This window comes from the organism of the source record quoted next, unplaced genomic scaffold (assembly GCF_019419815.1).
Source record: "Pyrus x bretschneideri cultivar Hongxiangsu unplaced genomic scaffold, Pyrus_bretschneideri_v1 Contig7, whole genome shotgun sequence".
Classification (NCBI taxonomy): domain Eukaryota; kingdom Viridiplantae; phylum Streptophyta; class Magnoliopsida; order Rosales; family Rosaceae; genus Pyrus; species Pyrus x bretschneideri.
This window is the reverse complement of record NW_025999809.1, coordinates 3,564,860-3,635,189: the sequence shown is the minus strand read 5'-3', so window position 1 is coordinate 3,635,189 and position 70,330 is coordinate 3,564,860. Positions and strand designations below refer to the sequence as shown.

Here is a 70,330-nt window from a genome sequence, read left to right as displayed (position 1 = left end):
TTATTTTTCAAATTTGCTTTGCATTAAGGAACTGTTTATCCGAAAGTCGACCTAAAACGGCACGAAAAGGAAAATGATCCGTGTAAAGTTGCAAGATGATGAACTAAAGAGCTTGAGCTGAAAGAGCTTCAACTAAAGCTTGGGTTATTTGTTTGCCTCTTATACGGAGTGTAGATTCTCTCCTTTTAAAAGAACCAATATTCAACCAAACCATATATTTGAGATAAGAAGAAATTGTAGCAATGGTCCTCAACTTTAACGCAATTGGAGTAATGATATCTTAACTAAAATTCCGTGATTATTGATCCCTAAACTCATCATAATGTGCATCTATGGTTATTTTCGTCAATACCGTTGTAACGTCTATCAAAATGAGTCACGTGCATGCACATGATGCTGAATCAAGGGGCAAATATGAAAAACCAAATGAGAAAAATTGTAGCAATGTTCCCTCAACTTTAACCCAATTAGAGCAATGGTTGCTCAACATGACTCATTTTGACAGAGTTGATAAAAAGGATTATAGATGCTTAAGGAGCCAATAGTTATGGATTTTTAGTTGATGGATCGTTGTTATAATTTCCTCTTGAGATAATTAGGATAATTTCTTATAGCTAATTTCCCTGGGGGTGCAATTATTGGACTCCAAAAAACTAATTTGCACTCCAATTTTTTCATATAAACAAACAAAGACTTATTGCACTAAATAGGGTGGTTGTATAAACCTTAGAACGCCACTGGACTTAGTTTTGTGCCAAGTTTTTCGTTAGCTTCAAGTATTTCATGTCTTTTCTTAAAGTTCATTTCCAAGTCTTCCCCTACCCATTTTGCTCTAAGACTCTATTTCATAATCGTATTTTCTAACCGGAGTATTTAGAAGCCTGCAGTTCATGTGTGTAAACCACCTTAAACGATTTTTTCTCATTTTATTTTCAATTGTGACCACTCTAAATTTTGTATATTTGGAAAAAAAAAAAAAAAAAAAAACATTTACAAAGAGTGTAAAATAATTTCTTTGGAGTTCCGTTAATATCTTTGTGTCTTGGATTGTCTAATATCATAAATCAATCAATTTCAACAGTTTTTCTAATTATCTTGATTGAAAAAGTGGCTATTGAGATAATTGGCTTAATATATGGATCCTCCCCAATTTCTGCCTCTAAAGTATCTTCAAATCTTTTATTTGGGTGCCTAAAATTAGATTATAGGTGTGAAAAATCAGGTGCAAAGACAAGCATCACGGTCGTTCTCTGATAGTGAAATGGTACTTGAAATAAGTCATCATTTTTGGGTCCCTCACTCTTGTTTTGTTTCTTTGTTGTTTGTTTGAATTAAGGGCTCGTTTATGTAATCGTAATCAAAATAAAGGAATTGGATTGAGGAGAAATTGAATTGAGGAGGAATTGGATTGAGGAGGAGTCAGAATCGGATTCATGTTGAAGTTGTTTACTTAAATATTCTGGAATCGAAGTAAAAATGAAACAAAATTCATATAAGTTGTTTACTAATTCAGCTGAATCGGAATAGAAATCAATATAATCACTAAAATGCCCTTATTTTTTTGTTTTATTTCTTTCCCATATTTTTTTTAATAACATTTTCACAAAATGTCATTATTGTAAACCTTCATCTATCAGACTTCCCCAACAGAAAATAAGAACTCCTCCCTCCCCTTTTCCCCCTCGCTTTCATCTTTGCCACTCACCCTACCCCATAATCACCACCCCTCCTCCCTACCAAGTATTTCAATTTCAAGATTTTCTGGGTTTGGAGTGATTTCTTTACCGGATCTGTGGGTTTATTATTTGGGGTTTGGGTGATAAATTCTTGAATCCTATTTGGGGGATATGTGGTTGGGTTTTGTGAGGCAGTGGCAGGGGATTAAGGCATGGCTACACAGGGAGGTGGAAGGTGTGGTGCAAATGATAAAGGTGAAATGCAGGGAGCGATGGGTTTTTTGGGTTGAATAGCAGCCGAGCCCCAAATCGAAACCGTTTGACATGGCAACGCATGTGGAGGCAGAGAGGGATCTAGGCACTATGATTGATAGCGAATCCCTTGTATCCTCTTATGACGATTTGCCGAATCCTATGGAGGAGGACGTGGACGATTTTGAGGTGGTGGAGCGAGAGGAGGTGGCAGAGGAGCAGAGAGCTACTAGAGAGGATGGCTGAGGACAACGAGAAGATGAAAATGAGTACTGAAGGTGTAGGGTATTTTGGGAAGGAAAATTTGATTTCGGATGGAGCTTTCTCATGGGAATACAAATACTACCTTCTTCTAGGTAATCCAATTTCGGCAATATCATGAATTGAAATCTTGATTTTATGTGGAGCTCGCAGAACTGTACATTCCGCTTAAGTTGGTAAACGGAGGAATAATCAGGAATGGGGAATGACTCCCATTCCGCCATATTCCGTCATATCCTTTCCCTATATGTAAACACGCCATAAAAGAAAAGGAAAGGAGATTGAAAACCATCATCCTAATCATCCCACTCAAAATACTTAAAAGAGTAAACCCCACAAATGATCAATATTCTCTTATGAAGGTAGGTGGGAATATTGTAGGGAGTTTTAATGAAACACTTCCAGTACTGTTCACTTTTAATGAAAAACCACATTTTTACCTTTCCGTAGTACTATTCACTACATCTTTATTTGTCATTTTTCATTAAAACTAAATTTTTTTTTTTGAACTTTTCGTTAATTTTCCTAATATTGTAATAGTTGAAGGAGAATCAATGGTTAAAATTAGGAAGAGTTGTGTAAAAAGGTGAAACATGATGTGTTGAAATTATTTCTCGTCAGCAATCTAGTGGATGAGGATTGCTCTACTAAACCCTAGTTTGGCTTAGCTTAACTTATAAAAAAAAAAGTGGGTATGAAAAAAAGTTGGAGCATTTTAAGTGTTTGGTAAACACTTTAAATCAGTTTTTTTTTCAAAGTTATGGGTGAAAATAAAAGCTGAAAACCAGAAGCTAGAAATAACAGCTTCAACAAAACAACTTATTTTGGTAAAACACAGGTGAACAGTAAAAAATAAATGAACATTTCAATTTTCCAATCCTACCTTCTTTCTCTTTATCATCAGTCGTGCCTTCCTCTTCTACTTCTTTCTCGCAACCTTCTGTGTTCTCCAGAAAAGTGTTCCCGCAGAGTCTCAAGAAACCCTACCGAAGCTCTCTCTCTTCCTTTTCGCTCCTCTCGTCCACATACCACTAGCCCAAGAGGAAAAGCTAGTGAAGAAAAAGCAACTCAACAAATTGATTGGGAAGAATGATGGGGGAGTGGCGATAGCAAATAATCCACCAGAACTTGCAGAACCTAGAAGAAGATGATGGGATTGGAAATGGAAATGGAGGGTTGTTCGTGAAGGTGATGACGGACGAGCAAATGGAGTAGCGCCTTGGAAATGAAGAAGATGAGAGATAAGAGAGAGAGAGAGAGAGAGAGAGAGAGAGAGAGAGATTTATTAATTTTTAGGCATTAATTTTTTTTTTAAATTTCTTAATTATAAATATTTAAGATAAAGTTTATAAATATTTTTATTTAAAAAATAAAGTATATTTAGTAATTCACCTTTATTTGTTAAAAAAATTAAATTAATGGCATATCTAGTATTATACATTTTTTAGTCATTTCATATAATCACAGTTGTTTTACATAAAAGTTTACTAAACACTATCATATTCTCACAGTACTGCAGAATCAGTGATTTTTCAAAGCACATCAATACCAAACCAGCCCTAACTCAAGGGCTCAAAACATGCTTAATGTGATGTTACCTAAAAGCATTGGTATCACAAACGGATAACAATCACATCCGCCATTAGTTTGGTATTTACCATCTTAGAGCACTTCCACCGGAAGCAAAGGAGACCAGCACCCAGAGGAAAAAACAGATTGGGGCTCAGCCAAACCACTCCAGCCCGTAGAATAGACTGGCACCCAGCCCAAGCCAGTTCCCAACCCAACTAAAAATGGACTGACCAAGGGACCGGCCCGTTTGTTTTTTTGAGCCTGGCGCGTGGCCTTCACTCGCGAGTAGGTGCGATTAGCATACAACAAAATCTAAGGCGAGGCCCGCTGGCAGGCGCACTCAAATTGCATCCGGGCTGGGAGACGTGGCCCACTCTATGCCGTTGGATTTCCAACGGCTAGTTTTTCTACACCATTGGATTTCCAATGGTAAAAAAATTTTGAATTTCACTTTTAAACTGGACCGTTCGATCACAGATCAACGGTCTACGTTTTTTCCCCCAAAATAAAATTAAAAAGGGCCCAATGGTCAGAATTATGACCATTGGCCACGTGGCAACTCGTTGGCTGTTGGATTTGAATATTTTTCAAATCCAACAGTCCAGATTAATTAACAACATTAAAATTTATTAAAAATTAATTAAAAATTATGATTTTTTTTTAAAATACAGAAAAATTTAAAAAAATTAATTTTTTTTCTATAAATACCTAACCCTCATGTAATTTCTTATGTAATTTTTTATTATTTTTAGAACTTTATTTAATTTCTTATGTAATTTCTTATTTATTTCTAGAACTTTATTTAATTTCTTATGTAATTTTTATGTAATTTCTTATTTATTTTTAGAACTTTATGCAATTTCAAATTTATTTTTTGTACTTTATTTAAACACGTCAAATAAGATTACATAAACTCATCAAATAAACTTAAAAAAAAACATCAAATAAAATTACATAACCTAACGTTCTAGCTTAAAAAAAAAACACACTAAATAAGATTACTTAAAAAACAATACACTTTATTCTTCAACCACAAGCCTCATTTTAATTATCTTCGCCATCGTGCAATCCCCATTGGTGCTTAATTAAGTCATTCTGGCGGGTTACGTGCCAATATGGCTCTTGCAATGAAGTGTACCGTTGAATGATCAATTCATTGTAACGTCCATCCCGTTCCAACGACTCGGTTGCACAAGAATCTTCGGTCTAGTCATGAGCATAGTAGATTTGTGTTCTTGAGTTGCTTATCGGATCTAGCTTGTATTCATCGACGACATCATAATCATACTCGCCCTGACAATCGCCTAACGAGCTTGTAGGATACCAAAACAACGCTCGACATCCTTCCTACACCCCTCATGACACTTTGCTAAATGTTTTTCTTTTTCACTCTGTGGATGTGGCACTGTTTTGACAAACGTTGACCACCTTGGGTAAATGCCATCTGCAAGGTAGTATGGTCCCTCGTATTTATTACCATTAACCTAATATGTGCATCTTGGCCCCTTTCCTTGTAGCAGTTCGTCAAACACTGGAGATTGGGCAAGGACATTTAGGTCATTCTAAGCTCATGGAACACCAAAAAAAGCATGTCAAATCCATGTATCAAATGAAGCCACTGTTTCCAAAATGATGCTTTTGACTCTTTTTTTGTCGCTATAAGTTCCTTGCCACGCACTTGGACAGTTTTTCCAAGTCTAGTGCATGCAGTTGATACTTCCAATCATGTCAGGGAAGCCTCGCATCTCACCCTGCCTCAGAAGCCTTTGCATGTCCCTTGGCGTGGGTTTCCGAAGGTACTCATTGGTGTAGAGGGCTTCAATTGCAGAGCAAAATTGCATCAGGGAGTCCAGAATAGTTGTTTTTCCTATCCTTGTAATCTCATCCACTTGATCTGCAGATGCTTCATATGCAAGCATTCGCAAGGCAGCCATAATTTTTTGCTCAGGAAGAAGACCTAGAACATGAAAAGCATCCTCTTTTTGCACAAAGTATGGATCATGGTTGCAAACAGCACTCATGATTTTGTCGAACAAACTTAGTTGCATTCTAAAACAACGTATAAAAACATGATTAGGGAAAACGCTGTTAGGAATAAAATAATCTTCCAAGAGATCTTTACCCCGTCTTTCCATTCTTCTATCGATGTTTGCCACACGTCTGGGTTTGGCTATCTAACCCACAGCTTCCATGATACGACGGGAATGTGAGGCCCTCCGCCTTCTATGGTGATCATCCTCATCCTCCTCCATTGCGAAGGCCTCATCTCCACCTCCACCTTCGTCAAGATTGCCCAATTTTTCCTGTTGTGCCAACAACCTTTTCTGCTGCTCTTGCAACTGTTTATACACTTTCCTTAAAGAAGACATTGTAAGAACTCAAGATTTGAAAATGATAAAGAAGGATTCTGAGCTAAAAAAAAGGATTGAGTTTAGTGTGAGGATGGATGTAGGGTTTATATGGACAAAAAAAAAAGGATGAGGTTCTGGACAATGCCATGTGGCACTTTGTGATTGGTTGAAAATCTTATTGAAATCTTGACTAAATTATTGTAAACAGGAAGTGAAATGTGGCGTGTCAGGATTGGTTGAAAATCTTATCAGGAATCTATCCACAAAATAGTACGTTCGGATAATGACACGTGGTGTGACAAGATTGGTGGAAAATCTTATCAAAATCTTGGCTAAATTATTGTAAACAGGAAGTGACATGTGGCTTGTCGGGATTGATTGAAAATCTTAGCGGAAATCTATTCACAAAATAGTATGTTTGGATAATGACACGTGGCGTGACGAGATTGGTTAAAAATCCTATTCGAAATTAAAACTATTTTTTTAATTTATTATTTTATAAAAAAATTATTAATCTTTTAAATGGACTAGGTGTCAGCGCATTTTGTAGGGGTGGAGATCGTTTGTGCCAGCGCATTTTTAGACTGGGTGCCAGCACATTTTTTTAGGGGTGGAGATGCTTTGACTTATTACTGTTTATTAGGGTCTATTACTGTTCACTGAGTGGATAAATGGGCTGAGTTCTGGAATTAGTCTTACAAGTCACTTAATTTCTTGTTTGGTCATAAAGACAATGTTATAAAAAAAAAAAAAAATAATAATAATAATAAAATGACAAAATTTGTAGACAAAATTTAGGAACTAAATAATATGTCACCAATAGGAATGAACACATTCATCAAAGCTTAGATAATAATCCAATCATCAACTTCTACGTCCTTTAATTTTTAAATTTAATCTCCTAGCATAACTCAAAAAAGAAAAAGAAAAAAAAAAAACAGTACTAGAAAAATGTACATAAGCAACTTAGAAAATCCGTTGTTTTCTACTCATAGAACTCTATTTTATCAGTTTCTTAGAAAAGCTATTATTTTCTACTCATAGAACTCTACTTTATCAGTTTAGTAAATTGTAGCAATGGTCCCTCAATTTTAATCAAATTTGAGCAATGGTCCCTTAACTAAAAATTCATTACTATTGGTCCCACAACTCTTCAAAATGTGTAGCTATGATTATTTTTGTCAATTTCGTTGGAATTTTGTCAAAATAAGTTATGTTAGAAGGACCATTGCTACAATTGGGTCCCTCAACTCATCAAAACGTGTAACTATGGTCATTTTTGTCAACTTCGTCAGAATTTTGTCAAAATGAGTTATGTTGAAAGGATCATTGCTACAATTGGGTTAAAGTTGAGAGACCATTGCTCCAATTAGCTTAAAGCTGAGGGACCATTTCTCCAGTTAGATTAAAATTGATGGACCAATGGTAATGAATTTTTAGTTGAGGGACCATAGTTGCACGTTTTGATGAGTTGAAAGACCAATGATAATTGATTTTTAGTTGAGGGATCATTGCTCCAATTGAGTTAAAATTAAGGGACCGTTGCTACAATTTACTCTTATTAGTTTGTATTCTCTTAAAACATGTGTAGTTAATTTTGGAAGTTGCCAAACGTGAAGCTAAAATATATTATCTTCTAATATAATAGTTAATATTTTATTAACAAACGATATGATCACATTAAGAAGAGTGGACTAAGCTTCACAATGAGTTAACAATAATGTGGTTTAAATTTGCATTTGATGAGAATCAAACATAAAACATTTCATTAACAAATGAAAAAAAAAATCATTAAACTGCGGTACCAAGTGACAACCGTTAATTAATTAATTAAACCTTAAAAAGGAGTCTTGGTCAATCCATTGGCATCACACATTTCTTCCCTGTCACTCTTACTCCCACCCTCACACGTTAAGGGCTAATGATGGCCAGAAACACCAAAATTGTCCCCACAATTATGGGGCACCTTTCCACTTTCAGTTGCCACGACACGTGATTGGTCAATCCTCAACACGTGTCAGCGACCCATTGGTCCAGAAGACCACACTCTTGCTGCTGCAGCACAACAGCAGAGTTTTAGCGGCTTCAGCATTTGATGCTTTTAGCAGCTCTCACTTTGATCATCCTTTTATTCCACTTTACTGTTTCTTTTTCTTGGCTTGTAAGCAACAGCTACAAAAGTCAGCAACTTGTATGGCAGACTAATCAATTCACTCACTAATCAGCCCACTTAACTATTATTTAATCCCAGAAAAGATCATATAAATTCTCTTCTCACAGTGTTTTGATTTGATATACGACACCCTTCTTGTTTTTCTAAATTTTATCAGAAGAAGTAATGGCTGGGGGAGTACTATATTTATTTTTTGTGCCATTAATTTACACTTTCTTGAGCATTTTGCCAACCCAATCAGCTCCTCAATCTGCACTCGTAACCCAGATTCCTGGATTCAGTGGCACTCTTCCTTCAAAACACTATGCTGGGTAAGTAAGATTTTTGTCAGTTTAAGTACGTGTGGATTTCTGGGATTGTTCGTGTTATGGTTGTTCATGTTTTTGTGGGTTTGTTTTGAAGGTATGTGACAGTTGACCAGAGTCATGGGAGGAACCTGTTCTACTATTTCGTCGAATCAGAAGGGAAGCCGGCGGAGGATCCGGTGGTTCTGTGGCTCAATGGTGGACCTGGATGCTCCAGCCTTGATGGCTTTGTTTATGAGCATGGTATTGTTTCACAGTTCACTTTATTGCTTATAGTCATTACATGTTGTCTCCAAGTATTTGATTCTTCTATGTTCTTGGTTTGAAATAATGTGTCTACTTTCAAATGGCTAAAACATATTGGGCTCGTTTGGTGCTTAGGAGTGAATTCAATCGGAAAACTCATATATGTTGAACTAAGAAATAAAGGTAGAGGCGAAGTGTTATTCATTTTGTGGGATTAGAGGGGATATGTAATAAATTGTTGATATCCTACCATTTTCTGAGGATTGGAATAGATGAGTTTTCTACCCGAGTAATCCATCTTCTACCGTCACCTTGAATAAAATTTCATGAAGTTGAAAACTTTTGTTAATTTAATTAGCCTATGAAAACATTGGTTCTGTCCATATTTTTCAGGGCCATTCAATTTTGAAAAGGCCATGACCAAGGGAAGTCTGCTCCAACTCCACCTTAATCCATATAGCTGGTCGAAGGTTGCAACTTTGAGATGTGAAATGAATATTATCTCTGAATTTTATTTCTTATTTTTCTTTGTATAAGTGAAATCAATTATTTTCATGTTATTAGGTTTCCAACATTATATATCTGGACTCTCCTGCTGGTGTTGGATTTTCTTACTCAAAAAATGAGACTGACTATGAAACTGGGGATCTAAAGACTGCCTCTGATTCCCACACATTTCTCCTCAAGGTGAAAAAGGAAACAACTTGAAAAGATTTTAACGCCGAAAAATCTAGATTACATCAATGTATGGTATATATTGTGGAATTAACGGCTGGATGTAAAGTCAAAAATCAAAGAGAACTTAATAGGTGGATGTGATCCATTTGAAAGGCAACGTATACTTTACATTGATGTATGGTATAAGAACTCGTTTAACATTTTGTTTGTTCTAATTTCCCAGAGTAGTACTAATGCATCTGCTCCCTTGTAAACAGTGGTTTGAACTTTACCCTGAGTTCCTCTCCAACCCATTTTTTATTGCTGGGGAGTCATATGCCGGAGTCTACGTGCCGACGCTTTCTTCTGAAGTAGTGAAAGGTAAATCAGTCAATAATGTTAACGTTAGAAGTCAACTTACATATTGAAACCAAAATATAAGGTGGAGCTCTGGATGTTTCAACAGGAATTGATGCTGGTGTAACGCCTGTTCTCAACTTCAAGGTATTTATCTGTATAGGTAATCCTTTTGTAAATTTGAATAATATCTTGCTCCAAACCTCAAATGACTGCATAACACAGGGTTATCTGGTGGGAAATGGCGTTACGGATGATAAATTCGATGGTAACGCTCTTGTTCCGTTTGCACACGGGATGGGACTGATATCAGATGATCTATATGAGGTTTGTAAAGAATGACCAATTAGCATTGTAATGCTAATTTCACCCCCTTTGCCTCCCACCACAAAAAAAAAAAAAAAAAAAAAAAGTCGTAGTAATTTGGGTGAGACGTGTTTGTGCTTCAGGAGGTTAACACGGCGTGCGGAGGAAAGTACATTTATCCGGTGAATGATGCTTGTGGGAGCAAGCTTGAAAAAGTTGACAAGGTAATACAAATCTCAATATTTTGTGTATAACATGGACTGCTATGTTTTTATTTAACTGACTTTAAGATTTTTGTTGATCCCAGAACATAGAAGATTTGAACATATACGACATTCTGGAACCATGCTATCACAGCACAGATTCGAGTAAGAACAGAAAAGTTACAAAGAGCGGATTGCCATCTAGCTTTCGACGGTTGGGTGAGACTGAAAGGCCACTTGCTGTCAGAAAAAGAATGTTTGGTCGTGCCTGGCCTCTTAGAGCTCCTGTGAGGGATGGTATTGTTCCAACTTGGCCGGAGCTGATGGATAATGAAAGTGTTCCGTGTATTGTAAGTTGCTTAGTCTGTTACAATTTTCATCTTTTGATCCGCTTTGTTACAATTTTCATCTTTTGATCCGCTTTCCCATTGTCAGCCATTAATTTCTTGCTTCGATAGTAAGTATACTTCCCTGAAAAGGCTAAAAGAAAGTTGTTCAACTTCGATACTAGAATATTATTCTCATGTACAAGCAGCCTTAGATTTGATATGTCTCCTGCAGAATGATGAGGTTGCTACTGAATGGTTGAACAATGAATCTGTTAGGAAGGCAATCCATGCAGAAACGGTGAGGTTTATCAGAGTTAATGTTTTAAACCAGAAACGAAAGTTTGTGAATGTCTAGTCCTGCTGGCTCCGAGAAGCATTGTAGCTTTTTGAAATCCTTTTTGCACTATGTAGGATTTTTCATGGGAATTATGCACAAGCAGAATCGAATTTTATCATGATTCTGGAAGTATGATCAAGTACCACATGAACCTCACTGCAAAGGGTTATCGGGCACTTATATATAGGTAAATCTCCAATTACAATGTCATCTATTAAAGTCATGCCTGTCGAAAATTCTCTAAAGCTTTCTTTTCACCTTTGCATCAATGTTCGCTTTGATTGTGCTAAAATGGGAGAAGTAAATGAAAATTGAATGTTATAACTGATATGCATTCCTATTCGATTTTTCGTGGCAGTGGTGATCATGATATGTGTGTTCCTTTCACTGGGAGTGAAGCATGGACTAGATCACTTGGTTATAAGATTGTGGATGAATGGAGGCCATGGACTTCGAACGGACAAGTTGCTGGGTAAATATTATTACATATTTCCGTCATCAAACATCGTGAAATATGGTACTTGTGTAGTGAATAATCGAATGTAAATGGTCGCAGGTACACGCAGGGTTATGAGAATAACCTCACCTTTCTAACTGTAAAGGTCAGCGCACGAAAATGTTTTTCTTTCTACGATAGGCTGTACTGAAACTGTATCTAGCTGGTCCTTTTGATTGGATTCAGTTGTCGATTTTAATACATTCGTTTTAATGTATTGGTGCAGGGGTCTGGACATACAGTTCCGGAGTACAAACCACGAGAGGCGTTTGATTTGTTTAGCCGGTTTTTGGCTGGAAAACCACAATAAGAGAACGAGAGCAATGTTGCTATTTATTGCTTATGCTACACAAATTTTAGAGAGAATAAATCATATGATCAAAAAAAGAAAAGTTTGCATTACTATTGAATTAAACTACTTTTACATTGATTCTGCTAACATTCTTCTCTAGAAATTATCTCTGAAATGCTAACAAACAAGAATTAAAGCTAACAACTCTGCCATGAACTAGATCCAGCTGTTCAGTTCCTGCGACAAACCGCGTTGTTTGTTCATCAACTGCGTTCTCGCCTTGTCTAAACGAGAGTTTCTCCATACTCTCTCCTTCTTTGTATCTTCCTTCGTTAGCATCTACGGATCTCTTTCTTTCGGTAAAAAGAAACGGGTCCTGCTCTTATCAGTAGTAGACACATACAATTCTTGACCAACCTCGGTGACTTCGTATGGATCAAAATTAAACACCCTCAACAGCTTCTCATTTTCCTTCATGTGTCGTTCAAACCCATCAGCTATAAAAACCCTTCAAAAACTGCCACTGAATCATCTGGTACCATGACGATACCTTCAGATCAATCCCATTGACCGTTACAGATGCTCCCGGGCAGCAAAAATTCTGAAAATAAATCATAATTTGGTGTACTTTCTTCGTAGCATTCACATCACCTCTCATGTTTGGGTAAACAGACATGAGTTTCGTCAAAACATTCTGATAGTATTTGTTTGTTTGGATGATTTTGGTTATAGTTTTTGGATCGGTTTCTTAGGGGTAAAATGGCAGAGAATTAAGAGGATATTGGAGTGTGGTTTTCAGCTTCCAGGTTGTGCAGAAAAAATGCAGCAGCCATACTTCATTAAGTAGAGAAAATGTGTAAGGGTATGGTACATTTCCATCACCCATACTTGTGTAAAAGAGTGGGTGATTAGACAATATTTAAACACTAAAATTACCTTACTACTCTAGATTAAATCCTAGCCCTTCATTGGGATTTAAATGATTTAATCTGGAGTGTACATTTATCACTCACACATTTAAACAACAACAAACTAGCTGTTGGAGGCCGACCCTTCATTTTCTTCTTCTTCCTTCTTCGATGCAAACATGACCTTTTGCTCAGGAGCTCCCTACTGCCTTTGACTGCTTGACTCCAGGAGCTGGTTAGCTTCCAACACTCCCTTCTAAACTACTTCTAGAGTCATTCCAAGCAAACTGTAACATTTGAAAAATATATTTTATATACATACATATACATATACATACATACATACGTGTATATATATATATATATATATATATATATATATATATTATAGGAGTAAGATTATTTTAGTTAAAAAAAATAAAAAAAATAAAAAAAATAAAAAAAACAGACAAAGGATGCTTTATATGTGGTAGACATCCCAACTCTTCTTCTTCTTCCCAACCATCACACGGTGGGGAACCAAGATATCCAGATTTTGTCCATAAATGTTGGGGGGTGATGTGGGTAGTCTAGGGGGAGTGAGTAAGCATCCTAAACAGATATGCAATGATGGGATTAAAGGGAGTATTTCTAACTCTCTTTGAAGAACTAGAGGAGAGTGAGAGGTTTCAGAGAGGGAAAAGTGGGAAATCGGAAAAAGGGTGCTGAGAGGGTGCTGGTGTATTCTTCGATTGGTACAAAAGGTTAGCTTAAATTTGTTAATTTTCTATTTTCTTACCATTGCAACTTTGAGTTCTAGAAAAACTGCAGTTTTGTGAGCCTCATTTTGGCTCTTGTTTTCTCTCAATCCATTACATGTTTTTAAAAAGTCTTCTTATATATTTGAAATTAGACACGACAAGGAAAAAAGCCCAATTTATTTCATTGATTTTGGTTGGAATCTTCTATGGAAAATATGATGTGAAAATGTGAAAAAAATCTGGAAATCTACAGATTTTCTGCGGATTAAACTGTTGCGAACTCAACTTTGGAGCTTGATTATTTTCTTCTCTTAAACCAGTTTGGGAAACTCTTTTTAGATTAGAAACTAGGTTTGTTAAGCTTTAAAACTCAAGTAATTTCATCCTTTTCCATAGAGTTTTGAGGGATGAAAATGGGGTCACAATATGGGGATTTAAGCTGGGTTTATCAAGAGGTTGTGATGGGTATATTTGGGTAAACTTTTGATAGACTGAAATTGAATTTTTATTCCAGTTTGAAGTTAACTTTTATTATTATTATTTATGTGATTTTAGGTTTGGGAGTGACTCCGGACACTTTGGAGGCTTAGAAAGGTATTCTAGTTAGCTGGACTTGAGGTAGGGACTCTATTTCCCGATTGTAGTTCTATATTATGTTTAATCTTTGGGATACTAGTAATTATACCTATTACAATAGTAATGAAATAATTGGATGGAATGGAAATAGTTTCCTCTCTGGTGTATGTTATATATCTTGATTTTGTTAAATGTTATTATGTGTTGATGAGTGGTTAAGCTATGGCAAATTTTTGGATTGAATATGTTGAGGTTTGCAATTGTGTCGGTGAAATTGAAATGCTCATGTTGCCTTACATGTTTTAGAAGCAAGCGTTGTGTTGTGAAAAGTTGCTTAAACAAAGTATTGGAAACTTATATATGTTCAAGCGTAGGGTGAAGGGCTTGAACATGTAGTTGGGCATCGGGGGAAGGGCCCATATTAACGAAACTGAAACTACTAATAAAATTCGGGGTTAAGGGAGGAATGAGAGTTAACTTATATTTTATGGTGTTCGGAACCAAGTGTTATAAGCATGGTATGGGACGTGCGGGTTTGGATGCCATAAATATAAGTTAGTGGGATTAGAAGGGAGTGAGTTCTTGTGTACTTATTTGTCATATCGTTTGCATTTTACCATATTGTTTGGTGGATGTCACTTTGATTAACTGTGATAAGTTAACTTGAAGGGTATATGGTTCCTACTGGGCACGAAATGCTCACACCCTTTTTAGCTATTGCAGGTACCAGTATGGAGGAACTTGATGATGACCTGTCTTTAAAAGGGATAGCCATATCATGTGTGTGCTTGTTTCCTAGTTGTACTTAGAATAAAGTGTTTTAGTATCTTAAGAGTATGTTGTAAGAGTTGAACTCTTTAAACTCATGTTGTATTAAATAAACAAGGTTAAGTGAACTCTTAGATGGCTCTGGTTCCATCATACATTTGTTGTAAATTTTAATTTTTTTTAGGTACTATTCATGCCCTAATTTGATTATCATCCTTATTTTCGAATTTAGGGTGTGACACAAACCCCTCAGGTAATTGAATCTCTTATTCGGTAGTGCTTTTGTGAATATTTCTGCGATCTGATCTTCTGTGCTGCAATAGATTAGTTTGATTGTATTGTCCTACAATGCTTCTCTGATGAAATGATATCTTTTCTTGATATGCTTTGTTCTTTGACGGAAAACTGGGTTTTTGGTCATGGCAACTGCAGAGGTGTTGTCACACAAGAGTGGTGTGGCATCAACCTGTAATTTGCCAAAATCTTTGAGTATAAACTTTAGCCAAATAGCTTGAGTCGTTGCTTCTGATGCACTCATGTACTCCGCCTCGGCTGTGGATAGTGCGACACTTTGTTGCTTCACAGAAGCCCATGAAAACACCCCTGAACCAAAGGTGAAAGCATAGCCTGATGTGTTTCTGCTATCATCTTCACTACCACCCCAGTCACTGTCACAAAATCCAATTAGGATAGTTGACTTCCCCATTTCATACTTGATCCTATAATCTAGTGTTCCTTGCACATATCTCAGCACTCTCTTAGCTATGCCCATATGTATCTTGCTAGGATTCTACATAAACCTAGAAAATAGGCTTGCTGAGAACATTAGATCTGGCCTTGTTGCAATTAAGTACAATAGACTGCCAACAATACTCTTGTAGAGACTAGCATTTGCAGATTCACTTCCATCATCCTTCTTAAGTTTATCATTTGCAATTAAAGATGTAGAGACCGGTTTGCAACCCTTCAAACCAAACTTTTCAAGCAACGTTTTAGCATACTTCCTTTGATGAATGAAAATGTTGTTTGCCTCTTGAATTACCCCAATGCCAAGAAAATGATGTAAGAGGCCAAGGTCAGTCATTTCATACCTCTTCATCACCTCTTCTTTAAACTCTTCAATCATTACAACATCATTTCCAATGTAGACAACATCATCCACATAGATTGAGATAATGAGTGCCTTATTGTTGCTTTTTGTCTTGGTGTAGAGTGTAGCTTCACTAGGACTTTTCTGAAATCCTTTTTCAATGAAATATGAATCAATCTCACTGTACCAAGCTCTTAGAGCTCTTGAGGTTGATCCACAAACACTTCCTCCTCTAGCACTCCATTTAGAAATGTAGATTTGACATCCAATTGATGTAACTTCCAACCCTTCTTGGCTGTTAGATCTATCAAAGTCCTTATGGTGTCTAACCTTGCTACTGGAGCAAAGGTTTCATTGAAGTCTACACCTGGTTTCTGTGAGTAACCTTTGGCCACCAACCTGGCCTTGTTCTTTTGCACAGAACCATCTAAGTTAAGTTTTGTTTTGTACACCCATTGCACTCTAATCACAGGCTTGTCACTTGGTTGATTTACAAGTTCCCAAGTGTCATTCTTCTCTATCATTTCAAGCTCTTCCTTCATTGCTTTCTTCCAAGCTTTGTCTTTCTCGGCTTCTTCATATGTTTCTGGTTCTACTACACAGTAATTACATGTAGCATAAATCTCATCCAGGTTTCTCAATCTCACTGGAGTTGAACTTGAAGTTGTTATCTGTGATTGACTTGATTGTGGACTCATACTAGCTTGCTGTGGAATCCCTTGTATGTCACCATTATCTGTGACTTCTTCTTGAACTAAGGTCTCCATAGGCTCTCTTGTTTGCCTTTTGTTGGGGTCAAGTTGTAAATAGACACTGTCCTTTTCTTCTATCTTTGTTTCCCAGTTCCACATTGAGTCTTCATCAAAGATAACATTCCTTGATAGGATTATCTTCTGAGTTAACACATTATAAACTCTGTACCCTTTCTCACTAGTACCATAGCCTACAAAAATATCCTTATTACTTGATTTCTCCAACTTGTGCCTTAGTTGGTGAGGGATGAAAGTGTAACACATTGAGCCAAACACTCTCAGGTGCTTCACAGAGGGCTTCCTACCATTGAACACTTCGAATGGTGTCTTCTTGTCCAGTGCTTTAGTAGGGCACCTATTCAATAGGTACACTGAGGTGTTCGCAGCTTCACCCCATAGTATATAAGGCATGTTCTTCTCATTCATCATAGACTTAGCCATTTCAACTATAGTCTTATTCTTCCTTTCTGCAAACCCATTCTGTTGTGGTGAATATGCCACAGTGAGTTACTTCTCCAACCCCACATCTTCACAGAATGCCTTGAACTCATGTGAGGTGTACTCACCTCCCCTATCACTTCTCAGTCTTTTGATTTGGTATCCACTTTGTAATTCCACCATTGCCTTGAACTTCTTGAATATTGTGAATACCTCAGACTTGAACCTCATGAAATACACCTAACACATCCGTGAATAGTCATCAATGAAGGTTAGGAAATACCTGTTTCCACTGATTGTTGTTGTTTGCATTGGTCTACACACATCTGTGTGAATCAATTTAAGTGGCTTTGTTGCCCTCCAAGCCTTGCCAACTTCAAATGGATCCCTGTGATGCTTCCTAAATGCACATCCTTAACAAATTTCATTGCAGTGATCTATCTTAGGTATCCCTTGTACCATTTCATACTTTTGTAGATTTTCTAGGCTTGTCATGTTTAAGTGACCAAACTTCTTGTGCCATAGTTTCATAGAACCTGTCACACTTGCTTTCCTTGCCGCTTCGTCTAAGTATTTCAACACAAGTGGAAAGCTTCTGTTTTTCATTTCCACTTTGGTCACCAAATTTGATAGAGACAATATTTAAACACTAAAAGAGTGGGTGATTAGACAATATTTAAACACTAAAATTACCTTACTACTCCAGATTAAATCCTAACCCTTCATTGGGATTTAAGTGATTTAATCTAGAGTGTACATTTCTCACTCACACATTTAAACAACAAAAAACTAGCCGTTGGAGGCCAACCCTTCATTTTCTTCTTCTTCTTCTTCATTCTTCGATGCAGACAAGACCTTTTGCTCAGGAGCTCCTTGCTGCCTTCGACCCCTGGACTCCAGGACCTGGTTAGCTTCCAACACATTCTCTGTCAGCAATTGTTGCAAATCTGAATACTTGATCGCACTCGGATCCTTTTCTTCAGATCTCCAGAACTTGTCCAAACTAGCAATCTCAAATATCAAAGCTAGAGCTTAGTAGCCACCACACATACTGATTTATCGTCGTGCTCTAACAGATTCGAGAAGTAAGAAATCGCCCCATTCCAGTAGTTGTAGCTGAGCCGCCATCCCTCCATGCTTGTAAGAAGAAACATCCAAGCATATATTCCGGCAACTGGAACCTCTGGCAAAAGCTCTTTTGCAGATTCCGGAGCACTAACAAAATTCCAAACAACCTGCATTGCAGTTTCGATCTCCTTCGAGTTACTTGCACCAAAGAAACTCACAACAGCCAAGCATTGTAGCAGCTTCACCGCCGCTCTAGCAAGCCTATGGTATGAAGCGAAAACTGCTTCTCTAAGAGGGAAGCCGAATCCTTTTTCCTGAAATTAAATCATCTCTGTAGAAAAGTCGTAAAAGTTATTAAATTTCCTTCCAGATAGTCATAATCATCCATGAAATCCTTTTTAATTAATTGCTTGATTAACGAGGCTAGCGCCGCCCCAAGATCGGACCCCTTCGATCAAGACAACCGATTCAAGTGAGAGGAAAGCTCAATCTCTTCCGGTTTCGGAGCCATGTAAATGTAAAAATCAATGTCAGAGTCCTCACTTTCATCATCAGCGGTGGTAGCAGGTCTTCTACTGGTGTTTCTTTCAATTCTCTTCTTCTTCTTTGAATAAGGTATTCCTTTCTCTCTTAGCGACAGACGTTTCTCTCTTACTTTTGGCACAATCGACGCGCTCGAATTTTCTCTTGGTAGCAGACGTTTCTCTCTTGCTCTCGTCACGATCGACGCAGCCGAACCGTTCTGGCATTGTGCGTTCTTCTGGTGGTGTACGTTCATCATGATTCGTGAGAAGTTCCAAGCTCAAAGCAAATATTAGGATGCAAAGATTGTGGTGGGTGAAATTGTTGGTGTGGTGAATGAATATATACATAGGGTTTTGGTTTCATGTTTACTATTCTTGCACTGAATAGGAATTACGTTCCCTAACTTAGACTGCATGCAATCTCCTAATCCAATTAAAAAAGGGAAAATTATCCAAAACATCCAAAAATGTTTGCTTTTAATCATCAGAACAAAATAATTTGATAATACCTAAACTGGGCATAAGAAAAATGACAAAGGAGGGCTCTAGGGAGACAAAACATACAGCAACCCTTGAAAACCTTTAGACAACAATTGAATGCAAAATAATAAACAAAGGGCACGGGCTCCAGGAGACAAACCATGCAGGAGGATTCACATGGGTTCACATGGCCTTTATCAAAGCAAAAGAAAGAAAAGACAAGATCTCGTCAAAATCAGAAACAGTGTCTACAGCTTGTCAGAATTAGAAACAGTGTCTACAGATAATCAGAAACAATGTCTACAGATTCAGAAACAGTGCCAAAAAATGGAAGATAATGCACACCATTTAATAGTAAAGAATTTTGCATGTTAGTATTCTCATTCAATGTATATAAGGAGAAGTTCCATTCATTGTAAACACACCACCTCACCACCTCAACACCTCAACATCTCAACACCTGAACACCCTACTCTCACCATATACTCACACCATCTTTATCCGTAGCCTTCATAGCATCCTTGCAAACAATTCTTTGTAAACACTTTCTTGTAAACAATTATCTTTGTAAACATTCTATATATCAATAAAAGTTCAAGTGTACATATTCAAACAATCTCCAAATCTTAAGTAAGTTTTCTTTTCCTTCTTTAGTGTGTTTGTTTAAATAGACTTCTAATCCAAAACAGGGAAACACTATTGTAGTTATATTATTAACTTGCTAAACTGATGTTCATACTTTGTTCGAGCATTATGTTATAGTTGAATGCTTACCATAAAAATAACTGGACATTAACCAGGGTACCTCGGAGTTCTTTCGTACCTCTGAGTTCAGCTGTTAAGGCCTTATACTTGTATTGTGAGCGGTCGTCATGCTGAAACTTTCGAGTTCCATGTCCAAGGTTTTAGGTCTAGTTGTTATAATGGTCATCCGACTATTTAACAGGGCATGTTGTCCAAATTTAGTATCAGAGCCAAATTTAGCATTTTAATAATATAATTATAATAGTAAAATACCTTGAGGACGGAAGTCATTGATACAACTGATATCATACTTGTTTATTTTGTATGAACAATAGATATTATTGTCCTTGTATACCTTGTCAACCACAACCACCAGGTATTTATTGTCCCGGACACCCAACTATAATTAGCATAAACAGAAGATTAGCATATATATCCAAAAGAATTAGTAGGACTTTGAAGAAGCAGAAGTTTTATCTTAATTATCTTGAACATCCTTTATTTATTCGTAAATATAATAACAGAGAAGTGCAGCATAAAGTTTTAGAAGCAAAAAGAGCAACATATCAAGTTTTAGAGACCTTGAGAAAAGAAAAAGAGTTTCTAAGAAACCAGTTACCCGTAACTCTAGAGAAAGGTAAACTGTAGTTTATGATAGATTATCTTAATTTAGAAATTAGTGAACCTCAAAAAAGAAAAATAACCTTAGACCAAAATAGTTTAGTTTGTTATTTTCCATTGAGAAAGTATAATCATATTTTGCATAGTGAAGAAAATCCACAAGCCAATAGTATTGTAGATCTTATTATTAGTCAAGCAGAAAATACAAAATTAGAAAATAATAAGCCTAATCATTTATTAAACCAGTTGTTAGAGCATTTTCAGAAAAGTTTCATAAAACAATTAGACAAAATTTAGACTATATTACATGTCAGTCATAAGACAATAATAAAAATATTCAAAGGTTTCCTAGCAAAAGAGGGATAAAAGAGCTTGTTGACCTCATAGATAGTAAGCCTAAGCAAGTAGAAATTAGACCACTAGAAATAGTTGAGCAATTAAAATTAGAAGTTCAAAAAATTCAATTAGTGCAAAAGGAGTTGAGTAAACTGTAGACATCGAAATTTCGGTGAAACAAATGTTCACCAACGTATTAAAGTTTTGACGTGTCAGGGCATACATGGCATACGCCACGTGTCGTACAAATTGTACACATGGCATGTGACTCAACAAAATAGGAAGAAATACCCTTGGATGATTAAACAAGTTTTTCTTCTCAATTTGGGCAATGACAAGGTAAGCACATTTCAATCCATTACGGATCAAAGCAAGTTTTTCTCATTTGGGCAATGACAAGGCAAGCACACTTCAATCCATTACGGATCAAAGCAAGTTTTTCTCATTTGGGCAATGACAAAGCATACACATTTCAAGTTTAAAATGGTGTTAAGTGGGAAATTAGGCCATAAGTTAGACCACTTCAAGTTTAAAATGGTGTTAAGTGGGAAATTAGGCCATAAGTTACACCACTTCAATTTCAATATTGCATTAAGTGGGAAAATTAGGCAATGGTGCTTGGAAAGGAAAAAATATTTTTGTGGTGGTGATTCATTCTCAAAGCCTATAAATAGGCTTCTCCATCAAGGTATCAAGCATCAAGGAATTCACAAATACATTTCTCTACTCCAAAATTAGAAGAGGAATTCCCCAAATCCTTGAAGCTTTGAAACTCCAAAGCTTCCAACCATCCAAATTCCCAAGAATTCCGAAGGATCAAGAAAACTGTCTTCGTTCTTCGTTAAATCCTCTTTCAAGATCAAGCCCCGACGGCCCTTGAAGAAAGTGTTCATCCGTTCATCCTAAGCATAAGCCCCCAACGGCCCTTTGGATCAACAACCTCAACAAATCCACACATCCAATCGTTCTTCAAGATTAAGCCCCAACGGCCCTTGAAGATCCGCTCATCCATCAACCTTCAAGATCAAGCCCAAAAGCCCTTGAAGAAATCCACATAACCATTATTCAAGATCAAGCCCCGACGGCCCTTGAAGAAAGTGTTCTTCCGTTCATCAACTGTTCATCCTTAGATCAAGCCCCGACGGCCCTTTGGATCAACAACTCATCCACAAACCTACACCCTACGAAGATAGAATCAGAGGACCCAATTTGAGAGAGATCGTAACCCCAAAATCATTAAACACAAAATATTATTTTGTACACGTTATTCTTGTTTCTTGTTTCAAGGAACTTTCGTGTTCACATAAACAAGTAGATAAGCTGCATAATAAAATAGATAAATTATTAGTTTAATGACCGATTCTAGAACTAGCAGAAAATATATCCAAGCATTGAAAGAATTTAGTAAGCTAGATAAAGAACCAGTAGGTTTAACATATTTTTCAACACAAGTAGCCAGTAGTAATATTTCCATTAGGCAAAATAATTTAATTATTCAATTAATTATAAGTTTGGCTGAAAAATTAGATCAAGTTGAAGAACAAATAGCGGAAATAAACCAAGTTTACATAGAGCATCTTCATCACTTCCACCATCTTCGTTAGAAAAATTAGAAAATTTAACTTTAAGTACAAATAATCATATTAGATGACCTAAGATAAATCATTTTGATAACAGAAAATGAAACTTTTTAGGAGAAAAGGAAAAAAAGTAGTTAGAGCTGAAGATATTTATCCAAATAAAGAAGAATCACAAGAATTTATTAGAAGAGGTTTTGAGAGAACACAGAAAAATAAATATAATTTGTATCAATTAGGTTTATTTGAAAATAGAAGCAGAATTGTAAGTAGCATTAGTCAACATGAAGTTAGTTGTATTGATAAAGAAGTTACACTTAATTTAATCAGTAAAAAAACAATTACTCATTTGAGAAAATCACATTTCAGTCAGATTCACATAGGAACAATATTAATTGGAATAGCAGGATTAACCAGAGTACAAGTATGCACAAAAGCTTTAGTATACATATATGATGATAGAAGAGATAATCACCAGTAAGCAGCAATGGCAACAGCTGAAGTAGACTTAAGTTCAAACTTAGCAGTCATAGGATGTATTTCAAATTATGTTATGATAATTAATGAATTTAGTAGATATATTAAAGTAATCATAAGAATAAAAAATTATAATACGAAATGAGAGTATAAAATTTTTTGTATTAGCTTAATGTATATTGGTAAAATGTTTGATAGATATAATCATAAGTTTAATTTAGAATTTCAAAATTTAGTTCAAATATTTGGTAGTCAATATGATAGAAGCAAAACCAGTAGATAATAGCTTTTTAGAAGGAACTTAGTGGACATTACTTAATTTACAAGTAACAAGAAATAGACAGTCAGATAGAGTACAAATATATATATGAAACTAGTACAGGTCAAGCAACAATTAGGTTTAGTAATTACAAGCAACTAGAAAAAATAGAAGAGGATGAAAGTGAGATCGAAAATGAGAGTATTCATATGGCTTTTGATAATTTAAATATTAATTTAGTTAAGCAAAATTTTGATCATATTGTAGATAAGCTTATAGAAGATATTGATCATTTAAATGAAGAACAATATTTAGAAAAATATAAGACATATGATTTAGGACTGCATAGAATTTCAGATGAAGAGATGAAAATTTTAATTTTAGAAATAAGAGCAGAACATATTTTAGGATCAAAAGAATATAATAATTTATTAGAATTGAAAGCAGCATGTAATTCAGTAGAAGAAAGTAGTATATCAGGAGTAGAAAATCTAAGACATATAAGTAGAACTAATCAACAATTTTTGAGACCAACAAATGAACAATATAAAGAACAAGCTAGAGTAGATTATATGGATGAAAGTATAATAAAACCATCAATAGGATACCATATTTGAGAGAGTTAGAACAAATTAATATAGCAGAAAATATATTGAACTTAGATATCGTAAATCCACAATATTGGGAAAGAATGATTGAAAGATAGGAGAAAGGTTGCGTACATGCAGCATTAATGTTAGATTTTAGTAAGTCACAAAATATGTTAGATTATTTTGAACAAACTTTATATGGTTTAGTTTTTGATTATTTCCAGTCATGGAAAGTTCAAAATCCAAAAAAGCATCAAGCAGCCAAAACACTTTTTAATATTGATGGTTTTGTTACTTTGATTAAATAAGAATTTTTAGATAATAATAGGTTAAATGGTAGAAGCGAATAAGAATAAAAAAGAGCAATTAGAAATTTAGAACAATTACAAATTTGTGATTTACAGTATATAGCTGAGTATACTGCAGATTTCTTTAAATATTTAGGAAGAACATGTAGAATTAGTGATATTAATTTATTAGATACTTATATGACAAAAATAAAAGGACCAATAGGTGAAAAAATTTGGAATGAATTGCAAAAGCATCCAAAGAAAAATGATATTACAATAGGACCTAGAATTCAACGTGTATATGATATACTTAGATCAGAGTGTAGTCAAATAAAAGCTAAGAGACAAATTAGGAAGCAATTTTATATGAGCTGTAAAAATATAGATTTACCACAGCAATATGGTTGTCATAAGAAGAATAAGCATAAGAAAATATACAAAAAGAGATATAGGTCATACAAACCATACAAACAGCATAAGACCTTCAAGAACATATAGGAAGAGAAAATATATTCCAAAACAATTTAGAAAAAGAAGTGGCAGACCTTGGATTAGAAAATATAAAGCACCAAAAGATAAGAGTAGTTTTAAATGCTATTCATGTGAAGAAGTTGGACATATTAGACCTAAATGTCCAAAATTAGGTAAACAACCGAGAGAAAAAGTACATTTAATGGAGTTGTTTAAGTTAGAATAAGATGAAGGTATAAAGTCAATATATAGTTTAGATGATTTAAGTGATAATGAGAGTATTAACATGATGGATTCAGATTCGAAAAATTCAAGTAGCACAAATAGTGATTTAGAAGAGTATATAAATGCTATTCATGTGAAGAAGCTGGACATATTAGACCTAAATGTCCAAAATTAGGTAAACTGAGAGAAAAAGTACATTTAATGGAGTTGTTTAAGTTAGAATAAGATGAAGGTATAAAGTCAATATATAGCTTAGATGATTTAAGTGATAATGAGAGTATTAACATGATAGATTCAGATTCAGAAAATTCAAGTAGCACAAATAGTGATTTAGAAGAGTATATATGTGCATTCATAGAAGAACAACATGAAGAAGAGTATATATACATTAATTTAGGTTGGTCAGAAAAATGTCATAAGTGTAGCAAGTTATTTGCAAATAAATACGATAATACATATTCAATATTATGTGAAAAGTGTTATAGCAATACGTTATTAGAAGTTAATTCAGTAGAATCAGCAGAATCACAAGAAAATATAGAAATATTGTTTATAGTATAGAAAAGCCAAAATAGTTCTTTAATTACCATAAAGGCTAAATAGCGAAAATGGTCCCTCAAATTTGCATAACTCATCACTTTGGTCCCTGAGATTGAAACTCAATATAAATGGTCCTTAAGGTTGTCCACCATTCATCATTTTGGTCATTTCGTTAAAAACTCTTTGGGCAATTTTCAAAACTTCGTAACTCAATTGTTTCTTAACTAAATTTGACCCATAATATATCAAAATGAAGATAGGAAAGTGTAGAACAAGGTTATACCTACTTGGAAGCCCAACGGTTGCCAGAGATGGCCGGAAAATAGCCTCAAAGGTGACTGATCCGCTAGAAAACTGGAAAACTCGCCAGAAACTGGGTAAACTTTAAACGTTTATAACTTTTTTGCTACTCAATGAAATCGAGTGATTCAAAAACGAAAATCATAAGTGATTAAAAAATGAAAATCATACTTCTCGTCGAGATGAAAATAATGGTAATAGAAAATTATGATGATTTGCACCTAAAAGTTGCTAGTATTCACTACGCTCCACTAAAGGTTACTTTAACTCCTACCAGATTGATGTTAGCCATACTAGTATTGCCCCCGCCAAAGCGCTTATGACGATTATACTAGCTCTCCAAAAAAATTGGTTAGCTATCATCCATGCTCCAAGTCACTGAATTTGACACTCCTGTGAAGAATAAAAAGGTCGACAATGAAGTTCTTGATATGGACAATGCATCAATTGATAATGGCTTTTCTGATACTCTTCCGGAATCAGTATGTCATGTCTTATATGTCTATAGTTCTATAAAAGTTGTTGGAGAACCACCTACACAAAATTTTATTTACTTATGACAACATTTCGTCTACTTATTCTGTGAAAGCTTTTTGAAATTGACTTCAGCTTAAGTGGTGTACTGTAATATTACTAAGTTCATCCAACCCACAACATTGTTTTTGTGCAATCCTTTTTTCCACATTCCACAGTATCCAACAGAAAGAAGGTCGTATGCTGCCTTTGGATATCAACCATATGTGACATGCTCGACCCTGAAATTTCTCAAACACTAGGGTAGACACGTACTGGCTGACACCCAAAGGTGACGAAGCCAAATTAAAATGCAAGAGAACTGTGAAGAACGAATGAACATAAATAAAACTCATAAATTAAACCATATTGAATATGCAATTGTGGAACGTGTTCAGAGCATACTACTAATCCAGAACATTGTAGAAAGAATATTATAAAAGTATCGAACAAAGGGAAGGGTCCTACGCCGAGAGGACTCGAAGATACTGATGCGGGAGTGCCTTGATGCCAGGATCGTACGCCTCAATTCTAAGTCCTGAGAGGGCGTAAAACAAAACATGAGTGGACCAAGTTTATAAATAAATAATACTAAAACAGTTATTCTTCAAATGTACTAACCCCCAGTTTAGAAAACTCATATAGCATAATAAGTAATAGGTTTTCTGAAAACCCTAGCATGCCATAAAACCTTTCATATATCATATAAAATGTGCTTAGAAATGGTATCATAATTGCCCGAAGCCACTACATCGCCCGACCGAAGCCATATATAATTATCTTCTGCTTGAAGGCACTACATCGCCCGACCGAAACCATATATAAGTATCATTCGCCTTCATCACCCGACCGAAGCCATATATAGGTATCATTTGCCCGAAGGCCCTTCATCACCTAATCGAAGTCATATATAAGTATCATTCACTAAGTAAGCACAGAAAATCATGAACATAATCTTTCCAAAACATATATCATCGGAGCTCAATAACTCAAACATCATATCATAAACCATATGAGCATTCTAGCTCAAAACATCATCATAAACCATGTTCGTAAATATATAATCATAACTATTTCAAAGAACGTAAATCCGCTAAAGCATGATATTTCATAAAGCATAAATCCAATTTATTCATAAATGTAGTCATAAAATCTTGCTTTTCATGTATGCATTTCTAATAATAAAACCATGCATTTTAGAAGGGGTCCACTCACAGATACTCTGTGGTCGAAGAGCCGTGCAAACTAGAGAAGACGGAAACACCACAAACAAATGCACTTAAGCACATAAAGGGACCAATTAATAAAACTGTACTAAAATGATTGAATTTGGGAAAACAGATGTCGAAAACGGATTCAGGATGTTGAAAAAACTAAGAAGGGACCTCGGGTACCCCACGAGCCACCGCACAGGCAGTCATGGGGTGGTGGCTCGGGGGCCATGCGTTACTACACGCGCCTCCACGTGCCAAGTTGAGTTGTCGGAAAGTTGGCTGGAAAAGTTGTCGGTGCCACCGTGGACGGCGGCAGAGGCTCATGTGCTCTACACGCCGGCCATGACATCCCTCCAAGCGCACCCACGCGTGGCCCACGTGTCAACTGTGGAACTGGGTATCTTGTTTGGGTCGGGTCAGATCTGGTTAAAGGGTTGCTTGGTTGGGCCTGGTTACAGGTTTGGATTAGGTGCTGAGTTGGACCCAGTTTGCTGGGTTAAGCCCGGTTTCTGGGTTAGGTTTTGGATTGCGGGTCATGTCGACCCGATTTCAGGGCGTGGGTCGACCATAATCTAGGTAGAGCTTCTAGAGCTCCATTCGAGCTCATTTCTTCACCATTTTCGACGTATAGGCTATGGAAATGAAGCTTGGAAATAGAGGAAGAGGTTCGTACCAATTTGGAGCCGTGTGGTGGCTGGAGTTGGCCAGAAAATGGCTTAGAAGTCTCTGGTTCTCGCCAGAAATTAGGAAAGCCTTCTTGAGGTGTTTCTGCGATGCCTCAACGCCCACAACACACAAACACAATAAAAAAAGGAACTACGAGAACGAAAGGAGAAGTTTTTGGAGTGTTTCTGAGGCTTACCCATGTCATAGGTGATCAAACTTGTCAGATTTCGCCCGTTTTCGCACCGGCTCCCAAGATGCCCAGGTCTCGGTGTCTGCACTTGCAGAGGAACAAGAGGGACGAGAGGTGTGAGAGAGTCATGAGGGAGGTCAGAGAAAGAGTATGTGAAGATTGTTGAGTCCTGTGTGCGTGTGGGTAAGCTTGGGGGAAAATAGAGAGGTAGAGAAAAGAGGGAGCTGAGGCAAGTCACAAGGAAAGGGAGAGGGAAAGAGGGAGTGGGTTGGGGGACCAAGGTGTAAGGGTGGGCCCCACAAGGAGTACCAAACAAGACCAAAAGCAACCATTTAAAATAAACACCCTAACCAAAGTGAAATCTCGAAATTGCCCTTGACGTTATGTAAAATCCAGGACGGGTTGTTACAATATGTATTTTGTTTGTTTGAGTTTGAAGAAGAATTGTATTTGTTCAACATTGATGTATATAATTGCCCTCGAGGTTATGAAAGTTTTTGGAACCATTGTTGAAAATCAATCGCAGTATCAATCATTAAGGTGTGCTTTATGCAGCATTTCCTTGCATCTACCTGGACTTGAATATATGAACAACATTTTTTAGAAGTATCCATTCATCTTTCTACAGCTCAAAGATGAGGAGAGGACGGTAATGGAGGAGCAAATTCCAGTCATCTCACATGCAAAGAGGGATCAACAGAGGATTTCCGGCCTACCTAAGCTCGTCGACATGATTCATTTCGTATTTTAGTCTGTCAACTGTTCTGCCATCACAAAAGAAGAGCTTGTGCACAAGCTAATTTGGAATAACTTTGAATTTACCGACACAAGTAAGCCATCGTATAAAAGTAAATCATTTCCATTACGGTTCACGAAAGCTCCTGGTGAACCCAACTCCTTTTCTATTCTCTTCACAGATGAAGTTGAAGAGCAGCTTACCTTGCTGCTAGATCTGGTTCCAGAATGGATTTCGGAAGAAAAGTCGGAATCCGGAGGAGATTTTGATCCAGTGAGTTTTATCTAGTCCCGAAAAGAAATGATGTGTTGCGTAAATGAATTCTACCTTGGGGATAAACGATAGAAACTTAATCAAATTGTTGGATGTCATTTGATCTCTGTTCTTGCAGGCACAGCTTGAAGCAGCAAACTAGCAAAGTAATCTGGACAGTGCTGGGATTTCTGAAGGTTGCTGTAAAATGAAGATTGAGGGACGGTGTATGATTTCCCGTCTCATTAATTAGTTGTTCATGCAAAGCACATCTAATTTTGGTGTTCTTTCAGCAGCATAGGAAATCAGGATACATTTCTTTTTTCTAACAAGTAATTTTTTGGTCCAACGTCACGTAATGTTATCACATGGTAATTTTTTGGTACAACGATCATTTGCACCTATGTTCGAATCTGCGTCCCTAATCACGAAGATAACCTCCATAGCCACATGAAAAATTAACACGATTTGAGTGAAAAGTAAAATATATAATTTGGTTGTCAAATAGAATCCATTCCCTCTACCAATGAGATTCAACAGGATCCCTACTAAAAAAACATCAAACTAATCTCAACATTAATCAATATCCTTTTCCTATTTCCATGCACCTGCAGACCTTCCACAGATCTCTCAGTGCAGTGAATCCCCGATATAGCAAAACGAAAAACATGCTCTGGAAAGCGATACAAAATATAACCCCTCGTCGAAAGTAGCTAAAGACCTGTATGGCTCTACAGAAAAATCCATATGGCAGAAACTGAATCTTTACCTAGAAAGAATTAGAAATGTAGGATAGATGCTCAGAACGATCTTCTCAAGCACCTTACTAATCTTTGGCAACATTAGGAAACTGCAGCAACTTAAGCGGTACTCTTCTTGTTTCTAAAGCTTTCCTTCAGCAACGCAAATTTCTTCTTGCATTGAACCACAGACTTCCCTGGAACAGCAGCAGCAACTCGCTCCCAACGCTGAGCGGCATCCTTTGGAAAGGTTTTGAGAGCCTGAACCAGCGCTTTTTCTTGTACAGCAGACCATACATCTTGCTCGGAACCTGACAACAATCCATTTTCAACAATCGGATCTGTAGGAGTTTGGTCTTTTGCACTTAGGCTTGACGACTCTCCCGCTTCATCTGTCTTCACGGCAGGTGTTTCAGTGGCCTGAGTAGTCGGTACCCCTTCTACTTCGACTCTGGTAGTAAGTGGAGAAGCAATAGATGGTGAGGGTTTCCTCTTTTCAAGAAAAGAATCAAAAGCTTTGCTAGAATCAGGTTTCTGGAGGAGGACTGTCTTTGTTGCCTTCAATATTTCTTCAACGGATCTTCCAGTACCAATATAATCTGAAACAACATCCCACCTCCGAGATGTTCCTTTTGGAAATTTTACCATTCCTTTTCTCAAAAGCTCAATTTCTTCTCTGCTCCAAGGCTTCTCTTCCTTCTTCTCATAGCTGGCTAACTGAACGGTACCATTGGACTTCACGGAACCATTCTGTTGTTCTGCTTTCTTCTCTTCTTCTTTCTTACCCACCAAATCGTCTTTATATCCACATGCATCTCTAAGGACTTCTGCTCTCTGCAGCCCCTCTTTGCCCTCCATCTTCTCACATATACTCCTAAGCTGCTCGGTACCAAGAGACGAACAGAGACTTTCCACGTCATCCTCAGAAAGATTGAGCAAAAGCTTCGAAGTAACAGGCCCTGAAATTGTTCGAAGGCGAGCCCGCTCTTTCCGCAGGAGCTTCTTCTCTTTCTCCTTCAGCTTCTTCTGCTGTAAAGCTGTTTCTGCAGCTCGTTTGGCATCCTCTTCTTTCCGTCTCCTCTCCTCTTCTGCAGCCCTGGCTGCTTCCTCCTCCTGTAATTTCTTAGCCATATATTTGGCCTCTTTTTTCCTCTGCTTCTCAGCTTTCTCTGCTTCCTTTCTCCTCTGTATTCTCGGGTCTCTTTTATATGCATTGTCAACAAGAGTACGAATTCGTGCATACTCCTCCTTCCTAGCCTTTTCTGAAAGTTTTGCATTCTGCCTCTCCATCCATCTCTTATGGTCACGAGACTCCGCTTGCTCAAGATCAAACTCGTCCGCATGTGGGAACTCTCTCCAACTCTTGAAGGTGTACCAGAAGTCATAGAAATTGTCTACTTCCTTCAGTGGAGTATTCTCATCACCTAAAAATGGGATTGGTTGGGTAACTGACCACCGCCCATTCCTCATAAAAGCAGGACCAAACACTCTGAAGAAGTCCTGTGGGGCACATTCAGTGGGGATCTCATCATCAAACTCATCAGTGGAGTCATAAATCCTTCTCTTCACAGGATCAATTAACACCTCATACGCTTCTTGGATGGACTTAAAGTGACCCTCTATCTCGTCCTTCTTTGTTTGTTTTGCAGCTTCAGTTTCCTCATTGAGAAGAAGAGAAGCCTGTTTGTCAGGGTGGTATTTCAGGGCAGTCTCACGATAGCTTTTTCTTATCTGCTCCTCAGTTGCAAGGTATCTTAAATGACTCAAACCTAACAGTGCATAGTGATCTTGTTCTTTGCCTTCGCCTCCAGATTTCTTCTTACCTTTGCTGCTGTACGAATCAAATGATGGTATAGAAGTCTGTTCCTTGTTATTGACCACCTTCCCATCTTCAACTTCTTTCTTTTCCTCCACACACCCACGAAGCTTCAAAGCGACAGCATGGAATGAATGCCCAGCTGGTTCATGATTCAAAGCCTTGACAGGAAGGCAGTTTGAAGAAGCATACAGCGGTTGACCATCTACCAACTCTTGGGAGTACGAAATAAGGCGAAACTTGCTTTGGAAAGGCATGATGATTATATCAAACCCACAGTAGCCAGATAAATCGACAAATTTAGTACCCAAGAAAAAGCTTCACTGCACTTGAAAACCCTCTAAATATGAATGCACAAACCCCACACTGCAATAAAAAACAAAGCAAAAATCAACCCGGAAATCTCCGACATGGAAAGGTGCAAAATAGCTAGGAATTTGACATGTATTGAGAAATGAACACATAATTAAAACACAAACACACCTGCATTATCAAAATAAAAAATAAATAAATAAATAAAGCTAGCTCAAATCACATAAACCCCAATATTTTCAAAAAATAAACAAAAATAATAGCAAAGAAACAAACTTTAATCACATAACCCTCAAAATTTGTTTCATAAATTAAAATACTTCCCGCTTAACACCATACAACCATTCATTTGTTATATTATGCACTCATTTATTACTGTATCAACCAAAATTATTATTATTTAAAAAAACAAAGACATTTTCATTTCATATTGGATTGCAGAAAAAGATTGCTAATTTAAATGAGCAATGCAAACAAAAAAGAAAAAAGATTCAGCAAAGAAAATAAACGGCGGCTATGAAGAAAAGTCTCAAACCTCGAGGAGAGCAGATGGAGGCGATGAAGGTTTGACGGAGGAGGTGACGGAGGAGCTCGATGACTGCTTGAGCGGCGATCGAAGGTCTGCCGGAGTTTATAGTTGGAGACGCAGTCGTTCGCTCGGCTCGTTGTGGGTTTTGGTGGTTTCACATATATAAAGCTTCCAACTTCAAAATGCCCTAATCGATTGCAATTGGGCAAATGATGGCTCGCGTTCTGCGACTACCACGTGTCACCTGACTTTGGTTTATTTGTTACCTGATAATACTGGGCCACCGCTCGTTTAATGGGCCCAAATACTCTGGTTTGTTTGGTAAATGAAGATTGAAGAAACAAATGGGACGAGCATCTCCATAGTATGCGCTTTGCCCAGCTACATTCTCATGCCCAAAAGCCCTTAGAGCATCTTCGATAGCGATGTTAAATGAAATCCCTACAATCGTATAGTTCTTACATATAAAGATAAATAATTTTTAATAAATTAAAATTGAAGTTCTCAAAGTATGTTAATACATAAGAGTTTGGATGTCTCAAAAGAATTCCCTAAACATTTTCGGCCATTTTAAAAAACCTATTTTGTGTAATGCCGATCAAACTTCGTAAATCCCTGTCAAAATTTAAAAACGCACGTACAGATACAGGTAGCGGCTGAGTTGACGCTGGAGAGAAGAAAACCATGGCGTCTCTGCCTCCACAAATACGGCGCCGTTTTCTCAGCACCACCACAACCAATGTCTCAAGGAAATGGGCCGTGAAGAAGGTGACGAAGTCCAATTTTTCCGAGTCCCTGGAGGAGTTCAAGAACCACTTGTCTAGTTCCGACTTCGTGGCCGTCTCGCTGCAGAAAACGGGGTCGTATTGTGCGCCGTGGCACCGCCCCCAGCCCTTCGACACCGTCGACACGTCGTATTTCAAGGCCAAGTACGCTGCCGAGCGGTTCCAGCTTCTCCAGTTCGCCGCCTGCCCTTTCACTCTCAGAGCCTCTAAGCTCACCCCTCACCCGTCCGTACACTCTTACTATACCTATACATACACATATAAATTTACATATATATATATATATGTATATGTATAATAATGTGACTCGGTGATGTGGGTTTGATGATTTTGGTGCAGATACAACTTTGTATTGTTCCCAAGGGATGAATTGAAGATGGGGATGCCAACTTATAGCTTTTCAGTTCAAACATCACATTTGACTTCCATGGCGGAAGAAGGTTTTGATTTCAATGCCTGCATATATAATGGTAAGCCTTCCCTGTGAAGTTTTGGTGTTTAATCACTCCCCAGTTTCTAATTTTGTGGAATATGATTTTACCCAAGTTAACATTTTTACAAAAACTAGAGAAGAAATTACTGAAGTTAAGAAATTTGTCTCGATGAATTGGGGAAACTGTACAATTTGGGATTTTGCAAGTCTGTAACTTTGATGTTGTTTTGAGATTTTGTGTTTTTGTAATGAGACAGGTATCTCGTATTTGTCTAGAGCACAGGAATCTGCAGCTAAAGTTCGGATAGGGAATCCGGCCGCCATCAGCTGTGTAACGAACACTTCTTCAACCCATACCATTGCTGATACAGTTTTCGTTGAAAGAATTAAATCGCGAGTTAAGCATTGGAAAACTGCATTTAAAAGCACAAAGAAAGATGGTAAGGACAGAAAAAGGTTCTAGATTCTATTTACATCCGTTACCAATGTGTTTCCTCTTTTCATTTTGCAGATGCTCTGTTGAGTTCCTTAAGAAAAATGGTAATGCGAAGTGAAATGTACGGAACAAGACCTTGCATGGATCTAGATGTTTGTAGTGAACGTCAAGTGCAGCTTACACTGGAGGTATGTTGATCGTTTGTTCATTTTAATCCTTTTTTTCTGGTGCCGCCATGCCGGTATATTTAATTAGAATTTTATCCCATTCAGTTTTTTTTTCATTGGTTACAGATGTTGAAAGAGTTCTCTGATGACCTTGTTCCTTTAATAATCCCAGCAAAGGGCGGAGGAACTCAGGCTGTTCGTGTTGTTTTGACAAGTTCTAAAGAGGACAAGGAATTGTTTGAGGTAGTGACATGATTTTCAAGTCTTGCTGTTTTGCATCATCAGGCTTTTTATAAAACATTTGGTTTGAATGTGTGCTTACAGAGAGAGCTTCAAAACCTCGAGGAGGAACAAAACAAGAGAGTTCGTGGATTTCGAGAGGTGATCGATTTGATTTCTGCTTCACAGAAACCTGTTGTCTCCCACAATTCCCTTAATGGTGTATCTCTATTTAATAAATATCTGTAAGCTTTAATGCCCTTGACTTGGCCTCTGCTCTTTTCTAGTTTCGCAACTTATAGTTTAATTTTGCTCTGTGCAGATTTCACAGTTATTCATTCAGAGTTTCTCTCTCCCCTGCCGATTAATGTAGATGAGTTTGTGGGTTCCTTGCGCTCGGTTTTCCCCCACATACTTGATATCAGCCATCTGATGAAGAATATTGGCCCTCTAAGGACGATGACCAACATTCATGCAGCTATTTCATACTTGAATAATCATTACTTTGCACCCATTGATATGGAAATTTCGCCTCAAGGTATGTCAATACCCTTAGTTTTCACGTAACACACAGACACAGTCGGATAGAGTGCAGTAATCCCATGTTTGTTGCTCTTGTGGGTTTACTTGGTTCTCTAGTGAATTTCTTGTGTCAAATCATTGCTTCGAAGATATTTTGACCTAATTTTTGTGAGATTGGTTTCCATCATGCCCTCTTTACTTCAGAGCAAACCTAACTTATTTTGAGTTGTTATATACAGAAAATGAAGGCAACATTCATAATCTTTGTGTTGTGAAGATGTGCTACTTTTTTGCAAAGCTCTGCTCCATTCTGAAAATTTCCGAAAATGCTATGGTATCTAACAATGCACTGTTGGATCCAGCCCTCGAAGAGTACAAAAACATTTCCGGCCCCCAAGAATCAACCAATGAGGATGTCAGAGTCTGGACAAAGAATATGAGAAAGGTCAGCTGTGATGATTTGGTATTCTTATGGGGATTCAGAAGTGGGATGACTGCGGGGATGCTCAAGAGCTTGTTGCACAAGTCGCATGCCGTCTTCTCTGAAGAATTTGATGTTCGGTTAGTGGATAAGAGCTGTGCCATTGTTGTTTTCTGGGAACCCTCTTTATCCCAAACTTTTCTGGATGCCGTGAGTAGTGAAGAGATTTGTGGTTCTTTAAGGGAGATCATTTCGGAGGGCCTAAGAGCATCGAATTATGAAACTTACAAGAGAGTCTGCAGGTTAGGCTTATGGGAGGCAGATTTAGCAGAGTCCATGGACAAAGCCTTGGAAGACTCGGACTGCCTTATGGAAGCTACATATTCTAATGACATTTATTGGTCTAGCGACTTTACGATTAATTTTGATGACTTGTAATATGTAAAACTCCATATGTTAGAAATGAGATCAGTTTTGTTCCAAAACTCGTTGTTGAACAATCGAGAATTGTTGTCGTGCTATCCCAAAAACGGAGAGCAATCAGGCATTGCCCTCGATTGTGGAGGTTATCTGAACAAAACCTTTTCTTTTAGGTATTTGTACAACACATGATGCATAGCAATGACCAGTACAGCAGAATCGAAAACCAAAAATTGCTGTCCATGTAATTTCTTCTAGTTTGCTTGCTTCAAGCGCATCCTAAATGTTCATTTAGCAGCTCCAGGAGGAGAGGATCTTGCAACTATCAACTTTTTCGACCAAAGTATTTCCAAAAGTGCTTTCAATCCATTCTAAAAGCACTTCCAAATTAGTCTTCTCCTGTACTCGAGGCATTCCATCAGACATCTTAAGGTCAAAATTTAATATCAGAGCCAAAGTTGAACATGAGATTAGTAAAAAGAAAAGATGGATATTGGCGTCGTTTGATATATAATAGGACTGTCATCTGGCGTGCCCAAATTCAAATTATATAACACTCCAAAAACAGCACCTAGTGGCTAGTAGATATTTGTACCAAACTATCCAACCCACATTCAGTTTCTGCCGGCAAGTCCTCTTATCTTATCTGCCAAACCTGTTTCCCGGATAAATCAAGGGTCCAAGTAGAATATCATTGACAGTAGTAGGTGCAACAATCATCTTCTCGAGCACAGGTGAACTTGAAAGCAAAAACCTGATGAAATCTAGTTCAGCTTCGACACCATAGATGTCGGTTATTTTCACAAGTCGCAGTTTGGTCAATAAGCAATTCTGGTTGATCTCTAACCCATAGTTCACATCTCCCACAAGGGCCACAACAGCCTGATCTTCTTTATTGGCCTACACAAGTGTATACCACCAGGATATGCATGCATCAACAGAATAATATTAAACTCACCCGAATTTCAAGCTCGTGTAGAGCAGGGAAGCTTCTCAGAAGACAGAAAGTAGTTAAAACATCGAAGCTTATGTGTATAGACAGAAAGTTCAGGTCTCGGCGCGGTTAAGGAAGCTTTCCTGGTAAGACGCCGACGTCTAAATACTGGTGCCTAAGGGTTCAGAAAACAGAAGATTGAAAGTATAAGGTCAAATTCTGATTGCCAGAAAATCTGATTACTGACTGAAAACTATGAACCACAAAATCCATTACCTTTAATAAGTAATTTTCAATATGAAGCCTTCGAATACAAGGCAGGTGAACAAAAAATTTGAGCAAATTGTTGGAACTTCCATGTCTTTGGTCATTTGCATCTCTTAACATTCGAAGTCGAGCAAATGCCAGCATCACTTGGTAAGTTGCTAATTTTGTCCCAACTCCATTGACATTTTTGAACGGGACTTAGGCGGTTCTCTTTCCATTTGAGATATTCTAGAAATTAAAGCAAAATAAAAAATGGAAAATCAAATTTGAAAGTAAGAGGTTTTATATTCGACTCTAACCAAAGGCAAATTTGAACCATATTATTGTTAGCTCTTTGTATAGTTAAGCCTAGCATCTTTCCTTTATTGTAGATAATATCATTTTTTTAAGAAAAAAAAAATATTTCTAATATAAAAAAAAAAAAAAAAAAAAAATCTCTTTTCCCACCTCTATAAATTAACCTTCCTGCCTATTGTATGAAGGTCAATTTATAAAGGTGGAAATTTGGCATGTGTGAGTTCGGTATATTTGGTTCAATTTTTTTTTAAATTAAAAATCAAACTGAAATTACAAATTAGCTCAATTTCGTTTTTGCAATTTGTTAAAAAGAAACATGATTATTTTAGTTTGTTTTTCTTTTTAAATTCGGTCAAGTTTGATTTAGTTTTTTTTTCATTTTTTGTTTTAGTTTTATTAACCTAGAAATTGGACAGAAAATAATTAAAAAAATATAATGAATACGGCTTTCTACATATTTTGGTAATAGCTGATGTGAAATCTCGTTCCTGAATTTCACTATTGTAAACTAAGTATTTGTATTAACGAGATTTTATATTATTTTCGAGAATTTATATTAAATTTTATTAAATTTAGATTTTAATTAAACTAATTACGAAGTTTGAATTTTGGTCAATAATCATTAAAAATCTGTGGACTGTACGAGGTCACACTAAGTATAATTGGATAGAGCTTGATCCTACGAGCGTGTAGGCGAAAACCGTTCTCGAATCGAAGTTGAAACGAATAAATTAGAGACATTTTAGTTGTTTAAATAAATAAAATTAAAATTAAAATTAGAAGTTGGCAGATGGTAGTAGGAGAGAGGGGAAAAGAGAGAGTTGCGGGAGAGAAAAGGAGGTAGAGTGACCAATCAGGGGGGAAATGAAGGAGAAGAAGAAGAGAATAAGGGAACCGGATCCCCTCTTCAACCCGCCGACCCGACTTGGCCATATCCCTTTATTCTGGCCACCGTTGACGACGAGACCGGTGTCATGTCAATCCTTACTTCAAACCCAGTCGATCCCTCTTTCAATTTCACCCAAAAACTAACGTGATTTGGCCTCGTTTCACCATGAACAACGTCGGTGCCGCCGGCGTTCCTTGGCGGCGATCCTCCATTTCTGAAACCAACTCCATCAACCACCACCCCCAATAGACTCTTCTCAATCTCAGGAACAAGATCCATGCTTTGGTTGAGGTGTCAGAGTACATTTTGTGGTCGAATATAGAACACCCAATTCTAGGGTTTTCGACGGATCGAGGCCAATTTTAGGTGTTTCCCAGCCAAATTGAACTTTGGCCCAAGTATGAAAGTTCTTCCCCTTGAACAACTCTACATTTTTGTAAAATTTGGTAATTTTTGGAGTTAGTCGAAAAATTAGGTTTCTATTCGCTGAAAAGTGCCGCATGCGGCGACGTGTGGCCAGTGGGCCAACTTTGTCTTTCTAGGCTAAATTTGATACCCCAAATCCATATGTGACATCCAATTGATGAAATCTCATCGTTTGAACATATTTTCGTTAAAGGCCGCCACTTGATCCTATAATAATCGACGATTTGACCGTTAGATCGTTACCGAACTTTAATATGTTATTATACGTAATATTTGAGGACCTTAGGAACTTACGGATTGGAAATCTGGTGGAGGTTCTCCCTGATTGATCTACTAGGGTTGATTTTGATCAAAATGTTCTTAATCGTTCTCAAATACTAAAATTAGTATTACTAGAGATTAAGTAGGGCATAGTGAGCCTATATCAGTTAGTGAGCTATCCCAGGTAAAATGTACCTCAGTTTACGTATATGGGATGCCTTATTGTGATATAGAGGTGTATTTTTCTTCTTGATAATATGAATGACATGTATGGTAACTCCTAGGTAATATATATACCTCAGTTTACGTGTATGGGACACCTTATTGTGATATAAATGTGTATTTATCTTCTTGATAATATGAATGACATGTATGGTAACTATTATGACCATGTGAGCCTAGAATCTTATTAGAAGTATTCCGTGAAACTTGTATGCTTATGTGACATGTTAGTTAGTGGTCATGAGAAATTGATAGTGCAAGCGATTACATTACAAATCATAGGGGTTGAGATAGGGGTAAGGAGGTTGTGTGTTGATCTAACTACACCATGTAGCAATGGTACATAGACGGTCCTGCTTGGTATATCCGCGATAGGGGACCATACGTATTTCAGTGATGATCATGCTTGGTATATCCGCGATAAGTGATCACTGCTTACGTTATTAGACTATACATATGGTTATGCTTGGTTTATCCACAATGGGGGACCATACGCATTCTAGGAGTGATCATGCTTAGTATATCCGCGATGGATGATCACTACGTAGAGCTATAAGATACAATCCTGCTTGGTATATCCGCGATGGGGTATGTTAAGGGTCAACATGCTTGGTATATGCGCAATGGGTGATCACTGCCTATGTTATTAGACTATGCATATGGTTCTGCTTGGTTTATTCGCAATAAAGGACCATATGCATTCTAGGAGTGATCATACTTGGTATATCCGCGATGGGTGATCATTACCTAAAGTTAGGATGTGGTTATGCTTGGTATATTTGCGATAGGGGACCATACGTATTTCAGGGGTGATCATGCTTGGTATATCCACAATAGATGATCAATGCCTACACGATTATATTATGCCTATGGTTATGTTTGGTATATTTTCAATGGGGGACCATACGCATTTTAGGAGTGATCATGCTTGGTATATCCGCGATGGGTGATCACTACCTAGAGTTATAGGATACAGTTATGCTTGTTATATCCGCGATGGGGGCTTTTAGGGGTGACCATGCTTGGTATATCCGCCATGGATGATCACTGCCTACGTTATTAGACTATGCATATGGTTCTGCTTGGTTTATTCGCAATGAAGGACCATACGCATTCTAGGAGTAAGCATGCTTAGTATACCTGTGATGGGTGATCACTACCTAGAGTTAGGATGTGGTCCTGTTTGGTATATCCGCAATAGGGGACCATACGTATTTCAGGGGTGATCATGCTTGGTATATCCTCAATGGGTGATCACTGATTGCACGATTAGATTATGCCTATGGTTCTGCTTGGTATATCCGTAATGGGAGACCATACACATTCTAGGGGTGATGAGGATTAGTTGTACTTAGTACATTTCGATAGGCGACCATATTTTATTTGGATTCCGTTAAGTGGTCCAGAATCCCTACTCTTGCTCATTTCCTTAAGGTTAGTTTGACCTTAGATTCGAGTGAATATGAATTACTCACAGTAGACGTTGTGTTTATAAATTAGATTTATAATGTTAATACTTGGAATCTAGGTAAGGAATTATGTAGAATTCCTTTATTAAATTTCATGAATTGATATGTGATCTTATTGATTGATTAACATAGTTAAATGTTAATATCATGCATCTTTGATTCTTGGGATTGATTAATTGGAGTGATTGTGGAATGATGTTGGATATGATTGTTATTACTATAATCAGATTCGTTGACCAATGTGAAGAGAATAATATTGTGTTCGTTGGTTGTTCTTTAAGATGTTGCATGCTATAACTTGCGGTATTATGTTGAAACATAGTGATTTATAAGATGGATGAAATGGAAATTCTGATTGTCATGTGAGTTTGTATGTAGCCCTAAATCTATTAATTCATGCTTGTCAGGTCCCAATAATCGATTGAGGAATATTATGCCTTCTTGTCAGAATTCACTGGGATAAATGTCTGAGTTTAGTGAATAGTGAACTACAAATGGCTTGATTCCTTCTTAGGGTACATAGGTTGTCTAACGCTAAGGTTAGATGCAGCCATGAAATAAAAGAAAATGAATGCGTGGTTAAATCATTGATTGTGTTTTGGTCTTACCTCGGAGGCGAGACATGATAGATAAACAGGAATGTGGTGACATCATGTGTCAATCTTGATCGTATGTCGAAAACAGGGCATGACAGCTGACTTGGAATTGGTTTGAAAAATATAATAATCTCGGCCTAAAAATTTAATCCAGCACCGTCGTTTAGTAGAATAGTTGTTTCTTGATTAAAGCCTAAATTTTTTGGTTAAAAATTTTAAGTTTTTACCGAAAAGTTGAAAGATGGTCTTAATAAAATGCAAAAGAGAAAATTACCACAAGTTTATGTGTGTGACAAAATGCTAGTATTATTGAAGGGAACTATTAATGACACTCTAAAAATCTCATTTGACACTCCTCACAAATGTATTTTTCTTTCTAAATATAACAAATTTGAAGTGCTAAATGAAAATTTTGGAATGCTAATAACAATTTCCTTAGTGAAAATCCAAAAGATTTGTACATAGAGGAGTGCAAAATGACACACTTCTCCCTATGTTTCATATTTTGGTGTTATTTTCCTCTTTTTCCATTTTTTGGTGGAGTTTTCTAATTTTCTCCATACCGCGGTCATCACGGTCCGCAGCCTAATTGTTCCCGAACCTGATACAAAACAATGGCGATGGCGAGCCTTCAGAGACTCCGTCACTACCAAATCCTCCACCGCCTCCCTTCCCTCTCCCTAATCTCCAGATCCTCCGCCTCCTCCACCTCCCCATCCTCCTCCACCCACTCTGCCAAAGTCTCTGACCGAATCGTCAAGCTCTTCGCGATCGACGTCGACGGCCGCAAGCGCGAGGTCGTGGGCCTATCGGGCCACACTCTCCTCAAGGCCCTGGCCCAGAGCGGCCTTATCGAACCGGCCTCCCACCGGCTCGAGGATATCGACGCCTGCTCCGCCGAGTGCGAAGTCAACATCGCCCAGGAATGGTTCGACAAGCTCCCGCCGCGGTCCTACGACGAGGAGTACGTGCTGAAGAGGAATTCGAGGGCTAGGGTTCTCAACAAGCACTCCAGGCTGGGATGCCAGGTCGTCCTCACTCCGGAGCTTCAAGGTATGGTGGTTGCTGTCCCTGAGCCCAAACCCTGGGACATTCCATAAGCTTAGGGTAGTGAAATTCCAGGGATCTTACTCTGTTTTTGGATATAATAATGCGATTTTCTGGCTCCGCGGGAATTTTGTGGAACCAGTTGTTTAATGCTGTGGGTGTAATGCTTTGGATTTCTGTGTATGAATTGAGAAAATTGTTGCTCAATTTCATAATTTGAATATGTTGGAATGTTGAATTGCTTATTGTGGTTTCTGCCTGTCGTAATCTAAGTGCTTTTATCGGTGTCTGATTTCGTTGGTGATTATTGACAAAATGTAGGAGAATGAAGTAAAGTTCTTGAGCCATAGATTTGGAGATCAGAAGTGCTTATTCAATTCTTCCATTTAGTAATATGAGGGTAGTGTTTCTGAAGTAGGAGCAGATCAAGGAAATAAAGCATAGATTGTGATTTGAATGGAGTATGAATGTGGGTCTCAGTTCGTAGGTGCAGCTTGAGAAATAATCTTAGATTTTGACTTAAATTAGCTGGATTGGGGATCTTTAGTTCGTAAAAGCTGTCTTGTTGTAGCTTATGTGAGCGAAGAGTGGTAGCTAAGTTTACTTGACTTGAGTGCAGCATAACCTCTGTAAATTGTGGAATTCTATGGAATGTCACATAAAGGTAATATAATTCAACAAGCGTACGAAGGAGGTTCGTGAGTTTAGATTTTTACCTAATATTAGTTACAGTATCAATGATGATGAACTTGAAAAGCTTGGTGATAGGCTAGTGCTAATGTTCATGGGGCGTTTGTTTTGCAATGGCTATAGTTGCTTGAGCTGGTGATAGGGCTGAATCATAAAGGCTTATGTGAATTTGAGATTAGTGTAGCTGTGTAAGAAACTAAGTAACTGACTGGTTTATGTTTAAAACCTGCTTCTATGAACTTCTTTGTTCCGCGCACTGTTCGGCAAAGTTTTGTTCCGTTACATGTGGTTGTTATGGTGACTTTGGTTACCCGTACTTTTACACTTGAAATGTTTTGTTCTGTTGTGATTATTTGCCAGCATCTAGTGGAGCTTACTTGAGATATTATACGAGCTTTGTTCTTTGTGTACTGGGTAGTGGAGATATTGAAACATCTCTCCAAACTCTTTCTTTCCAGCTTGCTGGAAGAATAAGGGATAGGTACCTTGCAGGACAGGGAACCATGAGAAGATCAGTTTAAGTGACGAGCTCTTTGGGAAGCACGTATACCCTGTAATTTGGATTCTGTTTGAAGATGAACATAGTTGAATGGTGAATTATTGTGGTTGGAGGATGTGATGGTGCAGTGCTCTCACCTCTTCTCCAGAACCATACAAACTATAACAAAAGAGGGCAGAAGAGATAGTTGTAATAGTGACTACTTAGTTGGAGTCCCCTTTTTTTGCGTTATGTAATGTTTTGCTTCCTGGTTTGGATGACCTAGTGGTGTCTTGATGGGTTATTTCACATATATAAAAAGGAAAACTCTGGCAGTGCCTTCTAAACTAGGCTTTAAGCCGATGTGAGAGGAAGAAATAGACATAACTGCCAAATTACTTTCGAAAAATGGCTCACGTGCGTTGCATGTGACTATTTACCAAAACATTGAACGAAACTACATATGGATAAGACATTCCCTCTTTTTTATTGCATATCCGACCATCAATGGTGAGTGTATCAAGTAAATGCAGATACTGTAGTATGTAGCTAGGTCCAAACATATAAAGTTTTCAAAGTAAGGAGTTTCAAACCCAAATTGAAAATCACTGTGGCAATTTGGACCACAATCAATAGTTGAAACGAGGTAATTGAATTTTTCCCTCAATAAAAAAATTATTCGCTGTTTATTTCGAATGGTTATCATGGGTCTTGTTGTACAAGAAGTACTTTGATTCAGCTATTGTTGTAGTATCTCAACTTAATCAGTTATGGCTAAAAATTAACACATTATAACAAGTGATTAATTTGTAATACCATCACACTAGCATTGCCATGGGTAACTTTTGTCAGTCTTGATACAGAGCCCAACCTTGAACCAATGGGCCGAGATCACTAGTTCTAAGTCTATAGGCCTGCGCCTCATGAGCTAAAGATAACCCCAGTGGCTGCTGATGTTCTATTATATACTTTGACACCAGAGATAGCAGTACGTATTGTCGTCTGCACCAAAATTAGAAATGTTGCGAAATCCAAATGGTCCGTAGCTCTCTCCTGAATCTGACTTGCTCTTTGATAAATAAGTATTAAGCAAACGCTATGTTGATTATCTTTTTGTATGAAGTAACCTTCTATTTGTTTAATTCAAATGAAATAATATGGCCATTCTAAACAGTGTTTAAAAATCACTTTTTATTTGTATTCTGGTGCAACGGGCCTTGGTTGATTCCGATCAGAGATCTGGGCCTAATGCTTAGCGCTTAACCTGTTCATTTTTTCCAGGAGCTGCAAGATAAAGGGGTCATGAGTGGAGTCAGGCACCATTGGAACTTTCTTTCATAAGTTTCCATCATTTCTTAGAAGTAGGGAAGCTTGTTCAATGTATTGGTTCTCGAGATGTGCCTGTTGAAAGACCCCCTGAGTCTCCTACACCCCTTTGTTCCTCCAAAGTTTGTCATTCCTTTTCTGGATTAGGGGTTGCCTTGGGTTGTGATAGACGACCGAGTTCTTTGATGATTGGGTTATTGATCCTTGAGCCTATATGGATAGGTTTTTCTCAACGCTGCCTTAAGAAGTCTCAACAATCACAGTAAACAGCTCTCGATCGATCATTCCATTCCTTTTGCAAGGAGATGTCTTCCTTCTCTTGCTTTGGTATGAAGCAACTGGGTTGAGAAAAGTCTTATGTTGATCAATATCTTGGTGAGAAGGTCATTCCTCATTAAGAATGCCCATGTTAGAGACATATGGACCTTCGTATTGGTGGGTACCCATGTCATGATCCACAATCACGGGGACAATGGGCAAATAAGACTGAGTCTGTCTAGCCTTGTGGAGCATCTCGAAGAATTTCTCATATTATTCTTGAAGAATCTAATTCCTGATCATTATTTTGTTGTTCTGAGCTTCAAACTCTTCGACTTTAGTTTGATGAGCAACCTTTTTCCTTTCCCTCCTTTGTTGCCTCGTGCTAGGCATGAGGAGTGTCCTTCTGTGTGTTGTGGCTTCCTTCACTCCCCATGTTGGAGAAGGATGCCTGATCGAAGAATAGTGCACAAGCGATGGAAACCAGCTTGACGAAGCTTGTGAGAGTAAGAATAAGTGTCATTCCCATAGACAACACCAAATGTTAATGCACAAAATCAGTGTGTCTTTGGACAACGTAAAATGTTAAATTTAGGACCTTCGCAATGTTGCTCCAACACGAATGCCTAAACCCTAAATCCTATCCTACAGTGGGTAGAATGTATGAAGTTGACCGGTACTCGGTAGTTTCGAGATTGGTAAAGTATGGTACAAATAAACCTTATTACATATGCATCCTTTATCACTACAAACTAGCCTAACTCATGTCATTCTCTATCATTGCAAATTAGCTTAACTCACGTCTACACATCCGCTTTAATTGCAAATTAGCCCAAGTTGACATGCCCCAATCCCGATATGAATGACACGTGCTAGCCGACACCTGAGGGTGACGAAGCCATTTTAAACATGCATATAAATAAAATATGTGATTAGAAAGAAATATGCCAATGCAGAACCATGTTCAGAGCATACAACTAATTAAGAATAATGTGAAAGAATTAATATAAAATGATATGAACAAAGGAGTGGATTCTACTATGAAAAGACTCGAAGATACCTATGTGGAGGTGTCCTGATGCCGGGATCGAATACCTTGATTCTAACTCCTGAGGGGGTGCAAAACAAAAGGTGAGTGGACCAATGTTTACAATAATAATACTAATACTAAGAAAACCATTTTCTTTATGAACATACTATCCCCCTGTTTTGAAAACACATATATAGTACTACATAGTAGGTTTTCTGAAAACTCTAGCATGCCATGAAAAACATTCGTAAAACATGTACGTGGAAAACAATGCTCAATAAAGGTAATATAGCCGCTTGAAGGCAAATCCGTAAATCTCATCAATGATATACTCAACTAGGGGTGTCATAGTGGCCCGAAGGCATAACCGTTACCAAAGGTGAGTTGTACGACATTGGGTTACGCCAGTGAAGATATCATGGTCCATCACCCGAAGGTGAGGCTATATGACTCTAGGTTACGCTAGAGAAGAAACATATACATATAACATAACACACCAATACTAGCCCTGGGCTAGTGAAGCTGGGAGTATGTCATAAATATCAACAATTATGTCCTATGGCCATAGACGTCTACATACCCGTATTGTGTGGATGTGCTGTATGATAACCCACTAGATAAGCAACAAAAACATATCTCAACAACTCATATCAAATCATCGGAGCTCAAAAGCTCAAAACATCACCTCATAAATCCATGATAATTCATATTTGTAAATCCATAGAATTTCATATATGAAAATCCCATAATTCATAACCTTTAGTAAAACATAAATTCGATAAATCATAAATATTTCGTAAAAGAAATTCAAATAAATCATAAATCCTCTGTAAACCATAAGTATAGAAATTCATAAAACATAATATAAAACATATTCAATTCATGAAACATTCAATGCATGCAAGCCTAATAATTTATAAAAACATGCAATTTAAGAAGGAATCCACTCACAATATATTTTTGTTTGGGAGCCGCTCGAACTAGGGAGTACGAGATCACTTCCAACCAACGCACCTAAACACAACTAGAGACCATTTAATAAGCTCTACTAAAATGTTAGAATTTGGAAAAACGGATGGCGGATTCGGATTCGCCGCGTCGAAGAACCTAAGGAGGGACCTCGGTTCCCCCACGCGCTGCGGCACGTGTCGCCACAAGAATAGCGGCCCAAAAGGCCACGCGCCACCGCATGTGGCGGTTTCTGGTGAATGAAAACCCAATTTTCCTACCAACTCCAAAAATTACAACATTTTACAGGAATGTAGAGCTCATCAAGGGGAAGAACTTTTATACCTGGGTCGAAGTCTAATTTGATTGGGAAACACCTGAAAATCACCTCGATGCGTTGGAAACCCTAGAAACGGGTGTTCTTCCATTCATTAAATCCGCAGCTCTGCCACCCCCAAACTTGTTTGGGCTTTGTTCCTGACCTTAAGATGAGTTGAATGAGGGTGGTGGCTATCATCGGAGTTTGCAAGATTGGCGGAATCGTCGCAGTGGAGTCCAAGGACCGACATGGGTGTTCATTGTGAAACAATGCTAAACAGCTTGGGTTTGACGGAGAAATGAAGATGGAAGGTCTCTAAGTTGATTTATGGTGGTGGATGGCTGCAATTTGTTGGAAAACCAAGAGAAACCGCTGAAAATTTTGAAAGGAACCAAGTCGGGTCACACTAGTAAAAAAGGCTCCAGGTTCCTCCCTTCTCTCTTTCCTCCTTCCCCCCTTTCTTCTCATCTTGATTAGCCCATCACTCCCTCATTTCCCTCCTTTCTCCTTTCTCTCCTCCATCCATCTCTCATTTCCCTCCATCCTGGCCACATACGTGGCACCATCTCACTGCTCCAAGAAATCTAAAGCCTTCCGGATGATGGTTAAATGACCATTTTGCCCCTAATTTTGCTCACCTATAACTTCTTTGTTATAATTCCAAATTACATTCCGTTTGCGCTCATACATTCGTAACGATGAGTACCATCAGAATACGCCAAGGAAATGAATCTTACGTGACACGACAAGGTGGTCAACAAAAGTCGACATTTTTGCTTTAAAGGGCATTTTTCGTAAATTCACGTATTAAAATGATATAAACCGAAATATTTAGGAACGAGTTGTTACACAAGTCATGTCACATAATGAGTCGAGCATGAGCATTATTAATTACCGAGTATGATAATTGAATGGAAGTTATCTTCACCACAAAAAGCAAGCAAGCTTTGGAACATTATCCAAAACTCCCTCTTATATTTTAGGCATGCTCAAACATAGGATTTCCCCGAAACTTGTGTTCAACAAAAAGCAATACCTTTGACCGACAAAAAAAAAAAATCAAAGTCCTAATTTGAGAAAATACGGCGCCACAAATAACGGTCAGATGAACGTTTGAAATTCCTTATAAACGCAGTGCCGCAAAAACGCGGCTTTCAAATCAAACGACTTCAAACCAATACCCGCGTTTTTCAACCGACGAAGTTAAAAACCAAAATTTTAATCCAATCAATCACCAACGTTCAAACTTTTGACCCTCATCGTTTTTTCACCTCTATTTCCCTTATAACAACTCCGACCAACTCCCACCACAAATCGTCAGTTCGGTATTAACCAATTTTCCTAACCATTTTTTTCTTCAGGTTTTCCCCATTTCTACCCTTCGTTCCCTACTTCTTCAAGAAGTCAAAATAATTTGATTATTTGGGTTTTGTTACTGGTTCCTCAATATCCGATCGAATTTCAAATCGTGAGATTTGGTGGTCAATCAATTTGTAGCAATTTTAATGGACAAGGCGGAGCTACGGCGGGTTTTCCATATGTTTGATCAGAACGGGGACGGGCGGATCACGAAGAAGGAGATGAGGGACTCGTTGGAGAAGCTGGGGATTTACATTCCGGACAAGGACTTGATCCAGATGATCGAAAAAATCGATGTGAATGGAGATGGGTTCGTGGACATGGATGAGTTCGGGGCGTTGTATCAGACGATCATGGACGAGAGGGATGAGGAGGAGGACATGAGGGAGGCGTTCAATGTGTTTGATCAGAATGGAGACGGGTTCATCACGGTGGACGAGCTGCGGTCGGTTTTGTCTTCCTTGGGGCTCAAGCAAGGGAAGACATTGGAGGATTGTACGATCATGATAAAGAAGGTTGATGTGGATGGTGATGGGAGGGTGAATTTCAAGGAGTTCAAGCAGATGATGAAAGGTGGTGGGTTTGCTGCTTTAAGTTCAAATTAGCTAATAGAAGGATTTTTTCATGGTAGTGATCTTCGAATTTCCGTTTTCTCCTTCTACACTCCTTCTATTATTTACGTACCTTGATTCGCCTTTGAGTTCATTCGATACGAGAACTAGAAAAACAAGGGGTGCAGAAGGTAAAAAGGGAGTACGGAAATCACTTTGTTGTTGTTTTTTTTTTTCTTTCAACAGAGGAGATACAAAAGAAGAGCAGCCTTGTTGTGTAGAGGTTTAGAGTCCCCTCTCTCTCTTGAATAATTCCATTTTATGTCAAAGAATGCAAACTCTTTCATTTCTTTGTGCCTTTCGGGTGATCTTCCCGTCGTTCATTAGTTTCCTTTTAATTTCGTTGATCAGAATAGCATCACGTTTTTCTTTCCCTATCTTCTATAGTTATGTGTGTGTGGTGATTGAACGTATTTGAGGTTTATCTTACGACTAAAATATGGTTTTTTATACGGAAATTCGTATGTTGTGGAAGCTTTTCATTACCCAAAAAGAACATAGCTTTTTATTTTTTTGGCTTCTAAATTTGTGACAAGATCTAATTGCCATGTTCTATTTAAGTATGAATTGATAATCACTACCAGTAGTATCAAACCGTACAAAAAAAAAAAAAAAAAAAAAAAAAAAAAGGAATCAAACGGAAGTTCAAACCTCAAGAGCAACCAGAGAAAAACAAAGAATCAAAATTCAACCACAACAACCCCACAGCTAGTATACACACTAAACAAACTGTTTCACTTGGTGTCGATCGATGTAGATTGCATGCATTGTTGGAGAACAATTCAGAAATAAATAAAAAAATAACAAAACTTGAAATTCTAAATCTTTATTAACGAAAAATACTTGCAATACATAATGAAATAATATAAATAAATACAGGAATTAAAATGGTACTAACTTTACTGAATCATAGATAGAGGTTAGCGCAAAGGTTATGTTCTTCGAACAGTATTTCCGTCTCACTCTTGTGTTTGTGGTTCTACGACAGCTGCTCAACCAGGATACAACTATCTAATTATACAACCCGCATTGAATTATAGAATTCTGGCGAATAGATTTGTGAGTTTACTTTCCGTAAGGTTTTGTATGGGAGAGATAGAAAGGAAAAAGATGATGTACGATGGAACTGAGACTTCAATTATATAGGTTATTTCATACCTTTTCAAATACCTTTCAGATGTATCTGAAACCACACAACTCTTTCCAAACAATTATGTCTATTAACCAAAACATTTTTTAATTAACTTAATTTGAAATTAAAATTAATGAACTTTGATTAATTTTAACTTCTTAGGCCCCAGGTGCGGCGTGGAAATATAGTCCAATCTCACAGCTAGTTGAATTCAAACTCATGCTAACTTTGAGATCACGAGAGACGAGTTACTTTAAATTCACGATCTGTTTCACCGTCTTATTTCCAAACTTGTCTACTCACTGCCGCCGAAGTTTGCAGGGGAGTGTTAGGGATTTACACACTTAATCACCAATGCAGTGCCAATTCATTGTGGTTTGTAACCACTTTCCATTGTGCCATTCATTTGTAATTCACCATATCATTGTGGTTTGTCCCTTCCATTTTTTACTTTTTATTTTTATGAGTACATGAATATTTTTACACTAAGGAGAAGGGGAGTTCGGTTAAATCATGTAAATAATGGGCAGCCTAATTTGATATCAAATTCGTGATCTACGAGATTCGAATCTAGGATCTCTCACTTCTAAATGAAGAAGAATACCTTTAGACTGTAATACTGAGTGACATAATGAAAATTTGTTTTAAATCTTCGATAAAGAAGTAGGTCATGAAAGGTTTACGTTGCTCCAAAAAGAACTAGTTTTTCGTTACTCGAGTAAGAACTCTCTTTGCAGCACTAGGCAACTGCGAACTAAATCATATTAGAATTAAATTTGTTGCGATGTTGACAATGAATTGTCGAATTCCAAACGCTGGATTTTGAAGCTTGGAATTCCAGATGATCTAAACTCGCCTTCTTTCTGATCCTCCAATCAGAGAATTGCTATTTGCTAGTGCAGCTCAGCCCCAATGCAGAAACTGGCGCGGCCGAGCCTTCTCCGGTCATGAGCCTTCTCCGGTCATGCGCCTTCTCAAATCCCACAACCACCTCAAAATCCACCGACCCAGGTACCCATCTTTCTCCAAATCTCGAAAAGTAGTGAATTTTCAACCAAAGTTTCATTGAAATGTATAGCATTTCATGTTTGGACCTCACAATGCAGTAGCTTGGGTGATGTTGTATGCAAGATGTTCGACGAAAAGCCTGCTGCTTTTGGGGACTTGGTGGGTGCTGCGTGGCTTCCGCCGGAGGGCCGTCGATGGGTTTATTCAGCCCCGTCTGTTAATACAGAGCACAAAGCTGTGGAGCCGTTGGAAAATTCGAAAGACGGCGGCGCGGGTGCCGACGGAGCTGGTGATGGTAAAGTGAAAGGAAAAAGCTCAAGGGGAAAAGGGCAGTGGTTAGGTGGCTCAAGTTCTTCAGGTATAAGAAGAAGAAAGATTATGAGAGAATGACTGCTGAGGAGAAAATTCTCCACTAGTTAAGAAAGGTAAACTAATCTGTACGTTAAGAATTGTATACGGTTAATGATTTCGTACAAGTTATCTGACAAATACCGATGTTTGCATGAAAAATGTAGCACGGTTCTGAAAAATGTTTTGAGACTGATGATGATATGTGGTTGCTGTTTTTGCAGGCTCAAGGGAAAGAGGAAAGGCTTGTTGAAGCTCTTAAGAAAATTGAGCCCTCGGAGCCATCGGAGACAAACCATGATCCAGAAATATTGACGCCGGAGGAACACTTCTTCTTTCTTAAGATGGGTCTCAAGTGCAAGAATTATGTGCCCGTTGGAAGACAGGGGATATACCAGGGTGTGATTCTGAACACGCACTTGCATTGGAAGAAACATCAAACGCTGCAGGTTGTGGTGAAAACATTCTCACCTGAGGAGGTTAAGGAGATTGCTTCTGAGCTGGCTAGATTAACCGGAGGGATTGTGCTCGGCATTCATGAAGAATACACGATAATTATGTACAGAGGGAAGAACTATTCTCAGCCTCCAACAGAAATCATGTCACCTAGGATCACTATCTCCAGGAAGAAGGTTCGCTTGTCCTATATTTGTCTAAACGTACATCTTTCAGAGAATTTAGACTTAAACTGTCTCCATTAGAACACTGCATGTCAAGCCCAAGCAGAGTGCTTTTTAACTGCATATTTGAAATTATTTTTCCATGCTGTAACCACCTCATTGCTCTTTTCTGATAAACATTTTAAATCAATGCCCGATACCATGACAATCAAGTCCTTTGCTTGCTTCCTCATGACCGGAAAACAAGTTTTCCTTATATAATATGTTAGTTCAAAAGATCCATCAGTAAATAAAACACAGACATACAAAGAGATGCAGGTATATGTTCGATAAGACAGTTAGACTTTTGCAGGTGTTGAAATTAAAACTAGGTTCCCTGATCATATAGTTGAAGCATCGTATATGTCATTATTTGTTCTCATGTTTTCCCTTGTATTCTCTGCTCCCCCATACAGGCTTTAGATAAATCGAAGTACAAGGATGGTCTTCGCGCTGTAAGAAAGCATATCCCAAAACTTGAACAAGAACTTGAATTGCTTCGAGCACAGGCTAAAAGGAAAGTAGACATTTATACAGATTCTATGGAAGAAACGCAGGACACTGGTACTGAATCTACTGATAATGTAGACTCTGGGAGCTCCTCAAAGTTGAAGCTGGAGGCTTCAAATAAGGTAAAAGAAATGATGGATAGAATCAAGGAACACTCTGAGGATGACCTTTCAACAGACGTGGATATATCTTCGGACTCTGAAGATTTATCCGATATTTTTGATACTGATTCTGACAAGGAGACCGAGAAGAAGGCAGATCGACCTCTGTATTTGGAAGAGTTTGAAAAGTTTCCTATTGAAAGTGACGTAGAACCTGAAGATTTTGAGGATCACTTGCGTCAAATATCTAGGGACGCAAAGAAGGATAAATCATTGGACGAAAATGCTGGCTTGCCAAATTTTGATGAGGTTGATCGAATATTTCTTCGTGCTGCTTCACTTTTAAGGAAAAAAAGAGTAGATGAGACGCTTGTATATTGCTTATGATCACAATTCGGTTATTAGATACCTGCTCTTCTTCTTCTAGTTAGATACTTCATTTTTTATGTTATCTTAATTTTTTGGAATATACTTCCTTACAGCACGATAGTGTCACGCTCTGCAGAAAATATAAGGTTACTATGATACTATGTCAAAGTCCAAACATTGTAACATTACATTTTCAATGGAATGTAAGGAACGTTTTAGAAAAAAATTGATTTGTAAAGTAAAAACAAAGTATGATTCAGTAGCATTCTGAAATGAATCAAATTCAAAACTTCGTTTGTATAATCCAAATATGAACACCCAGAATCCGTACCTGAATTAAGATTCCCAACAAAAACTGGCAGATGGGAAATTACCAAAATTCAATCTTTACCACTTTCTCACTTATTTTCTCAGGAAACTAACGGAAAAGCTGCCAAGCCAATTAAAAACAAGTGATACAGCTAAACGACTAGTAAAATGATGTCGTTTGGAGGTCGTACGACGTTGGGACAATAAACAAACAAATAAATAAATAAGCGAGGGGAGTTGAGATTAGAAAGCGAATTGGAAAGTGTGAAATTTTTGTTGCCATTTGTGAGCAAGCGCTGAAAAATGGAGCATAGATTCGATAGAAGGCCAAGACCTTGGCTTGGTTTGATTGGAAGCGACCCCAAATCCCGTAAGTTTTCTGCTAGCTTTCTCTTCCATCCAGTAATTTTGTGTTTGGTTGCCGAGAAAATTTGAATGAGATTTTGAGCTGATTGTGTACAAGTGCAATCTATCATGGGTTTTGCCTTTTAATTGGGATTTCATGGTTTTTTTGGGTTTGGAGTGTACAGAAACTTCTGCCCAGAAAAGAAAATGTAAATGAAAAGCTCTTGAAAGTTTAAAGATATGAACTTTTCTAATGGATTATGGTGAAAAAATGACTTGGGGAAGAATGAATTTGGCTTCCATTTCTGTAATTCCAGCGTTTAATTACTTAAAACCTTGTTTTTTACTTGAAGGATTTAGTTTTTAACTGTCTGATTCATGAGGAAGAATTAACTTTGGTGTTCAACAAAAGCATATAAATCTTCAGGGTAGGAGGAAATTCAGTAGAATGTGATTTGTAGAGAGAGAGAGAGAGAGAGAGATTATATTTCTCGAATGTAATAGTATGTGATGTGTGGTTGTGAATTTGGATTGGACAGCCGGAGCACCTGAAACTTCGGTCGAAAGGGACTTGAATGCAGTTGGAGAACCATATGTTGGTATGGAGTTTGAGTCTGAAGATGCTGCCAAGGAGTTTTACGAAGATTATGCAAGGCGTGCTGGATTCATCATGCGTATAGGCCAGTGTCGTCGATCACATGTTGAGAAGAGAATTCTTTCCCGTAAGCTATCCTGCAATAAGCAAGGTGGGCGTTCTGTAAAAGCTAGAGACCAAGTCCGGTCAGTTCGAAGACCGCAACCTACAACAGGAGAAGGGTGTAAAGCGATGATGCTTGTCAAACTTAAAAAATCTGGAAAATGGGTCATTACAAGAGTTGTTAAGGACCACACTCATCCACTTATAGTTTCTTCCGGGAATTCTATGGTAAGTTTATCTATCTAAATTCAAGAAAAAAGTAATCATTGCTCGAATCTTTACTTTATTTTTTAGTAAATGAAGTTGCTCTTTTATGCCTGTCGCTCTTCTTCTTGAACTTCTAAAGCATGAGGAGAAAATGATTGATGGAACTTTGCTTGTTGACTGCATTGCTGAAACTGTATTTTCTGAAATCGTAGTTTATGTATCTTCTGATCAGGTCTAAGTGGTTTAGATTCCTCATCCCCGCTATAACTAGCATGGTTTCCGTCTAATGTAATTCACCAGCTTATCTATGAACGGGGCCTTTCAGGTTTCCATGCAATGGAGTTTCACAGGCTTAGTTTTTCGATGTTCCAGATAATTGGAACATATACTATTCAGGATGGGCGTATTTTTCTTTCCTTTTAAGATGAAGAATCTCTTACTTAGGTTGTTTTTGCTGTTAGGGAATATGGTTCGACAAAGGATCTGAAAGTGTTTATGGGTACATGATTGCGGAGGTGCATTACCTGCAACCTCTGAATCTGATTTTCTCTCAAATAACTTCGCAGGATGCAAAGGATATGAAGATTGCGGAACTCACTTTGGACCTGGAGCGTGAAGAGCAATTATGTGGACAATATCGTGAGCTACTACTTACATTGCTGAATAATGTTGAGGAGGAGACGGAAGACATAGCAACGAAAGTTAGAGGAGTCGTTAACTACGTAAGAGAATTTGAGACTCAAGTTGAAGGGATTCCAGAAAATCAAATGGAGTCAAGTTCGAGGGCTTCCTCAAAATCAAACGGAGACTGAAGTTCAAGAGCTTCAACAAAATCAATCAGGCGACAATTAGAGACAGAAGTATGGCTCTGTCCATACTAGTTGCATGAGGATTCGACTAATGTTCTCCTCGGGAGTATTCTGACAGCCTAACATACTGTATAGCAGAGTTGGCTTGGCTGATTTATCGCACAAGCAATCTCGAAAAATGTCTTGAACCGATAACTTTCATTGTTTAATCGAACGAAAAAAACAACGAAAGTTTGTGGAAGAATGTTGGATTTGCATTGAACTGTAGAATAAAGGCACATCTCTATTTGTGATAAAAGAAATTGATTGCAATTAACACTGTACATTCTTTGATGATGGAGCTGAATGGTGAGTAATTCACAGTTGAAATCCTACTATTAATTTCCAATGCTGCAAGGAGAAAGATTTTGCTTTGTTCGTAAAACCGAGTAGTTTTTCTCGATTTTCGGATCCTTATAACCCTGCAATCATTAACAAGCAAATTAGTCAATTGCGGAAATTGAACCGAGTCAAAAGTATCGATGATTGCAGGTTGATAAAGATTACTATCATAAAATAATAATCATAAACTCAAAAGATTGCTATCATAGAATTCTATAGTTGATTCATTAACAGATTCGAAAATTTTCCGATGATTACTTATCTCAAAATTCACCCTTCTTTATTCTCTACTTGAAATTATTTTCAACGGTGGTTCATTCAACAAGTTCGAAATAAAATAAAAATTCGCACCAAACATATATATTAAGGAAAAATTAATGTTTATTTGGTTTTAAAACAAAATTCCACCAATTACCAAATGTTTTAGGATTTGAACTAAGTTTGAATATCATCATTAGCTTACCAATTGTAGTAAACGTTAACAAAAATTCTCCTATTACTGTATAGTTATACCATCATTTGTACCATCTCTCTAATAAGGTGTGTGTAAACACGAATTTTCCTGCGACAAATGGAACAAGAACACGTGTACAAAATAATATTTTGTATTAATTTTTGGGTTACAATCTCTTTTACAATTTGATCCTCTGATTATATCTTCGTAAGGTGTAAATCTGTGGATGGGATGTTGATCCAAAGGGTCGTAGGGGTTTGGTCTAGGGATGAACAATTGTGTGGATTTGTTGATGTTGTTGATCCAAAGAGCCGTTGGAGCTTGATCTTGGAATGAACGAGGATGAATGGATCTTCAAGGGCCTTTGGGGCTTGATCTTGATGAATAGTTGTGTGGATTTGGGCTTGACTTTGCTGGACGAGGATGAATGGATCTTCAAGGGCCTTTCGAGGCTTGATCTTGATGAACTGTTGTATGGATTTGGGCTTGACCTTAATGAACGAGGATGAACGGATCTTCAAGGGCCTTTCGAGGCTTGATCTTGATGAACTGTTGTATGGATTTGGGCTTGACCTTGATGAACGAGGATGAACGGATCTTCAAGGGCCTTCGAAGCTTGATCTTGATAAACAGTTGTGTGGATTTCTTCAAGGATTTGATGAAGAACGAAGAGAGCTTTCTTGATCCTTCAGGATTCTTGGGAATTTGGGAGGTTGGATGCTTGAAAGCTTTAGAGTTTCATAGCTTTAAGGATTTAGGGAATTCTCTTCCAATTTGGGAGTAGAGAAATGCAAATGTGAATTGGTCCCTTGATCCCTCGATGGAGAAGCCTATTTATAGGGTTTGAGAATGAATCACCACCATCATGTTTTTTGTGAACTAAGTGGAGGTTGTAGGTGAAGTAAGTGGATGATGTAAGTGAAATAAGTGGAGGTTGTAATTTTAATGCATTGGTACATTTATTTCACCAAAATTTCGATGTCTACAAATGCCCCCACTTCAAACCGCATCGTATACATGTGCTTGTCACGTGTAGAATATGCGTTTTGAAGTCCCTTATTGTAGATGTCAATCTAAGGGCCGTCAAGGCTTGATCTTGAATTGGGCTGGAAATTTCTTCAAGGGCCGTCAGGGATTGATCTGGAATTTGGCTGGAAGATTTTCTGCTTTCCTCCAATTGTTGGTTTTTCACAGGCTTAATCTTGAACAGGGCTAAAGGGTTTTCTGGATTCCTTCAAAGGTTGATTTTCCATAGGCTTAATCTTGAACTGGGCTGGAGGGCTTTTTTTTTTTTTTTTTTTTTTTTTTTTGGCTAGAATTCCTCCAAAGGTCTGAATTTACTCCTTTTATCTGGAACTAAATTTGATTCGAGGGTGATGGACACTTGATCTTGATTCGGACTTATGATCCCTTCAAGGGTCATTGAGGCTTGATCTTGAATTTAAATGGGACTAGGAGCGGTTTCACCTAGCAAGTGAGATTCGGCTTTATTGGGGATGAATCAACACGTATGGTTGTTGCGTTTGTTAATTATCCACAAGTTTGATGTTTCATTGTCACTCGTCTTATATGTTCTCTAGGTAGATGTGGTATCTTCTCTGAAAGCACATCAGCAGTTGAAGGTGAGTTCTCGAGAGCAATGCTAGATAAGCAATCAGGGAAGAGGTTCCAGGCAGTCGATTTCTGATTGGAAGCTTGATTCCAAGTGCCGACTGATTGCTCTCATTCTCATTATGATGCAGGTAAGAACAAGGACAAATAAAAGGACTGGGAGAAAGCATGATATGAGATACTTTTTCTTTTGAAGAAGTAGTGGTGATTTGATGGCGTTGCACAACGAGGCTTTGCTCTTCGACGACGGTACCAGTGAAAGGCTGTTGAGCTTCTTAAGCTATTCGATTAGAGCAACGATGGCAGGCTAGAATTTGACTTAGATTCCTCCATCTGGAATATGCAGTTCTGCAGGGAAATGCGTCATGCTATAGTGACCTATTCCAGCTCATCATTGATCATTCTGCTTCAATCTCTTACATAACAGAAGTGGTGTGCAACCTTTGTATTTGAATGGTCCTTCATAACATTATTTCTCAGTGACTCATCCATGTTTGGCAGCTTCAATGTAAAGAGCCAACATCATATCAACTGTCCTGAAGTATTCATTGAGGAAATTCGAGACCTATCAACAGTTGAAGATGAGCACTCGAGAGCAATACTAGGTACTCGACCAGGCAAAGGTTCCGGGCAATCAGTTCCATATTGGAAGTTTGATTTCAAGTTTCGACTGATTGCTTTCTTTCTCCTTGTCTTGCAAGTAAGAGTAAGGGAAAAAGAAAAGACAGGGAAAAAACATGATATGAGATACCTTTGTTTTCGACCCTGATGATATGAGATACGTTTACTTTTGAAGAAGTAGCGGATGAATCATCACATGTATTTGTTACGCTTATCTCCACATGCTTCGATGTATCATTTTCACTTGCCTCATCTGTTCTCCAGGTGTTTGGTATCTTCTTTGGAAGTACATCAACAGTTGAAGATGAGTACTTAAGAGTAGTGCTAGGTAAGCAATCAGGGAAGGGGTTCCAGGTAGTCAGTTCCAAATCAGAAGGTTGATTCTAGGTGCTGGCTGATTGCTCTCTTTCTCCTTGTTCTGTAAGGAAGAACAAGGACAAAGAAAATGACAGGGAGAAAGCATGCTATGAGATATTCTTGTTTTCGACCTTAATGATATAAGATACTTTTGCTCTGGTGTGACTTGGTTGAAGAGGTATTTTCAAGGGGGAAGAAAACTGAGTGTGTTAAGAAGTTTGGTTGCAGATGTATTCTTGGCAACGAAGAAGAGTCAGGCGTTTTGGATATATGCCTTGCCATGGAGGATAAAGGTCCACATATATAGGGATTTCCCAATAGCAGGTAGTGCTGCGAATGTGGCCTTTTTTCCTATGCTTGTTGGCAACAGCGTTGTAATTGGAATAGTAAAATTCACATGTTTTCAACTTTGTCAGAGATATTTAACGAAGTTGCACATGATATCTGAAAAGCTGAGATTGTGTCTGAAAAGTGTTGACAGGCTTTATGCAGGAAAATCCGGCTTTTGAAATTCGAAGAATGGTGTCTCTTTAATTTTGAACAGATGGTTGTTTTGCCTTTCCTTTTATAGAGATATCAATTGTATTCAAAATGCGCACTTTGAATATTGCCCACTGTGAAAATTGTCTCTGCTGTATTTCTGAGATTTTACTCGATCCAACCTTTTTCTTTCACATTTTTGAAAATGGCTTACACATCTAACATCTGCTTAGATTTGAGTCTCAGAAGTGATACAGACGAGCCGTGTCAAGATAATATATGGCGTCCGTCCTTCTTATCTTCTAATGGCCCTCTTACAGTTGGAGATTCTATGATGAAGGATGAAATGATAGCTACAGTAGTAGCTAGGAACCTCCTCACTCCCAGAGATAATAGGCTTTTTTCAAAACGGTCTGATGAGTTAGCCGTTCGAGACACCTTGACTCTCAGTGTTCGGTGTACGGGCTCTGTCTCCAATATAGGCCAACGCCTACTTACTCGAACTCGTCAAGTTGATTCATTAACAGCTGAGGTGGCAAATCTTAGACAAGAGATCAGACAGCTCAAGCACGAGAATAGAAAGTTGCACATGCTTGCAAATAATTATTCAACAAGCATGAAGAGAAAGCTTGATCAGCTACAAGAATCCGAAGGTCGGATTCAAAGTGATCATTAGAGGTTTGTGGCTGTATTCCAGAGGCACTTTTTGCCTTCGTCATCTAAAGTTCGACCAAGTATTGAGGCACCACATGATCAATCTCTAGTGCCTTCTTCTTCTGGGGTTTTGCTTGGCACTAAGGCTTCATGTGAACAACCTTTGTGAAGGCTCCCTCTTTTTTTTCTTTCTTTTTTTCTTTGCTTTTTTTTTTTTTTTGTACAGATTTGTAATTTCTCGTAGATATCAATAGACATGCTTTATTTCATTCAGTGTATTTGCTAAATCACATTCAAAAGCAGCAGCCATGGCGGAGGTGCAGAAGCAGCTGGAGCTTGAGGCAAAGTGTAAGGCGTCGAGCTTCATGACTGACTAGTCGTTTGACAGCAGTCACTAAAGCTCTTCGCTGATTTTGATCATAGTGGCCAGAATGACGAGCTCGATGTGGTGCAAGGTGTCGAGCTTCACGACCGGCTAGTCGTTTAACAACAGTCACTGAAGTTCTTCTCGCCCCTAAAGATAGTAGGATGCGCAGAAGCTGGAAGAATGATGCACAGAATCTAAAGCAAAGATACACAGAAGCTAGAGCACGGGAGGCCAAAGAGTTGAGAGCATCACGGAGGAGAGCTAAAAGATAAAGCACGGTCGCGATGAAGTTGATGAACGAAGGAAGGCCAAAGAGCTGAAAACGCCATCCATGAGTCTAATGATCGCAGCCTACCCTCTTGTTTCAGCCAACAGTAGTGGAAGGCAGTCCCCAGGCATCCAAGACGCGGCGAAGCGACATCAACCCAAGTCACAACCTTAAGCCGAGTCAGCAACACCAATCCAAGTCACAACCTTCAAGTCCAATAACCGAGCTTAAAGATGGAAAACATGAATCCTGCAACACCAACCCAAGTCACAACCTTAAGCCGACACTGTGGCACTTTGTCGATACCTTCAACTTCTCTGCATCATTTCACCAAAGTTTACGATGCCCATAATGTCCTCACTAGCCAGAGCATAGCCGTGAAAGCCATCAACAACAAGAAGACACACCGGCGCCAACCTTATGTGCAACATCAACAAGCTTTACGAGGTCTTCGGCCTCCAAAGTATAGCAACTGCGCAAGTATTGCACAGCCATTGCACACCTGTTGCACTGTCTGTCGTCGATGACTAGCCCAACAGCAATGGTGTCGACCAAAGACTGATAAACCTGCTCTAGACCTTGAGTAAAAGCCTCTTCAAAATGCGTGACATCTGTTGTAACAACCCTGGGTAATCTATGATGAAGAAGAGGTCTAAAACTCTGCTATCTGAAGTCAGCATCTGAATCAGAATTTCAAGCTCATGTAGTACTTTAGTAACATCGTGGAGTGAGCCTCTTTGATTGTGGCACCAAAACTTCAACAGATAGACCAGAGAGGGTGTCGGGAGATGTTAAAAGAGAAAAAAGTAGGGGGCGACGACAACAACTCTTTGTGAAACCCCTTGAGGTGGAGCTTTGACTTGTCCATGGCAAAGAAGTTAAGTCGACGAAGAGGCTCCAGAGGTGGGAAGCGATGGCGATGGATTTGGCAGCAGAGGAAGAGAGAAGAGTAATTGTAGTGTCGATATTCTTTTGCGAGAAATCTCCATTGATTTTGCTTCCGCACTTTGGCGATTTCGAATCTTCATCCAAATGCTTTTCCAGTTGGCCCTCTGTAGTTCCTCCACTATGTAAACATATAAGGACTCAATGGCATACCGAAGCCATTTGGAAGAAACGGCAGTAAAACGATCATAATTTGGTGTCTGAAGACGAGGTCGTGTGGCTGGCTTAGAGGTCTACTTACTCCGGGTGTGCGCACCATGTGTAGCAGGTAGGGTTTAGGTGGAGTGAGGACGAAGGAGACTGGAGCCACCATCCCAACTGTTTCGATTCATGTCATCTGATCTTGGAGCCCTTGGTGGCAGATACGGGTTTGAGGTGGACAGATGAGCTGAGAAGAATGAGAGAGATAGCTAGAGATGAGGAAGCTTTGGGAGAGGGTTTGGACCAGCTTGGAGTCAAGTGAGGATGGGCCACGGGAGTTGGACTCATTGCTGGTGGACTTGTTGATAGTGTAAATCGTGTTGGGCCGAAACAATTGCAAATTTATATACATATATATATAGCTGTAATTTAATTTTTTTTTGCAAAGAAAACTTGTATTTTTTTTTTTTTTTTTTGTAAAGAAATTGACTTTAATAAAATCCTTATTTTTTTATTTTGATGTACTGACTCGAAGTTGAATGTTCAAGCTGCCTACGTAGCCTTCCAAAGAAGAGATTATGTCATAACGTAGTTCAGATGAGCGATAGATTGCTTTTGACGATTTTAATGGTGATCTTGATGATGATTTTGCTGTACATAGTTTATGCTCTTGCGGGCCAAGAGTATGGTGCATTTGTTTTAAGGGTAGTAGCTCTTCAAGAATCTACCATTGATGGGGCCAATCTTCAAGCCGTCTTCTGCCATGATTAAGTAGGCGTCGTTGGTGTAGACTTCTTGTATTATGTAAGGTCTATCCCACTTTGATGTGAACTTGCCTTTTGTTTTGTGAGTTGTGATGATAAGTCTACGCAATGCAAAGACGAGATCTCCCACTTGAAAAGAACAAAGATGAACTTTCTTGTTAACAGCCTTGGAGAGTCGTGCTTGATAACACTCCAAGTGCTGCTGAGCTTTGAGCCTTATCTCATACAGCATTTCCAGCTCTTGAAGACGCAACTTTGGATTCTCTTCATCAGTCAAGCCTTCTTGTATAACCATCCTTAGTGAGGGGATTTGACTTTTGAGAGGTAGAACAGCTTTCATGCCATATACAAGAAAATAAGGTGTAGCTTGGGTAGGAGTCTTGTGTGTTGTCTTATATGCCCAAAATGCTTCGCTTATTCTTTCATGCCAGTCTCTCTTTGTTCGGCCGATCACCTTTTTTAGGAGGTTGCACAATGTTTTGTTGAATGCTTCTGCAAGACCGTTGGTCGAAGCATGATACATGGAAGACTTGTGTTGCTTGAACTTGTACTTCTCGCATAGCTCGTCCATGAGTCGATTGGAAAACTGTTTTCTGTTGTCTGTGATAATGTAGTGAGGCACACTATATCGGTGGATGATATACTCTTTGATGATACGGACGATAGTGTCCTTCTTGACTTCCCTTAGAGGTATAGCCTCAACCAACTTGGAGAAGTAATCTGTTGCTAGGATGTACGCTTCTCCTACAAATTACTTTGGTGTGATCGGTCCTACGACATCCAATCCCCATGTATTGAATGGCCATGAAGCAACTATAAGGTGTAATGGTTTAGGAGATTGATGTATGAAGTTGGCGTGGAATTGGCAGGCTTGGCATCTTTTGGCGTGTTCCAGGCAGTCATTCACCATAATTGGCCAATAATAACTCATTCTTTTGAGCTGGAAATGTAGCATTAGTCCAGACTGATACTCCTGCACACACCTAAGCGTGCTTCTTCCATGGCTTGATTGGCTTATTCCTCACCTACGCAGCTCAGAGCACTCCTTCAAAAGAGCGTCGATAGAGTGTTCTTTTGTAGTAGAGGAAGCGAAGTGCTCGTTGACGTATTTCAGAGCGGTGTCTAGGATCATCTGGAGGCCTTCTATTCTCTAAGTAATCGATCAGCGGTCGTCTCCATTCTTCAGCGTCAACCAAAAGTACTGAGATGATGTTTACATCATCTAGTAGTATTTCAGTGACAAGCGGGATCACCCATTTTTGACAAACTGGCACGTCTGCAGCTTCATCTTCTCTTAGTGTCATACTCGAGGCTAGGTTGGCAAGAACGTCTGCCATTTGATTTTCTTTTCTTGGCATATGTTTTAATGTCATGGCCTTGAACTTTTGTAGCAGTTGAGTTGCCAACCGGAAGTGTGGGATGAGATCATCTTTCCTCACTTATATTTAGTTAAGAGTTAATTAATTATGAGCTTGGAGTCGCCATAGACCTCAAGGGCTGTGATTTCCATGTTAATCACCATTTAGTGCCCGATGATCAATGTTTGGTACTCAGTGATGTTATTGGAGCATAGTTCGCTTAGTTGGAAGGAATAAGGTAGTATTTACCTTTGTGAAAACATGAATACTACTCCTGCCCCTGCTCTATTTACTCGTGCGTATCTGTCGAAGAACATCGTCCATGTCGAGAAGATGTCGATGTAAAACACCTCCTCGTCAGGCAAGTCGTCTGAGATTTTCCAATTAGTTCAACTCAGCGCCGGTGAGAGTTCGACTAAGGTAGTAAAACGCTTATTCTGTCTGGGATTCATTTTCTTGTGCCAAGAGTGCTCCAATTAAATTTTCATGAGCGGCAATGTACAATATGAGCGGTTTCGCGGGCATAGGTGCCCTCAAGACAAGTGGACTTCATAAATACTTTTGTATGCTTTCAAAAGCATTGTGGCATGTTTTTCGTCTTATACGAATGGAACATCCTTCTTCATGAGTCGACTGAACGATTGACAGCACCTTGTAAGGTTGGAGATGAAACGTTTGATGAAGGTTAGTCGTCCTTGTAGACTTTTCAGCTTGTGCAAGTTTCTTGGCTCAGTCATGCTTTAAATGGCCTTGATCTTTGATTAGTCCACTTCAATGCCACAATGCTTGACAATGAAGCCGAGGAATTTTCCAGAGGTGACACAAAATGCACACTTTAAAGGGTTCATCTTGAGGTTGTATTTTCGCAGCCTTTCAAACACTATTCGTAAATCTTTCAAGTAATCTGATCTTTTATTTGTCTTGACCACCACATCGTCTACGTAACATTCTACATTTTTGTGTAGCATGTCATTAAAGATTTTCTGCATTGTGCATTAATATGTAGCTCCAGCGTTCTTCAGACCAAAGGCCATCACCTTGTAACAATAAATACCTTTTGGAGTGCAGAAGGTTATTAGTTCCTCATCTTTGAGAGCCATGCGAATTTGATTGTATCCAGAAGAGCCATCCATGAATGACAGTGCCTCGTGGCCAGTGGTTGCGTCCACAATGATTTCGATGATTGGCAAAAGGAAGTTGTCCTTCGGGCAAACATCGTTGAGATCCCGGAACTCTATGCAAACATGTACTTGTCCAAATTTCTTAAGGAGGATGATGATGTTGGAGATCCACTTAGAGTATTGCACTTCCCGAATGAAACCTGCTTCGATTAGCTTGTTAATCTCGGCCTCAATTTGTGGGATGAGTTTGGATCGATAGCGTCTTTGAGTTTACTTTATTGGTCGCATTCTAGACTTGACTGCAAGATGATGTACATCGATGATAGAGTCAATGCGGGCATTTCTTTGTAGGTCCAAGCAAAGACGTCTTTGTACTCTAATAACAGTTGGTAATACTCATCTATCTCGTCTGTACTTAATAGTGCATTTAAGAAGATGGGATTTGGTTCATCGTTTATGCCTAAGTTGAGTTCCTTGAGATCATCAACCGTGGCTTGCCCCCTATCTTCGAGTTGTGGTGGTGCAACAGTGACATCTTCCTCAGAGATTTCGTCTACTTTACCTTATTGGATCATGAAGTGGAAGACATTTTGGACCTCTTCTTCAGTGTTGTCCTATTGAGCTTGTTAGCATGAAGATTGTCCAGTGTGGATGATGGTGCGCCTTCTTACTTTCAGTGATCCATTTGTTTCAACCTCCAAGATTGTTTGGCGCTTCATCTTTGAAGGAATCAAGCTTCGAAAGTTGCATTTTTCTGCTAGCCCATCGATTTTTTCTACCTTTAGCGTTGTCTCCCTCTTTCTAGAAGGCTTCTTATTGTCTTCAAGTCTTTCCAAAGCTAACCATCGCAGATGAGAGCTAGCCATGTTGCTTTGTTTCTTAGGTTTTGACAACTTTTCGAAAACAGAGCTTTGGGATGTTAACGTATTAAGCCTCTTGAAGATGGAGGTTTGGTCTTGACCACCCATGCAATTAAGTGCCAAAATTCTGGGTCTTAACAATTCATCTTATCGAAGACTGACGTCCGAGATATGGGTTTAGGCTCCTCTTGATCTTGTTCAATGGTCACACTGATGTGTTGAGCGCTATTCGCTTTACTTGAAATCTTCACGGGTGCATTTGGTGTGAAGCCAAGTCCAGCTTTGTTGTTGTCAACTTCATAACCATGCTCTTTCAACTTCTTTTAAGTCTCGGTGAGGTCACGATCTTTATTGTTAACAGTGTTTGCAACCTTTTTTCCAGGATTTGAAGAGGAAGCGAAGTTGTACCCACCAATGCTTTACTGAGGAAGAGTGAAGGTGTTTTGCAACCTTTCTTCCTCAATGGCGATAGTTTTACCTTTTGAGGGCTTTTCCATCTCTATTTCAATCGTGTGACAGGCAACGATAGTGCACTATTGGAATAAGTCCTTCGAGAAATACTCGTGCAATAAGACGAGAATGTATGGTTTTTGCTCCATAGGGTCCTCACTGTTTGTTGGCTTAGCAACTCTTACGTTTCCTTTGGGCTTCCTATTGTTGTGGCGGTGGTGATTTCTTCCTTGTTCCATTTTTGGCTATGTGACTTGTAGTTTTAGCTTCCTTGTCTTTTTGTTGGTCACCAATGTCCATCCTTCTTCATCGTCGGTAAGTGCATTTTGGTAAATTGCCCCCAGCGATGGTTGTGTAAAAGGTGTCGTGTGGCTTAAGCATTGACGGGAGTGGTCATGCATCATTTGGGGAAGAACGGGATCAAAGGATCCAAACACGATCGCAGTAGTGTGCGTTGCGACCTTGTCTTCTAGGTCAAGTTTGATTCGCCGTTGTTGTGACAGCTTCATGATGAGCTCTTTGAGGATGAAGCACTTACCAACAGGAAGACTTACGATACGATGGTACTTACAATACCTGGGATCGTTAACGCGATTCATCTATTCGGGGCGTTTCATTCCGGTAACTCGATCACCTTCTTTTCCAACAAGTTGTATAACATTACAGCCATATCTGAGTCAGGAAAAGGGTACATTTTTTGCTCCAGCTCCTTTAAGGTGTTTTTGTACCTGTCTTGGGTGCAAGAAGGCTCATCTTTTTTTATCTTCTTCGCTTTATTCTTAGAAAAGATCTTGACAGACGCAGAGGAGGTTTTAATGGGGGTAGTGTTGATGGTAAAAGCTTCCTTAACGGGCCTTTTCCCATGATTGTCCACCTTCAGAGCAAATGCCTTATCCTTCTTGAAGTCGGAAATTGGCTCATTTTTTCAATGATGGCGCTCAACTCCATGTCGTTGGCGCGGGTGGCTAACTTTTCGAATGTTTATGGTTTGATGCCTTAAAGGATGTAGTGTAACCCTATTGCATGCCTTAGATGCACATCTCAATTGAGGAGATCTCTGAGAACCTGTCTTTGCAGTCGAGGCTTAGAGTGCGCCATCAGTTGATATAGTCCACAACTGGCCCGTCCCTCCATTGCTTCATGCTTGTCAGCTTCAACATGTTCATAGTGTGGCATGTGCTGTAAAAACGGTTGAGGAATTCCGGCTCCAATTGCTCCGAACTGTTGATGGATTCAGGTTATAGGTTCGTGTGCCAGTCGAATGCATTCCCCCTCAGAGAGCGGACAAACTGCTTTCCGAGGTAATCTCATTTTGTCCCCGAGTTGTTGCAAGTTTCAACGAAATAGGCGACGTATTGCTTTGGGCTTTTATTTCCATCAAACTACATGAACTTTGGTGGTTGATAACCCATCGGCATCTTCAAGGGCGTCAATCTTCTTGGAGTAGGGCTTTGAGTACAAAACGGAGGTATGTGAGCTCTCATCGTACTGCACTGTGATGGTGTTGGTGATCATCTCCTGCAGCTGCTGGATAGAAAAAGATCTCATGAGTGCCCCTGCTTGGTCTGGCTTCAGCTTCTCTTCGACTTTCTCCACCTGAGGCTCTTATTCTTCGTTAACTTCTTTCTTTAGTGGACTAACCTTTAGGTTGACTTTCATGTCGTGATGCGCCTCCAATTGGTTAACGAGTGCAACGATTTGCAAGTTTTTATCCTTCACAATCCATATGAGTTTTGCGATCGCTTCATTCATTTGAGCCAGTTCCTCTACAGTTCATGTGGTCATGACTTGCATGGCTAAGCTGCTACTCGAGTTGGCATCGAAAAGTAAGGACATTAAGTACTTCATCGGGCTTTCCTCTCTTGGCGCCCTTAGCAAGGCCAGGGTGATCACGGGCTCATGCCTCAGGTGTTCTTGTTCCTTTGGCAGAGTTAATGTAGAGGTGGAAGCCGCGAAGAGAAAGCTCTTACCTTGCTTCGGGTTGTGATGCCCGAACTGTCACCATTTGCAACGAGGATGTTCTTCTTCTTCCGCTTTGGTTGCAGGAACAGCTTGATCCTTTATTGATGCCATTTATGCTTTTTTTGCGGATTTAAAGATATACATGAGAGGCAAAGATAGTCCCACCGGGCATGACAAATTTGTAAACACGAATTTTCATGCGACAAATGGAACAAGAACACGTGTACAAAATAATATTTTGTGTTAATTTTTGGGTTACAATCTCTTTTACTATTTGATCTTTTGATTCTATCTTCGTAAGGTGTAAATCTGTGGATGGGATGTTGATCCAAATGGTCATTAGGGTTTGATCTACGGATGAACAGTTTTGTGGATTTGTTGATGTTGTTGATCCAAATGGCTGTTGGGGCTTGATCTTAGGATGAACGAGGATGAATAGATCTTCAAGGGCCTTTCAGGGCTTGATCTTGATGAACAGTTGTGTGGATGTGGGCTTGACCTTGATGAACTAGGATGAACGGATCTTCAAAGGCCTTCTAGGCTTATCTTGATGAACAATTGTGTGGATTTCTTCAAGGATTTGACGAAGAACGAAGAAAGCTTTCTTGATCCTTCGGGATTCTTGGGAATTTGGTAGGTTGGATGCTTGAAAGCTTTAGAGTTTCATAGCTTCAAGGATTTGGGGAATTCTCTTCCAATTTGGGAGTAGAGAAATGCATATGTGAATTGGTCCCTTGATCCCTTGATGGAGAAGCCTATTTATAGGCTTTGAGAATGAATCACCACCATTATTTTTTTTGTGAAGTAAGTGAATGATGTAGGTGAAGTAAGTGGATGATATAGGTGAAATGAGTGGAGGTTGTAGGTGAAGTAAGTGGATGATGTAGGTGCAATGAGTGGAGGTTGTAATTTTAATGCATTGGTACATTTATTTCACCGAAATTTCGATGTCCACAGTGTGACCCCACCATCATTGTCTTGAAGACGAAGGTGTTTTTATTTCACCATCATTGTCTTAATTTTAAGGCAAAGTAAGAAAGACAACAGCAAAACCGTAATCTCCATCAGCACAACGGCAGCCACCACCGTTGCCACCATCGCAATAGCCACCACAAAGGAATACATCGCCCTAAACTAAAGAAAGCACCCTAACCAAAAGCTGGATCTACAAAGGTTGTGCTGAATCCATCCTTTAAAAACCAAAACCGCCACAATACCTGCAAGAAAGGACACAAACCGTAACAGGAGGAAGGGGCGAAAGGAGTGTGCAAAACATTCTTGTTCTGATGTGAATCGTTCCACACTTTGCTCAATTTTTCCAACAAGTAGAATCGGCAGTGAGCTGTGTGGGTTGGCTCTAGTGTCAAGACAGGGCCCAACACCTCGAGACCTAATTTCTAATTAAAGGTTGGAAAATATGAGGGGGAGCAAGGGGAAGGAAGGAAAGAGTGGTGCGATGGGGAGGGAAGGTAGGTTTGGCGATGAACTACCATTGAGTGATGAGAAGGTCCAAAACTGAGACAAGAGCTCAGAAAGCTGAAATAAAATTCAGACGAAAACATAGAAGAAGAAGAAAAAGAAGAAGAAGGGAGGAAGAAAAGCAGAAAACAAGAGAATCAGGGGGCTGCCACCGTCCCTAAAGCCAAAGTCTAGGGCC

The 70,330-nt window shown here is 38.5% G+C and overlaps 6 protein-coding genes, 1 long non-coding RNA gene and 2 pseudogenes across 10 annotated transcripts; 7 read left to right on the top strand and 2 right to left on the bottom strand.

Moving 5' to 3' along the window:
- The first annotated feature begins 8,278 nt into the window (after positions 1-8,278).
- On the top strand, positions 8,279-11,933 carry LOC103927074 (serine carboxypeptidase-like 20). Of its 3 annotated transcripts, XM_009335968.3 has the most exons (14): positions 8,280-8,596; positions 8,688-8,833; positions 9,230-9,306; positions 9,401-9,523; positions 9,772-9,874; positions 9,960-9,997; positions 10,076-10,177; positions 10,300-10,380; positions 10,464-10,709; positions 10,921-10,986; positions 11,100-11,212; positions 11,384-11,497; positions 11,582-11,627; positions 11,748-11,933. In XM_009335968.3, the coding sequence occupies exons 1-14, from the start codon at positions 8,451-8,453 to the stop codon at positions 11,829-11,831; spliced, it is 1,485 nt and encodes a 494-aa protein (XP_009334243.2). In that variant the 5' UTR covers positions 8,280-8,450; the 3' UTR covers positions 11,832-11,933. The 3 variants fall into 3 exon arrangements, with proteins under 3 accessions (XP_048430042.1, XP_009334243.2, XP_048430043.1); XM_048574085.1 differs by lacking the exon at positions 9,401-9,523 and having other exon boundaries at positions 8,279-8,596; XM_048574086.1 differs by lacking the exons at positions 11,582-11,627; positions 11,748-11,933 and having other exon boundaries at positions 11,384-11,501.
- Positions 11,934-11,975: 42 nt separating this feature from the next.
- LOC125472458 lies at positions 11,976-18,934 on the bottom strand (annotated as a pseudogene).
- LOC103927073 lies at positions 13,148-15,075 on the top strand. The gene is made up of 3 exons (XR_664146.3): positions 13,148-13,464; positions 14,017-14,079; positions 14,761-15,075. It is a non-coding gene; the product is annotated as an uncharacterized LOC103927073 (long non-coding RNA).
- A 10,691-nt stretch (positions 18,935-29,625) lies between the features above and the next one.
- LOC103927071 (dnaJ homolog subfamily C member 2) lies at positions 29,626-32,745 on the bottom strand. The gene is made up of 2 exons (XM_009335967.3): positions 32,562-32,745; positions 29,626-32,080 (listed from the first exon to the last, which is right to left on the bottom strand). The coding sequence occupies exon 2, from the start codon at positions 31,969-31,971 to the stop codon at positions 30,019-30,021; it is 1,953 nt and encodes a 650-aa protein (XP_009334242.2). The 5' UTR covers positions 31,972-32,080; positions 32,562-32,745; the 3' UTR covers positions 29,626-30,018.
- Positions 32,746-33,239: 494 nt separating this feature from the next.
- LOC103927070 (poly(A)-specific ribonuclease PARN-like) lies at positions 33,240-36,023 on the top strand. Its single transcript, XM_018642540.2, has 8 exons — positions 33,240-33,565; positions 33,680-33,810; positions 34,031-34,213; positions 34,285-34,397; positions 34,503-34,619; positions 34,701-34,815; positions 34,918-35,133; positions 35,357-36,023. Exons 1-8 carry the CDS (start codon positions 33,240-33,242, stop codon positions 35,974-35,976), a joined length of 1,821 nt encoding a protein of 606 aa, XP_018498056.1. The 3' UTR covers positions 35,977-36,023.
- Positions 36,024-41,845: 5,822 nt separating this feature from the next.
- Positions 41,846-42,611, top strand: LOC103927069 (putidaredoxin). Its single transcript, XM_009335965.3, has one exon. The coding sequence runs from the start codon at positions 41,934-41,936 to the stop codon at positions 42,417-42,419; it is 486 nt and encodes a 161-aa protein (XP_009334240.1). The 5' UTR covers positions 41,846-41,933; the 3' UTR covers positions 42,420-42,611.
- Positions 42,612-48,637: 6,026 nt separating this feature from the next.
- LOC108865441 (calmodulin-like protein 3) lies at positions 48,638-49,683 on the top strand. The gene has a single exon (XM_018642545.2). It carries the CDS (start codon positions 48,921-48,923, stop codon positions 49,377-49,379), a length of 459 nt encoding a protein of 152 aa, XP_018498061.1. The 5' UTR covers positions 48,638-48,920; the 3' UTR covers positions 49,380-49,683.
- Positions 49,684-51,146: 1,463 nt separating this feature from the next.
- LOC103927107 lies at positions 51,147-53,737 on the top strand (annotated as a pseudogene).
- Positions 53,738-54,033: 296 nt separating this feature from the next.
- On the top strand, positions 54,034-56,212 carry LOC103927068 (protein FAR-RED ELONGATED HYPOCOTYL 3). Of its 2 annotated transcripts, none has more exons than XM_009335964.3 (3): positions 54,034-54,191; positions 54,706-55,091; positions 55,637-56,212. In XM_009335964.3, the coding sequence occupies exons 1-3, from the start codon at positions 54,125-54,127 to the stop codon at positions 55,880-55,882; spliced, it is 699 nt and encodes a 232-aa protein (XP_009334239.1). In that variant the 5' UTR covers positions 54,034-54,124; the 3' UTR covers positions 55,883-56,212. The 2 variants fall into 2 exon arrangements, with proteins under 2 accessions (XP_009334239.1, XP_048429581.1); XM_048573624.1 differs by having other exon boundaries at positions 55,532-56,212.
- The last annotated feature ends 14,118 nt before the right edge of the window (positions 56,213-70,330 follow it).

What these genes read in the sequence shown, in the direction of transcription:
- LOC103927068 (XM_048573624.1), top strand. Translation starts at nt 54,125, where the DNA reads ATGGAGCATAGATTCGATAGAAGGCCAAGACCTTGGCTTGGTTTGATT. An exon ending in TGGAAGCGACCCCAAATCCC is followed by an intron (nt 54,192 to 54,705) that starts GTAAGTTTTCTG and finishes TGGATTGGACAG; the next exon opens with CCGGAGCACCTGAAACTTCG. An exon ending in TTTCTTCCGGGAATTCTATG is followed by an intron (nt 55,092 to 55,531) that starts GTAAGTTTATCT and finishes TTTTGCTGTTAG; the next exon opens with GGAATATGGTTCGACAAAGG.
- LOC103927070 (XM_018642540.2), top strand. Translation starts at nt 33,240, where the DNA reads ATGGCGTCTCTGCCTCCACAAATACGGCGCCGTTTTCTCAGCACCACC. An exon ending in CAATGCCTGCATATATAATG is followed by an intron (nt 33,811 to 34,030) that starts GTAAGCCTTCCC and finishes GTAATGAGACAG; the next exon opens with GTATCTCGTATTTGTCTAGA. An exon ending in AGGACAAGGAATTGTTTGAG is followed by an intron (nt 34,620 to 34,700) that starts GTAGTGACATGA and finishes GTGTGCTTACAG; the next exon opens with AGAGAGCTTCAAAACCTCGA.
- LOC103927074 (XM_009335968.3), top strand. Translation starts at nt 8,451, where the DNA reads ATGGCTGGGGGAGTACTATATTTATTTTTTGTGCCATTAATTTACACT. An exon ending in ATCCATATAGCTGGTCGAAG is followed by an intron (nt 9,307 to 9,400) that starts GTTGCAACTTTG and finishes TCATGTTATTAG; the next exon opens with GTTTCCAACATTATATATCT. An exon ending in ATGAAAGTGTTCCGTGTATT is followed by an intron (nt 10,710 to 10,920) that starts GTAAGTTGCTTA and finishes TGTCTCCTGCAG; the next exon opens with AATGATGAGGTTGCTACTGA.
- LOC103927069 (XM_009335965.3), top strand. Translation starts at nt 41,934, where the DNA reads ATGGCGATGGCGAGCCTTCAGAGACTCCGTCACTACCAAATCCTCCAC.
- LOC103927071 (XM_009335967.3), bottom strand. Translation starts at nt 31,971, where the DNA reads ATGCCTTTCCAAAGCAAGTTTCGCCTTATTTCGTACTCCCAAGAGTTG.
- LOC108865441 (XM_018642545.2), top strand. Translation starts at nt 48,921, where the DNA reads ATGGACAAGGCGGAGCTACGGCGGGTTTTCCATATGTTTGATCAGAAC.